Raw genomic sequence first — 68,099 nt, forward strand, 5'->3', positions numbered from 1 at the left:
CACCAGCCTTGTGTGGGGCTGCAGATTATCGCTGTACAACCTGCCAAGGCCCAGACTTGGCTTAAAGCCCTCTTCAATCTCTAACTGGGCTGTGGGCACTTTGCAAGGAGACCTGACTGCTCGGTGCCACTTTTCCAGAGCTTAGAGGGCTACAGTCCCTGCACAGGCCCCTGTCCAGCCCCTGCAGTGAGCATGGGGCTTGTAATGCTCCCCCTCCAGCCATGCAGCCCCCGCTGCCTCCATGGGACAGATGCTGGGCCCGGACAGAGCTGATGGACCCTTTGCAAGGACGAGGGATGGCAGGTCCCGTGGGAGCATGGTGCACGGGGCTGGCGGCAGGGCGGAGAGAGACACATCACTGTCTTTGGACAGAGCCAGCGCTCAGCAGGAGCAGGTTCCACATGCTGGGAGAAGTGAGGGGCTGCTGGTGGGATATTTTTTTAACATTTTCTAGGCTGCCCAGCTTGGCTGACAATTTTTAATGTACTAACTGCCTGGTCCAGTGAGCTGATTAATTGGTGCTGTGGAGATCAATACAAAACAGAAAATTAAAACAATTTTAAAGTGATTAAGTAGTTTAACACCTGTCTGATGCCATGTCAGGGCTGGGAGACAAATAAAGCAGGTGGCAAAGGGCCTGCTGTAGGCAGGGAGAGTGACAAATGGCTGCTGCAGCCTGGCTGCCCTGTGCATCCCCACATTGAGACAGGACCCCAAACAGTGCTGATCCATGCAGGGCCACAGCCCAGTAGCCAGGACTGACCCCTCTCCTCCCTGTGCTGCCCACCATGGCTCCCACTTTCCCACTGACCACTTGCTGCTGCAGCAGAGTGGTGACCCATCAGTGCTGGGGTCTGGACAGGAGCACTCAGCAGTGAGCACTGGCTCTGCCCACCCTGTGCCTGGTACCAGGCAGCCTCAGGCTGTGTGGGCAGAGCCAGCTGTGCCGGGGGTGCAGCAAGGCAGGCCAGCCTGGCAGGCAGATGGATGGCAGCTCCACTTCAATTCTGCATCCCTTTTCTCCCAGACAAACCCCGTCGGATTTTCATAAATCAAAGCGCCACACTGTTTAATAAAAATTTATTGACTTACAAGTGATTATTTATCAAAAGGCCATTAATAGCAGCTCCGGGAATGATGTGCTACTGGGTGGTGCGTGGAGACTAATAGCAAATCAATGCCAGCATCCGGGCAGAATGCATATGAGGGCTCCTGGCCCCAGTGGGGTGCACGGCTGCTGCAGCCGGAGCCAGCAGCCCCTACCCCGTGGGCCACCCAGAGCTCCCCCCCAGTTATTTATCGCTTACAAATGAAATGATCGATACTTTTAATCTAGAGCTAAATTTATTAACTTTCTCATCGGAGAGAGACATATTGACTGGGGGCATGGGGTGGGAGAGCCAAGGAAAGATGGATGTGTGCCTCCTAACCTGTCCAGCCAGCTCCTTGCCTGCTGTGGACCGTCCTGAATGCTGCTGGGGATGGTCCCCAAGCAGAGCAGGGTGGCTGGACATCCTGCAAAGCTGAGGAAGGTTCTACAGATCACCACGGCATCAGGGACAGGGGACCCAGCTGCAGGCAGGAGACTTGTGGGCACCTGCAGCTGGATCCAAGTTCCTGAGGACATGGCAAGGGGGTGGAGGAGGCTTGTGGCCTTCAGCAGTGCCTGAAGGAAATGTCCGTCCCACCCCCAGAGAGGAGAGCTCTGGGGACACAGCCCTTGATAGGACTCAGGAGCGGCTGCTGAACGGGGAGAAGAGAAGGAGAGCCTGGAGACCCTGCCTGGGCAGCAGGGATCAGCAGGCAGCGATGTCTGTGTCCCCAGCTGCAGCTCAGCACACCGGGAAGGGCCACCCACAGCACGCAGCGAGCACGGCACTGCCTCGGCAACAGTGACTCACTGTGGCTCCCTCCAGGGCTCCCCAGACCACAGAACGGTGCAGGGGTCTTCATCCAAATGGCCCCTGAGCTTGCAGCCAGAGCAGCAAAGTTCCATCAGGTAAATAAAGAAGAGCAGGAAAATTCAGATTTAAGGCCATTTACACAGAGCAGCTGTCCTCACCTGGCCTAGAAGATGCCCTTCCCAACAAACAACACTCAAGGTACAAAGGAGGCACTTAGATAACTGCCTTCTCCAGAGCACTAGAAAATGCAAGCAGGCTTCTGCAGGTAGCAGTGAAACAGCTCTTGCTTGTAAGAGCAGAGAACCCAATGTAAGTGCTCAAGTTTGTAGGAATGTAGGGAAAATGGGAAAAATGCCCAAATTCAAGTTGTTTTACCAAATATTTTACTTGCAGTGCAGAAAGGGGCACCACCTCCAGCACAAGATTTCAGTTTTCTTGCAACAAGTTGATACTCTCCATGTGTGTGCATGACAAGGTCAGATGCCACTGTTGCCCTCAGAAGACATTTGAAAAGGGATTTGCTGCCTCAGCCACGAAGTCTTGGGCTCTCCTACACACTCCAGGCTCCCACCATAGCACGTACAGATTCCTCAGGAGCCCCACCTGCCACTCCACTGACACCTGGCACCCCACAGCCCCAGGGGACAGAGGGACATTTCCAAGGAGTATGATCCTTACTGCATCAGGAGCAGTGAAGAGGCTGCTACTCAGACACTGTAGAAGCAACAGTCTGGTCAAGCTGACAGGAAGGTGGCAAAAAAAGAGATTTCTCCTGGAAGTGGATCTGAAAATGGCCTGAGAGACCACATTCTGCTCCTAAGGGGTTTATGCCTCATACATGAGGGGGACAGGCTCATGAGGATTCCCTTGGTTGTCAAGGCAGCCAATTTCAGCACAGCTCACCAGCTTTTGTGTTGTGGGAGACTTGTGACTGACACACATGCACATCACACCAGTCCTTCCCTGGGGCTGGACACACCAGATGGAAGCACATGACACCGTAAGAGTTTCATTTAATACTGCCCCTGCAAGGGGCTTCACTGTAACAGTAACAAGAAGGCATCTTTGCCATGAGCTGCCAAAGGCCTAAAGACTCCAGGCAGCAACAGTGACTCCGCAAAACAGCCAGAGGATGAAAAAGCGAGTCCAAGCAGCTCTGGAGTAGCCCAAGTCCAAAGATTCAGAGTTGCTCCAGACAAGCCCTGGTTGGTGCTGGAGCCCCGGTGGCAGTGCTGGAGGCAGCAGACTCAGGAGCGGCTCCGGTCTTCATGGCTGCCTACAATCATTTTGCTGTAGAGTTTCTGTTGCTCCTCCTTGAACGCATCTTTCACCTTCTCCCTTTTCAGTCCTCCATCCCTGGGGAGAGAGTCATATCAGAGAGGCTGCAGGCAGGCATCACCTTCGTCTGGGACTGTTCAGGGCAAGTCAGAATTCCAGTGGGTGCTGACAGCTGTCCCAGTACCACTGGTGGTAGGTCTGCCACTGCTGCCAGGGCACACTGAAGACCACCTGTCCCCAAAGGGCATCACTTTCTTACCTGGTTCTGCCAGGAGCTGCCCCATGGCTCTGCACTGTGCTCAAAATAGCAACTCTGCCAGAAACATGAGCTACTCTAGTAGCTACAGGAGACTGCCTGCCTGCCTCCTGGGCTCTGAGACCTCAGTGCCTAGGAAAGCAAGTTCCCAAGCTGAACACACCTTGCTGAGTAGAAACAAGTCAAACCCGGGGCATCCCAATGCAAGCTACAATCACAGAATGAAGCTCTGATGCCCAGCATACAGAAGAAGGATAGACTTTGGTCCCTGCTACAGAAGGACATTCTTCCAGAGGCCTGCTCTATCCTAAGCAAGAAACAAATGGAGCTCTACAGCCCATGAGCACATCCCAGGACCCAGAACAAGGAACTCTGGCACCAGGAAGAGAAAAGCCTGCTTGGACTCACCAGAGCAGATCCACAAGGCCCCCCTGCCTGGCAATGGCTGACTTCACTCGATTGGCAAACTGCACTGCGTCCTCTTCAGGCTGTGGCAAAGTAGGACTGTTCAGCAGGAGCAAAGGGCCAAAAAGGAAAGCGATCAGAGAGGCTGGGTTCACCTTACCTGCCTGGTCATTGGGGGCAAGTACCAGACACTGCACACGATGGCCCAGCTGGTCATCATCCTGAGGAGGTAGGTCACCATGCCGTATTTGCTGCTGTTCCAAAAGGCATCTCCAAACTGTGGGTCATACTGCAAAGGCAGGAGAGTTCATGGAAGTCAGGCAGGGGCTGCACCCTCTCTGAGGCTCCAACTTCCACCCCAAACTGAGCTAAAGGTCAGCTCTCCCAGAGCACTACATGGAGTGACCTCAGCTTTCCTGTGCCCTCAGACCAGGCTGGACTGGGCTGCCAAGACAGAGATACAGAGGGACAGACACACTTGTGCCCTATGAACGTTGCCTTGTCATACCTTGATGGCTACAGGGTAAACTGTAGCTCCAATTTCGAAGCTCCCCTTTTTGAACATCATCACAGATGTGTTGTTGATGCATGTTCCTGTAAGAGGCAAGCACAATCTTAACTTTCCTCTGCAAGTCAGTTCAGAAGTCTAAGCTACAGGCTTAAGGGCAGGGCAACAGGAACCCAGCAACTCTCCCCTAACTCTCCATCCAAGCCCTGCTCTCTGTGTGCACAGAATGGGTCACTGGGACATCATGTGTGACTCCTGCATTCTGGGCTCACTCAGCTCTAAAGACACAATGTCCCTTTTGTCTCAGTGGAGGGTCTCAAGCCCTTGCCTATGTAAGAAGGAAAGGAACAGAGATGTGGTGCTATCTCAAGGTGCCTTCTCCACCTGGTGTTTCCCTGGCCTTGTTGCACTCACCTTCTGGAAAAATAAGAATGGGCAGTTTGCTTTTGTCCTGGACATGTTCTGTGAGCCTAAACAGAAGAATGTCAAAAATTAGCAGAAGGGACAGATGCTTTCAGTAGCAATCCACACAGCGTATAATCCGTACCCTGCAGTCACCAGGGACTATCAGGGTGCCAACAACAGGGGCACAATCTCCCAGCACTTATGAGGCCATGCAGTATCCTCATCCAAGGGAGGTGAACAGCCCTCTACCTCCCCCAGCCTTCAGACCCACCCCCTGCAGCCAGCGACTGTCACACCTTCTGGCGACGAGGTGACGATCTTTGACCTCAGAACGTTCGAACCAGACATGGGGACAAGCTTTCACCATGGCTCTCTGTATCACACCCATGAGCCCTCCATGGATCTGACCCACCTGAACAGGGCAAGAAGACACAAGTTACAAGACCTGGGCACACATGAAAGTCAAGGCTGCGCCCAGTTTCACAGCCAAACTGAGGTTCATCTTCCTGCCCCTACCCTGGAAAGGCTAAGAGGAAAAGTCCCAGGCTCTGATTTGAAAGACAGATACAGCAAACCCCAAGTGCTTTCCCCATGGCAGGAGGTCCAGCTGGGGAAGCGTTTTGCTCTTCCAGCAACAGCAAAGCCTAGAGCTCTTCTTGCAAAGCTGCGCCCACAGACCCCTGGTGCTTGGAGTTCCAGGCAGAGCTTGCACACCACAGACAACAGAGTCTGACAGTGCCCCAGTGTGCCATGCAGGGTCAAGTAGCTGTACATGCTCAAAGGACTCTTGCTGCCTGCTTCCTGCCCCATAACAAGCTTTGCTGCTCCCTCCATGCAGGCAGCCAGGCCCGGGCAGGCAGAGCTGGTACATTACCATGGCATAGTAGCCATCACTGGCCAGGATGATCACATCAATGGGGGAGGTGTGATTGGCCACACAGATGCCTCCATTTCGGGGTCTGTTCTCTCTAGGCAAAACAAAGGTAGAGGTGAAGAAAGAGGAAGGAAGCAGGAGATCTACGTCGTGCCCGGCACGGAGCACCTCCCGGGCAGGGACAGTCTGGAGCAGACAGGCCTTACCGGTCGTGGTAGGTGATGATGGCTGTGAGGGCACGCACACAGATCCGGTAACACATCAGGTGCACGTGTTTGCTCAGGAAGTCCTTACACCTGCAGCCCAGACAGAGACCATCACTCCCCAGTCCTACAATATCCCCTGTAACAGTGCCACTCAGCCCAGCTGCCCCAGGCTGTGAAATCCATCTCTCCTACAGAAACACAGCATGTCCTGGCTTTGCTGTCAGCTTATGATCACTGATTCTTAACTCATGAGAATAAAATTTTGGCCTTTGCTCTTTTCTGTTATTATTCCTTTCAGAGGCCAGGGCTGAGCGCTCTGCCACTGGCTTAGTGCTCGCATCTAGGCCCTTTGTTGAAAATTACAGGGTGTCCATTCCTGAGAGATCACAGCTGCCAGGACCACCTGCTGTGTCTGCAGGTGGTAGAACAGAAAGCTTTGTAGGGAAATTTCAGGATTATAAGGTCTCAAACTGCACGGAGTGCTCCCCATATGCTTCTCCCTCAAAGATGAACTCACCTTCCATTTGGCAAATATCCCACCACTGTGGTACCAGTCACCAACAAGCTGATGCCAGTAAATGCCAGGGCTATCCTGCAGAAAGAGGGAAACTACATGCTAGCAAAGCCAGGCCAGCAGCACCTTGTTGGCAGGCAGGTCCCGGCAGCAGGACTCACCTGAGGGGCAGAAGGAAGCAGTAGCGGATGAGCACACCAAGTCCCCAGAGCACCGTGAGGCGCAGGCTGATATACTGGAAGTTGTAGTTGGTCCTGCTGAGCAGGTTCCAGGACTCCAGCTCTTCAGCTGAGAATCTCTTGGTCACCTCATCATCCATGATGGTCTCGATGCCTTTGCGGCAGAAGTAGAAGATATCTGAGAGCTCAAACTCAGGGGCGTCCAGGGCTTTGCCACTGCCACTCCGGCGGATCTCCTTGATCTCCTCCTCCAGTGACGTTGGGTCCTTTGCAATGATACCTGCAACACACCATAGGCAGCTCTGAGCAAACTGTGACTTGCCCACTCAAAGAGAGACAAAAGCCAAGGCCCTTCCTCACCCGCCCTCCTCAGGGTCCCCTTCCTTTCTCCAGTCCAGACAAGCATAAACCTCCCCACTATCTAGAAATTAAGCACTCCCAGGGTGCTTCCCTGCACTCCCTCATTAAACAGAGCTCTCTAGAACTCCCTCCTACATGGAAAAAACTTCCCAGCAGACCGCAGCTGCTCAGAGACACCACATTTACCCCACCTCCCCAAAAGAATTTTGAACTCCATATACCCATGCAGGGCAGGATCTCACCATTGACATAGGGCTTGTACAACGGATGGTTCTTCTCCTTGGCACCACGCTCTATTCTCAGTGTTGCCCACTGCAAGACAGACAGGACAACCAAGATTGGCAAGGCCTAAAGCTCCACACTGCTGCCCATTTTAGAGCTGACTTCCAGGAGGGACCATAATGCAGGGGAGAAGATGGGGCTAAAGTAGGAGGCTTCCATACAGAACTGAAAGAGTGAGTGATGAACCCAACTGAACTGAGGTGGAAGAAGAGACCGGCCTGAGAAACAGGGAGTGCCAGAGGGCAGAAGAGAGCTCAGTGGTGAGATGGCACAGCAAGGTTTTCTGCAGTTTCTGTGACCTCTCAGCTCTGCTGCACCTTGCATGTGGTTGCCACTGCACAGCTTCTGGCTGAGCTGTGCAACCTGCTGGGGTGACTGCACCACAGTGTAGGAAGCTGGTCAGGGGACCAGGGCTACTTTTCAACCCTTGTTCCTTCCAAATTCAAAGCAGAGACTGTGTTGTCAGGTTGCTGCTGACACATCAGGCTGATGATGGGATGGGATCCTTTCCCCTCTGATTCAGCTGATGGCTGCTGCTGCTTCTCAGCTCAGCAATCTGCCCAAAACAGCAGCAGCAAGCACCCTCAGACAGCTGGTTGCCAACTCCTGTGCCAGGACTACTTGTTCTATCAGCTAATTTTCAAGGGCACCAGCACAAACTGCAGGCTGTATTTCTGTGCAGTTTTCCTGCCTGCCCTCCAAATAACCTTCACAGCCTGTAATTCATATAGGTCTGGAAGGACAAGCTTCTGAAGGAGGAGGATCTGTGTACAACATGCTTATCTGTGAAGAGGGGAAGCTGCTGCCAACTCTGGCATCCCAATCTCAGCCCATACCAGCAGCAGAGCAGGAGGCAGCAATGAGAGAATGGTAATTGCATACGGAGTGTCCTGCTCACCTCGCAGCTGCCTCTGCCAGCAGCCAGAACTCCAGCATTGCAGAAGATTGCCTAGATGCTGCCATCCCAGAAGTCAGGAGAGGAGCTCTGACCTCGCAGGAGCAAAGCAGCCTATGGAGAAGGCAGTGCTTGCAAGCCCAGCACATCTCCACCCTGACTGTGGCAGCAGCAAACCCAGCCTCCCACCCGAGAGGCAGCAGGCAGGTGCCCTCCCTGCCACCAACACAGGTGTGCCGCTGCCAGCCAGGCCTTGCAGCTCGGGCTGTGTCCCACAGGCTTCCAGACTCTGCCACACTCCCACGTGCTGCCCCTCTGGGTTCCCACCACTGGCCTTGAGTGCTGGGAAAAGTATTTCGAGTAAATAATAGCCCTCCAAAATACAATTCTGAATGGTCAAACTTAATGAGTGAATTTTGCACCAAATCAGTGACCAGTTGTGCATGAGTGCTCCTCTATCCTGCCACTAAGATCCTTTAATAAAAGCTGGAATAGACTTCCCAGTATTTTCAGAAAAATAGTTTAAAGCACCAGTATAGGTGTTGAGAGTAAATGTTCCTGAATTGAAGAAAGAGAGGAAAAAGAAAACATTGTGAAAAGTTCAATTTAAAACTTTTTTTCTACCGACTTCAGTCAGTAAATTTGTAGTCAGGTCTTCCAATATCTGTGTTAATGAAGCCCCTCACAAAGCCCAGGGTCTTCTCATTTATACCTCAGGCTTTTGGGAGGGCTCAAGAGTTTAAAGAGCTGAACATGGTGAGCTCCAGGGCTGTCTTCCCAAGCCAGCCAGTATCCCCAGGGATACTCTGGGGACAATCAGCCCTGTTCCAACAGCAGCAGCTATACCATACATCCTTTAGCAGCATGAACTCCATAGTAAAGACACTAGCAAACACTTTGCCTTTCACCTGGGCTACCAGGATAGGGTGGTATAGGCTTTACCTGCTACTCCTAGTAGATAAAAAATTCTGGTCTGGGCAGGAACTTGCTTCAAGAGGTGTTGGCTCAGAGACAGCCATAAAATTAGTCCACCAAAGGCAGGCAAGGGAACAGCATGACAACAAGCTGGAAAATTCCACTTGGCCTCTCTGTGCCAAGAGGGTCGGCAAGGGCTGCTGGTTGTCCTCCAAGGCAGCAGGTCCAGACATGGCTCAGTAGGTGACACTCCAGGACAGAAGCATGTTGAGAGCTCTGGGTTCTGGCCACAGACCACTCAGAGCTTGCAGCACAAAAGGCCTGCCTTACCTCCTCTGCTCTTGCTTCGTCCAAATGTGTCCTGGAGAGGAGCAACCTGCTGGCTGCAGCCTGGTCCCTCCCCATCACACCTGACCCCACTGTAACAGCACCCTGCCTTGCCTGGGTGCTGAACCCCTCCAAGCTACCCCTCAGACCCTGCTGCACTCCTGCTGACCGCGGAGCCTTGCTAGACTATTGCTTTACTTGAAGACTTACTAGATTAATTACAGGGAAAAAACAGGCCACAAATAGAGGTCTCATAAATGGCATTTGGCTGAGATGAGCCAAAGAAGTCAACTGGCAGCAGCACGACATCCAAAGCCCTATCTTCCACTCTAGTCACCCAAAATCCCTATCTGAGGCAAAAGCCTCTCTTCCATGCTTGGACAGACCTCTGCAAACACAGAGAACATTCTGAAAACATGACTTACCTGAAAAATCTTTAATAAAGTTTTCATGTAAACCTTGCGGATGCCAAAGGAGACTCCAAAAATTGCTGGCACGATGATGAAAACCAGAAGCAGAGTGAAGAGAACAGTTATGGAAATCCCCAAGAGATTAACCACTAGGCTGTCAAAGGGGAGCAGGAGGAACATGGTGAAGGGCCCAGGCAAGGCTGGTGCCCTGCAGCCAGACAGAAGGGCTGCTCGCAGCAATGAACCAGTCCTCCTGTTACTCAGCAAGTCTCACACATGCACTGAGTCTGCAGCGTGCTCAGAGACCCCATTCCAAAGTTCACATCCTTTTGGGGCTCTGAGAGAGGGAATGCAACAGGATCAGAGAGAGCACTTGGGAAAACAAGCCAACAGCCTGCCAGGAGCTCAGCTGAGTTCAGATGATGCAGGCCAAAGAGCTCAGAGCAGACGGTGCACGCACACTGCTTTGTCCATGGGCAGGTGGTGGGCGCGGCACGACTGCAGGAACGGATCCCCTCCCAGGCTGCCACTGAGCAAGTCCTGCTGCGGGGCAGCTTGTGGAGAATCTGGCAGCAGAATCCCCTCCTGGCTGCTGAGAGCATGCAGAGTCTCTTCAGAGGGACAAGGTGGAGTCCATCCCTGAGCCTGCATTGGAGGAGATCGAGGGAGTTGGCACTCACAGGAGCCGGCCGTATGTGGAGCTATTATTGTTCTGCCCGCGAGGGCATGCGCACCAGCACGGGTCCTCGCATGACGCCTGGAACGAGTTCAGCTCCGGAGGCCCCTGGCATCCACTCACGCCGAAGGGTCATTACAGACACGAATGAAGCTTGTGCTCCTGGAAAGCTTTCAAACGGCTTCTTGGCAGATGTGGCACTCACATGCCACCAGCAGCGGTGGAGGAGAGCAACTGAAGTCAGCAGATCGGAGAGATGTCAACACAGAGAGCGTGGCTGGAGGCCAGAGACAGTGGGCTCTGAAACCTGGAAGGCAGTACTTGGGCTGAGGTCACACCATTCAGAGCAGCTCCCGAGACAGCATGACTGAGACAGATACTCCAGCTACTGCCTGTCACTGTCACAGACTTGGGAATCACCTCCTGCTGCCATTCATCCTGTATTTTCATACCATGCACACCTCAGATGGAGCAGACTCATCCAGAACCACACCTACGGCACAGGATGCTGCAATCAGGTCTCAAGTACAGGAAAGGAGTGACAGAAAACCCTTCCTCGTGACAAAGACCTTATCGTGTCTCTCATTTCAGGGGCATCCGAGAGAACTGAGGAAGCCAGGTACCCAGATTCCTGGGTAGGCATCACTTCCTCTGCTCCTGTAGGTCTCATCCCCAATGACAAAGGGCAGATTTACAAACAGTTCAGGACAGGAAGTTAGCCTAAGGGGAGAATTACTGCTGATGATTAGTCAAAGAAGAACTTGCTGGGGCACAGGGACCAGTCAAAGGTCACGCACCCACAGGGCCAACGGTGGTTTATGATAAAAAATGAGTCTGCTTAGGGGAGACTATAGACTCTCAACCTGAGGATGGGATTTAACAGGTACCTGACAAGCACACAGGGCAAAGGAGAGTCTGTAAAGATCCTCTTGCTCCCCTGTACACTATGTTCCAGCTGCTGGTTAAACACTGCTGTACCAGTAATGTTAAGTAGAGTGTTAGTGCTTCAAAGGCATTTACACAGACCGATGTACAGGGAGAGGCAGCTCGTCAGCCACACGTGCAGCTGCCCATTATGCCACAGCTGCCACCCATCGGAACCAGGACTCGTGCTGGTAACCTGGTCAGACGGGCCCCCCGGTCGGCAGCCGCTCCGCCGGGAGCTCCGCCGCGGCAGGGCCCACGTGCGCTGCAGCCCTGCCGCGGGCTCCCGGCGGCTCGGCGCTGGCAGCCGCCCGCCCGGGCCCGCCGCGGCCCCGCCCCGGGGCTGAGGCACGGCCGGGCGGGCTCCCGGCAGGCACAGAGAGCGCAGCCCGCACCGCTGTTTCGGGGCTGCAGCGACGGACCGCCGTCCGCCCGGTCGGCAGAGCAGCGTAGAGGCCGGGGCGGCTGCGGCGAGACCGGGGGCGGCGGCGAGGGTCGATCTCAGCTCTGTTCCCCGGGAGCGCGGCGGATCACGGCAGGGCAGGGGCCCGGCCCTCCCGACGACCTTCGTCCTCGGTGTGCGAGGGGCGGGGGCGCGCGGGGGCGGCACGGGGGGCACCGCGGCGCGGCCGCGCCGCCACAGGGAGGCCGCGGTCCCGGGGATAAACGGCGTGCGAGGGGGGACGGGTCCTTTGCGGGCGCCCCGGCCTCGCCGCGCGGGGCGGCGGCGCCGGGCCCGTGCGGGGCGGGAGGGGGCGCGGAGGCCCCGCGGGTGCGGGCGGTCACTCACCTGCTGCCGCCGCCGCCGCCGCCGCCGGGCCCCGCTCCGCCCCGCCACGCGCCGTGCGCGCCCCCGCGCCGCGGTGCGTGGCGTCAGCGCGCCGGCCGCGGGGCCGCGCCCGCAGGGCCGCGCCGCCCGTCCGCCGCCGCCAGAGGGCGCCTGCAGGAGCGCGCCGCCCGCCCGCCGCCGGCCGAGGGCCCGGCCCCGCCCCCGCGGAGGCGGACGAGGAGGCGGAGTCGCGAAGCGCCGTCACTTTATTAACTCCCCGTTACAGCAACAACGACCGCGGGCAGCCCGCCGCGCCCGGCCCAGTACCGCCGCCGTGAGCCCTTCTCGGGACCGCGGCTGGAGAGCGCCTGCAGCGGCCTCCGCACACGGCACTTGGGCGGCACCGGCCACCGCAGCTCCCGGCGTGGCTCACACCTGGCCGCGAGTCCCAGCGCACAGCCCCGCCCTTGTCACTCCCCTACGCTCGTGTTGCCCTGAGACCCTACACGCAGGAGTTACTTCAAGCAGCAGCAAGAAGTGAAGAAGCTTCTGCAGGGACTGGCAGCTGCTCATAGAGCAGCAGGCCACGAAGGAGCTAACAAACCCGTGAGCAGCATCTTCTGCAGCTGACCCTCCCCAAGGACCCTTGTGCCAGTCGGGACAGGGAGGGCACCTAGCACCTACATGTCTCCCCATGCTGCCTTCCTACCAATAAGGAGCCTGGTCTGAATGCTGCCAGGTCTGCAGGTGAGAAAGGACTAGAGCAGCAGCCCCAGAGGTGCCAAGATGCTCCCAGGCCCTGCTGGCACTCTTCACAGCGCAGGAGACAGGGCGGATCATGCCCACGTGGCAGATCTTGTAGTTCTTCCCATGGTTGTTGTCCCAGTGGGTCTTCTGTCCACACTGGAAGGAGATGCAGAACTCTGCGCCCCTATGGGAAATGGACGGCTTGGGCAGGGTAAGCTCGAAAGAGAAGATGTCCGTGTCAGCTGAGCCGTACGTGCTGTGCATGAACTGGCAAGAGATGTCGCGGAAGCTCTTCCAGCCATCAAAGGTGATGCGGACCATCACTTTCTTCTCGTACTCGATGTTTCTAACCTTCACTGTCCCTGACAGAGCACGGCCCTGGATCAGACAACTCTCCAGGCAGACAAAGTTGCTGTGCAGGTTGTTGCGGAAAGCCACATAGTTTGCAGAGGGCTGTGGGAAGTCCAGTACGTACCTGCACGCTTCCCACAGGGGGCTTTTGCTAGGTCGGGAACCGGCAAGGTCTGACAGGGCGTGCTGCAAATCACAGAGGTCCTCCTCAATCTTTGAGAAGAAGCGGACAGCTGTCAGTGAGAGCCCCTTCATATCAGCAAACACAACCTGCTTCTTCTGGCCCTTGGAGCCCTTGTCTCGCCGCTCCGGCTCAGGTTCTGCGCTCAGCTTCTGGTTGAGACAGGATCGGAGGGGTTTGCGGCCTCGGTTGCCCCGCAGCTCCTCGTAGGAGTTCAGCAGCTTGCGGATGGGGGGCGAATGGCTCAGGCAGAGCCGCACGGCCAGGTCCACGGGCATGGCTGGGGCTGCGACAGCCCGCCCGCTGCACACCTGGAAAAGCCTAGAGACGAAGGGGGGAGGTCAGGCGGCGCGGCCCCGGCCGTCGGCCCCGGCGAGCCCCCCGCCCCACCCGCGCCCGGCCCCGCTCACTCGCCGCAGCTCATCGCGCCCGCTCCGCGCCCGCTCCGCTCCCGCCGCGGCGGCTCCGGCAATGGAGCGGCGGGAGCGCCCGCGGCCGGCGCGACCCGCCCCGGCCAATCAGCGCCGGCGCCGCGCTCCCGGCCGGCCAATGGGACCGGCGCTGCCCCGCCACGCCCCCTCGCGGGGCCGCGCTCGCACCGGGCCCGGCGGCGGCGGCACCGCGGCCCGGAGAGGCACGGGAACCGGCCCGGACACCCGCGGGAACCGGCCCGGACACCCGCGGGAACCGGCCCGGACACCCGCGGGAACCGGCCCGGAGAGGCGCGGGAAACGGCCCGGACACCCGCCGGTACCGGCCCGGACACCCGCCGGTACCGGCCAGGCACAGCGCGGCCTTCCACTGCGCCAGGCAGGGGCCAGCAGGGGGAACAGCACAGAAATGGGTCCTGGAGCCAGAAAAACACGAGTGCTTTTGGAGGACCAGCAGCTGTGCAACCATCAGCCCTGGGAGAAAGAGGGGCGTGTTCCTCTTACCCAGTCTTTAATGGGGGAGGTCTGAATTGGTTTTATACACCCCTTTTCAGATGCTTCTCCAAAGACAGCTATTTCCAGGGTGTCTAAGCAGAGAAAACCCCAGAGCCCCGGCTCATCCTCTACCAACTCAGAAGCTTCTTACCCTTGATGTGTGCACTGGGAAGGAAATTTGCTCACACCCAAGCACGCAAGAGACACTGTGGTGTCCCCAACATCTATAATCAAAATCACCCTCACTGTTCAGGTCACCTGTGACTCCTTGACAGTAAAAACTGTCACTTAAATCAGATCACCCCTGCCTTGTACTCCTTGCTAATCTCCCCAGAGCTGTCTAGCCATTTATGTTAAGCAGCCCTGATTGTTCCTGCTGACAGCACAGATTTTCATCAGCTCATGACACAGCTGACTGACCTATCAATATTTCTACATGGCTCTCCATCACCACCATGTCTGAATGTCTGCAGCACAATGCAAGACACCTCTCACAGGACGGCCAAAGTCAGCTTGAACCCAGTGCCCAGCTGGCAAAAATATGATGCAAAAATGTGCTTTCAACACATCATCTCGGGCTGATCCCCCCAACTTCAGCGACCTGGGGTAGCCAACACAAACGTGAATCTTCCTAGCAATGAAACCAGTTGTCCCACCTTTCTCTTTCCCCCAGGAGAGCAGTTCCTGCTCAGGCAGGGAAATTGCAGCTCACCATCAGTGCCCTCCCTGTGACCTCTTCCACCATCCACCTACTCTGCATTCAGAGCTAATCACCAAGCTACTTCCACCCGGGGGAGAGCAGAGAACAAGGAATGTATGACATCAAGTTTAACAGCAGAACCCATGGACACTGGAAAAGCTGCCCCCATTCTACCCATTCTCTCCCAGCAGCACAGATTAAGGTGGATAAACTGCTGTGTCTTCTCCTTCGTCTAAAAGGACAAGCCAAAACCGTAATTTTCTCAATAAAGTTGTGGACACTTCTCCTTCCCCCAGCACAGACAGAGCAGAGGTGCAGTGTTAGCAGTTACACAGATGTCCCAGTATTTAGTCATGGAAGGACACAAAAGCAGGTAGCATTTTCGGGTGTGCCACAACTGACTCTCACCTGGAGCCTGGCTGATCTCAGCCATCTCCACTCTCCTGCCCAGCCTGTGAAGACACAGCCATGTGCCAGCTGCAAGCTCGAGATGAGCTACACACAAGGCACTCTGGAGACCATCAGGTCAGTTGAAGTTCAGCCACTAGACAAGGAGAGATGCCCCTCACGCTCACACTGCTGCAGCCACGTGACACGCAGCTGTGTGGCAAGTACAGGCTGTCTGGACAAGCATTCAGTCAAAGTCAGTAGGGCCAAGGAGGAAGCCTGCAGACGTGCCACCTACACACTCCTCAAGCAGATCCTGTGGAGCACGCTTCCACAGCAGCAGATTAACAAGGATTTTGTCTGGAAGCTTCAGTCACCTCTGTGAAGTTGTCTGGCTGTAAATACGGGCAGGGCACAGTTCACAAGCCCTTCCTGGGGGGCTGGCCAGAGGAACATGCTACTGATTCCTACGGATTAAACCCAGCCCCCTCTTAATGTCTATACTTGAAAGAATCTTCTTTACCTAAGTGGATTAATTAGGAAGACTATAAACCACACATGCAAAGCCACTCACACTACAAGATGCCCTGTGTCACCCCCAGCCTTGTAGAGGAAGATGCTCCCCAGACACCCCTCATGCAGGGAAGAGAAACCCTGCCCTGATGAACACAAGCGCCTGTCTGCCCACGCACTCGACAGGTCCTGAGCTGAGGTACCACACAACACCCTGGCTTCTCCTCCAATAGAAGAGGCCTGCATGGGGCAGCTTTTGCTTTGCATGACCAGCAAAAATGAACTGCGTGTCCCACTTCCCTTAGCAGTGGCTCCTGCAGAAGGGAGTCTGACAGTGTCTACTCTCACAAATGCAGCCTGACGCTGTACCAGAACCCCTCACCCTCTGCAGGGAGGGTATTCAGATGACACAAAGCAGAAACTGCTTTCTCCTGAGCCAAGACCACAGTTGTTCCATTTTGGTGATGCCACCGGCCACTGTCTTAAACAAGGCATCCCAGCAGCTACACACTGAAGCTTTCCAGACACCGCCCTGTGACACAGCCTGCTGTCACCCAGGAATGCCAGAGTAAGGACTGTATGGCTGTATGCTGGCCGTGTCACAAGCGATCAGGAGCTTTGTGAGCTGTGGGGGTAATGAATGCCTCAGTGGTACAACACTGTGGTACTCACCTCCAGTGCCACTGTGCTCTGCCTGCCATGGCAGTGGGGTCCCTGGGAGGAGACCCAGCCCCAGAGGGGACCTGGCCCAGGCAGCCCCACGGGGAGCTCCTGCCAGCCCCACTGTGGTGGGGTGGGCAGGGGAGATGGTGTAGTAGCTGCTCCTCCCACCACGCACTTACCTCTCCCCTAGATGAGCTGCACGGCTCCTGAGGCCACCAGAGGGGCCACGGTTCTGTAGCGGATCAGGTGCTGCGAGCCCTCCTCCATGTTGATGGCATATTCCCTGCAGAGACAGGGGGACATGAGCTGCAGCCCATCAGTGACACTGACTGATACCTGTGCCACGTGCAGAAATGCCCACCTACCTCTGCTCATCCGTCTCTGGCTCCACTAGGATGTTCTCCTGCCGCTCCAGCACCCTCAGAAACACAAAGGAGTCCAGGTTGGGCTTTGGAACTGCAGACAACAGATTGAGAGCACAAGCTCAGCCCTCACTTATGTTCCTCTGCAGAACACCGAGGGGTCTGACAGGTAAGAAACTTATAGCCAGCAAGGGGAACACCAGACCCTTCTAAGCAGACGCGTGTGCTCAGCCTCAGTGCAAGACAGGACTTGACAGCAGGGGCCAGCACGATCCCCTGGCAGCAGCACGGAACCACGTTACATTATCATCACATCACCTTTCTTCAACTGAGCAGCAAGTGGAGGACTAGTCCTTACATCTGGGGCTCCCTGGAGCTTTCCCCACACTTTTGCCTGCTTCTACAATTTCCAGATTACCCTAGAGTCTGGATAGACTCACCTGACTTTAGAAGAGACACTTTCTGCAGGTTAGGTGGCATGTGTTTTAGGGCCACATTTTTCAGGTAAGCCTCTGTGTTTGCCATATACCTGAAACAAACCATTGAAGCATTGAGTTAGTTAAGCAAATACAAATCTGCAGGGAGAGTACTGACTCAAAACAAGAGTAAGAGACAGCTCCTCATCCCATGGGCACAGCCAAAGAAAGGCCCTTGGCCTACCCTGGCAACTGACTCAAAGTCACCAGAGCTATTTTCAGTTCCTTTCTTGCCCACAAAGAAATCTCCTGGTAAGACACACTGATTCTTACTTCAAAACTATCTAAGGCTCACAGTCTCAAGAACTTCAGCAAAACACACAGGTAAATTTCTATAATCTATAAAAGGGGAGGAAGATACATTGAAAACCTACTCACTCTTTAGCAAAAGCAAACTCCTCTGGTGATAAAATGGAGGGCTCCCCTTCAGCTCGAGACTTCTCCTTCTCCAGGATGTGGGGAAAAAACTTCTCTATCTAATATTGGAACACAATCCAAAAGAATGACACAGATCTCTCCCAGGAGTTCAGTGTCTAAACCCCCACTCTCCACTGGATTCCCTACAAGCTGCAGGAGCAGCCGCAGGCCTGCCCAAATCCCTGCTCCTGAAGTCACTGGGACATCACAGGGGATCACCAAGCTATACAAGCATGTGTGCACACAGCAGGGCTCGGGCAGAAGGGGACAGCATTGAGCTGTGCCACCCCAGGCTTAGATGAAGCAAGCAGCACTGACAATATTGTGATCAACACTGCTGTGATCTTCGTCATTACAATAAGAAAGTCTGCCCAAGAAATTAATATGAGTTACATTCCAGAGAACAGAGAGAGAACATGCTGTAATCAAATGCTGTGCTGAGGCAGGAAGCCCTGTGTAGGTAAATATCCCTCCTGAAATTCCCCTTCTTCACCCTCCGGGCTGCACAGCAAGCATTACCTTGACCAGTCGACACCGCAGGTAGCTGCTGAGCACGTACCGGATCCTCTCGATCTCCATGTGATGGACACTGACCTTCAGGTCTCCTCTCTTCGCCCGTTTCAGGTTTGCTTCCTGCGAGAAAAAGCAACGAGAAATTAAATGGTTGAAACACCAAACAGGAAGAAACAGAGGAAGACAAGTTTTGTATGCAGAACCCACAAAACCAGACTACGGCTGCTTTTGATGAGCCAAAGCACGCTGCCTCCTCGTACTTTACCCCCCTTCTTTAGCTCAAAGAAGAAGCTCAGAGAAGCTTTGCCTCAGAGACAAGGAAGCAGACAACCCCGGCACTCTCAAAGAGACTCAGGCGTGTTCGTGCCAGTCCAGGCAGCCGGGGCCTGCCTGCACCCCACCCGAGCCTGCAGAACCTACCATATGGTCCAGCTGCTCCACAACGCACTCGATGATTTCAGGCTTACTCTCCAGCAGTTCTGGAGCAAATTTCTCATTCAGCCAGGCCTGAAAGAAGGCACGCTGTCAGTGAAAGCGAGGAAAACCTCAGCTACACCCCCGCCAGCGAGAGGAGCAAACACGGCCACGGCCCCGCCGCTCGGCATCTGCTCCAGTGCGCCCAGCAAGCCCCGCTGCCCCTCCGGCCCAGGCCCGTCGCTCTAGCCCACGACACCTGCTCCAGGCTGTGGATCAGCTGTGCTGGGGTGAGCACCAGCTCCTCGCTGTCGCCGTCCGAGTCGCCGCCGGCCGCGGCCGCCATCGCTCCCGCCCGGCGCCCGCCACCCGCGACGGCGCATGCGCGGCAGCCCGGGACCGTGGGTGGGGAATCCCGCTGGGCCAGGCGGGAAACGGAGCGGCGCATGCGCGCTTCCGGCCAATCAGGAGGCGGAGTGAAGCTGCCGCTTCCGCGGCCAACCAGGAGGCGACTTGAAACGACGCTGTTCCGGCCAATCAGGAAGCGGATACGGCTTTTTTGGAAGGCTGGAGGTGGATCAGGCTGCAGGCGCTTCCACCAATCAGAGAGCGGCGTCAAGCTGCAACTTCTGGGCCAATGAGGAGCTGCAGTGAAGCTGCAGCTGCTCCAGCCAATCAGGGCTCAGCTGCAGCTGTTCCAGCCAATCAGAGCTCAGCCGCAGCTGTTCCAGCCAATCAGAGCTCAGCGGATTTGGCACCCCCAGCCCCAGGTCCGGGCACCGAGTGGCCACCGGCCCCGCGGCAGGCAGAGCCCCGGGCCCGGGCACAGCCCCCAGTGGCCACCGGGCCCGCGGCAGGCAGAGCCCCGGGCCCGGGCACAGCCCCCAGTGGCCACCGGCCCCGCGGCAGGCAGAGCCCCGGGCCCGGGCACAGCCCCCAGTGGCCACCGGGCCCGCGGCAGGCAGAGCCCCGGGCCCGGGCACAGCCCCCAGTGGCCACCGGCCCCGCGGCAGGCAGAGCCCCGGGCCCGGGCACAGCCCCCAGTGGCCACCGGCCCCGCGGCAGGCAGAGCCCCGGGCCCGGGCACAGCCCCCAGTGGCCACCGGGCCCGGACACGGCCCCGTGGTGTCGCAGCCCGGCCCCGAGGCGCTGCGGTTCCGGCCGCTGCCAGCCCCGCGCTCCGCAGTCACCCCGTGCCCCACGCCACGGCGCTGCCAGAACACACCTGGACACAGTTTAAGAAAAGGTTTACTGATCCATCAGTACTTCTGCCAATATTGCAACAGCTGTGAAAGGCAAACACTGTTACAGTTTAGAAAAAACAAATTTATACAATGAAAATATTAATCAAATCTCAACCCCCCAGTGGCTGAGGAATGAGCCTGGAGTTCCATATCCAGTATTAGCACCTGCAGCACCACCACCAACCAACCCAGCCCCTCCACCCCTGCTAAGCGTCTCTCCTGAACTTCTGAGTTCCTTCCACAACTGGACACTGACACTCGCCCCTATACCAGGACACCTGGGCTTTGACACGGGAGAAGGATGTGAGAAAGGATTCAGCCAGCTTGGATTGGGGGTACCTTCACTCGTGCAGGTACTGCTGAGCAATGCATGGGGACGCTAAGGAATGCACAGCTCAACTCCTCAGTGTGTGCCAGAGACAGAATTAAGAAATCCATCTTACACAGTATCTTACAGTTCATCAAATCAATCTTTTCCTATAAATTACATATAAGAAATCCATAAAGAAACAGTTTTACACTTCACATATTAATTAGAGAAGGGTGGGAATCATTATTTTTATTGGCTCAGCATCCACTTTACTGTGCTCACTGTTTCATCACTGACCAGGCTCGCCTTGGTGAGCACTGAGGGGGCCAAAACAGCACAGACACAGGGGCAGAAAAACCACCAGGGTTAAAGTCTGGCTACAACCCCCTCCCCCCAGGGATAACCAAGACCTTAACTCAAGGAACACTTTGCCTTTTGGTTTTCCACAAGGATCAGCACAAGAGACGCTGCCTTGAGTCACTCCTCACTGGGAAGAGGCACTGTGTATCTCTGCACTCTTACCTGGAGGGAAATTCCCAACTTTGAGCTGGAGCTTTCCAAAGCCCAACTGACACACAGAAGGGTTTAAGAACCAGGGACGAACAGCACTGCACTTACAGGACTAAAACTAAACCTCTGTTGGGCTGAGAGCCCCATTTCTTTCGGGAGAGAACACAGCTTTACCACTTCTGCCTTTTCTTGAGGAAAAAAAAACCCAAACCAAACAAAAACTAAAAAGTGATCCTGTTGCTTCCAAATCTACTGCAAAGTGGATGCTGACCAGCTAGGTCACCCGCTGGGGAGCAGTTTGAGGAAGTTAGTCCTTGTAGTAGATGGCACTGTGGATCTGGCAGCAGAGAAAGGAATGATGCTCTAAAGTAGGAGGTAGGGGAACCTTGGTACAGCAAGTCCACCGGTGAGCTGTCATCTAGAAAAGAGGTTTCATATGGTTAGAAACTCCCCCTAAGTCAAACCAAAAGCTCCCCTACACAAACCTTTCTACGCCTGCAGCAAGAGTGTGGCAAGAGTTACCATGTGTTGTGGCGAGCAGAACCCAGAACTCTTGATTTCATTTGTCCAAACAAAAAATAAAGACCTCTAGTATTTGTTTCTTTTCACAAAACAGGCATAAATGTTTCCCATTCTTTTCTGTGTATACTGCCAACAGTCTGAACTGCTGTCAGGACCTGCAGAGCACAAGGGAGCCAGTGCCAATGTCAGCTTTCCAAAAGCAAAGTCACAGAGAGCAATTTTGGTGGTCTACACTGGACACAATTATCATGAGCCCCAGTCCTGTGAACACTCCTCACTCTGTGACTCGCCCCACAGCACCAAGAGAACTGAGAGCTCTCAGCAGAGCTTTTCAAGGCTGCTGGGCCCTCTCACCCAAAAGCATCAGCACGATAACCAGAACAGCAACTGAAGAACTGCAGCAAAAAGGCTCTGTATGCTAAAGTACACCCAGGGACAGAGTCCATTGTTTACTGACCTGAGAAGAATTGTGGACATAATATAGCACAAGTTAGCATACTTACACAACCAAGACTCAAATTTCTTCAAGGTAATGTTCAGCAACATCCTACCCAGTACTGATATTTTTACTTCCAAGAAGAGCTGGTCCACACAGGATTTATGTGAAAGTCTTTGATGACGTACAAGGCTGGGATAAACTCTCAGCATGACAGCACCCAATCCTCTGAGCACAGAAAGATGTTGAGATTGAACTGAGATAAGGGTAACACGTACCTGAGACTCCGCAGTTTTATCTTCCACTGGTCAAACCTCTGTCTTCATAAATGGTAATTTCAATCTGCACAGAAAAGCTGTTAGGGAAATATACTATAAAGAGACTATGAAAACATACCCAGAAAAAGGCAGAAAAACATTAAGATGATGGGACTTTTGATATCTGAGCTGTTTAAAGGCAGGTCCCAGAGCTCCAAAGCAAAGGGAACAGCCTATGTGAGATGCCTCATCAGGTAAGAGCACTGGCTCCCAGCCCAGGGCCTGCACAGGAACTCAGTGCTCTGTGGGTTTGAGCCTTGCCCCCCTGCTAAATTTTGGGGAAGGCTTGGAAGGCTTCCACAAAAGTGGAACTTTTTTGCACCAAGCAAAAAAGTTAATATTGCTAATAAGTCACCTACCAAACTGAAAATGCTTTTCTCAAGTTGAATGTTGGTTTTTTTTTTTTCAGAAGGTGTATGCACAATGGAAAACACACTGAGAAAAAAGGAGTCATGTAGGTGACAGCTCTGAGCTATTTGGACAAGGACACAGAAACCCCAACTGCAAGGAATTAGCCTCATTGTACATTGAATTGGCACTAGGTTCCAAGTTGCTGTGGTTTCAAGATTTTCAAAGAAAGGCGAGTTACTCATTCTACTTCCCCATTTGCTATGAGAGGTCTTTACAACTTCAGGTAATAACCACATAAAATGTCTGCAGAGTGGCTCAACAGCTGAAGAAAAAGGGTTGAAATAAGCCACACTGGAAGCAAGAGCAAGTGCTGGGCTTGCAGTGATGTTGTATGTCAAGATCTTCACCAGAATCTGAGCTGAGGGTTGCACATTAACTAACAGCCAGGTCTTGTTATCACAACATCAATTTCTGTCCTACCAACATGGTCACTTCTTTCCCCAGTCAGAAAAACAGCATTTCTGGAGGTTACTGGAATAGAGGAAGGATCCTGAGCGCCCTTTCCAGGCAGTCACAAAGGTCGGGTTCCACATCTTCATGGGCACCAAAGCTCAACATAGGAAAACCTGACTGGGGACCAGGACACAACACAGAGAACAAGACTGACCACTGATTCTGTTTCACAGATCGAGCATGAGCAGAGGAGCCTCACTGAGACAAACGAGGAGCACAAGGCAGGAGACAATGTCAGAAGCCACAGAAGGATACAACTCTTAATCCTCTTTCAATGGGGTCTGTCAGCAGAAGGCCCTGAGGAGCGTAGATCTTCTCATTCTGTTCCTGAATGAACTTAGCAATTTTCTTTAGAACCTGGCAGTGGAACAGCACAGAAGTCACAACTGTTTCCTTTGGAACAGTGTCACAGCCACGGCAAGGTGAGAAGTGACACACAAGTGCTCTGATGGCTCCACAGTGCAGGCACTTGCCTGGATTCAGGGTGCCCCCCATGGGACCCACACTGACCAGTACCAGCACATCTGAGGTACATCCGTGCAGAACCTGCACCAAAGCACTGCAAGCCACGGGAAACCCACCAGGAACCAAGTACTTGCCTGCAGGATGAAGGGGAAGCAAGCACATACCTTTTCATAGTGTGTCTCCATGCACAGGAAGATGGTGTAGGCAGTCAGGCAGGCGAGGCAGCCCTCTAGGTAAGATTGGCCCCCAAGTTTTTCAGCTTCTGCATAGAGGTTGTTCAGTGTCCGGACCGTCTCCTCAAACTGCTGCCTGTCAATCTGCAAGAAAAGCAAGTGGGGCTGTCAGGTGCACACTTCAGAACTCACCAGTACCCCTGAACATCCACCTGCACTCAGGGATCACCTGCACTGTGCTCAGAGCCACAGCCTGGAGCACACAGAGTTACAGCCCCGCAGCTCTTTGTCAGACACCTCCCCGCGCTCAGGCTGAGTCTGAACTCAAACACAACGTGGACACAAAACCGTTCAGAGCAACGCCTAAGCAAACGTGCAATTCGACTGTGAGAAAACCCGAATTCACACCCAGGGATGTGCTGGGCGTGAATGAACAGGCGAGAGTGGATGGACACTCCACACCCACAGCGCCTCGGTGCTGCTGCAGTGCTGACCGAATGCACTCACAACAAAGGAACAAGGCAGAGAAAAAAGCCGAGTGAGAGAAAGAAAATGGGGTAGGAAGGCGTGTTTGTTTGACTGTCAGCTTAAGATCCCGCATCTGATAGCACTGACCAAAACGAAAGTCCCTGAGACAGCATTTGTGAGGCCTCTGAGCGGGCTCGGCAGGACGGGTAGGATTTCAAGGGAGAGGACAAAGCTATCACCCGAGAGCACACAGCCGGCTCTATTCGCACAGACGCAACGAGTACATTCCGCTCTACGGCAAAGCAGCCGCCTTCCGCAGGACTGACCACAGTCCGGGACGGGGACACGGGGGAGGAACCGCGTCCGCCCCTGCACCTGCACGGCCCCGGTTAGAGATTCCTGCAGGAGATGCTACCCCGCCCTCGGGGAACCCGCGGAACCGGCTCCGACCGAGGCAGGGCACCTGCGAACGCCACCTGGGCGCAGGCCCGTGAGGCCCGGCCCGGTCCTGCCCGGCGTGCAGGCTCCGTGCGCCGCGCTCGCCGCGAGCCCCGGGCCGGCCCCAGTCCGCCCCGCCTCACCCGGTTCTCCAGCTCGGCCGGGAACTTGCTCTGGAACTGGCAGCGCGTCCCACCGCTGTAGTCGCGCTGGATGAACACCTTGCCCGACACAGGCGCCTGTTGCGGCCTCATCGCGCCGCCGCCCCGGCCCCGTCCGGTCCCTGCGCTCCGCCGGCCGCCCCGCGCGCTTACGGCTGTCGCAAAACCGCCGAGGCGACGCCGGGCTCCGGCTGAGGGCGGAAGTGCCGCCAGGCGCCACGAGGCGCGGCAGTGCGCAGGCGTAGCCTCGGAGGCCGCAGAACGGCACGAGCGCGCATGCGCCAACGCACCCATCTCGGATTGGGCGCTCCGCTCACCTCGAGCGCGTCTGCCCACGTGACAGCCCCCCCACGGCCGTACTTGGTACCGCCCGCGACCCACAGGCACCGGCGCTTGGCGCTGCCCCGGCGCCCCCCCCCGGCCGTACTTGGTACCGCCCGCGACCCACAGGCACCGGTGCCCGGCCCTGTCCCGGTGCCCGGCCCTGTCCCGGTGCCCGGCCCTGTCTCGGTGCCCGGCCGTGTCCCGGGGCCCGGCCCTGTCCCGGTACCCGGCCCTGTCCCGGTGCCCGGCCCTGTCCCGGGGCCCGGCCCTGTCCCGGTGCCCAGCCCTGTCCCGGGGCCTGCGGGCACCGTCGCCTGCCGCTGTCCCGGGCCCGCCGCTCCCAGCTCGGACATCAGTTCCATGGGTTTTTTTAGGAACCGGAGCCGCTGCGAGCAGAGCGGCGCTCCCGCGGCTTTGTCGGGGCTGGCAGTGCTGCCGCACGCGGGATCCGCTGGCGGCCCGTTAGCCTTTGCCCGAGGGCTGCAGGCCGCCAAGCTCAGCGAGGGCAGCGGCCCCTCGGGCCAGGGCAAAGCCGGGCCTGCCGGGCGAGCAGCAGAGAGCGCGGGGACGGCCTCACCCCGGAGCGCCGTGTCCTTTGGGAGCTCATCCTCCGGCCCGTCCTTCAGGAGGGGCCTTTGGGAGCTCATCCTCCGGCCCGTCCTTCAGGAGGGGCCTTTGGGGTGCTCGTGCTGACGGTGCCGCGGGGCCGCACGGTGCCACTCTGCTCCTGCTGAGAGCCACGGGCACATCTGAGGGGCTGAGCAGCCACTGACCCCTCGCTGTTCGTGGGTACAGTGTTTTCCAGCCTGACCAAGCACGGACGCTTGTGGCTCTTAGAGCAGACAGACAGTTTGAAACGGAGTCTTTCAGGCCACCTAATGCAGTAGAGATGCAAGAGGACAGATCAAGTTTACAGACATGGCTTAGGTTGGGAGATACACGTGCAAAGCCAATTTGGGTCATTTTATGGGCTTGAAAGATTCTAAGTCAGACGTCCCTGTATGGTTTGAATTAGGTTGGGACGGGGGTATTCTGGAAAGCCAGATCTAGAGAAGTTTTTATTCAGGGCACTTGAAATTAGGGGCACTTGAAGTAGGGGCCATCCAGCATTTCTGTGATGCTCTCAAATAAAATATTCCAGAACACAAGCTTCCACATCACAAAGAAAATTATGAATACCTGAAAATGGAGATATCTATCTTGTATTCAATATTCAGGAATAGAATTTCATATGTGTATCAACAGAGAAAGTGAGGATTTCAAAGGGTGCTGCTTTCAAAAGAGAAATTTTTTAAAACCCCCAAAAACCAGAAGGAAGCTCTAAGTAGCACCAAGAAATGAAGGGTTTTTTTCTCTACCAGTTTGTGCTATCAACAAGGTTATCAGTTTTATTGTCTGAACAGGTGCATGACTGCAGGGCTTGGAACTGGCAGATCCATGTCCTGACAGCTCAGGTGACCCTGCTGGGATGTTCCCAGCTCCCTGCCAGGCATGGGAGTCCCCAGGCACCCCAGCTTGTGCTGACTGCACATGTGACTCGGGCAGCCAGCAGCTCCTTCCTGGGCTGGCTGGAATCCTGACACCCTTCCTCCAGCACAAGGAGCCACCGAGGCTCAAGCCCGTGGGCTCTGCAATGCCTTTTGTGCCCTGCAAGCCAAAAGCAGGAAGAAGACCTTGGCAGCACTGAGTTAGTTAATGGTTGCACTCGGTGATCCTCGAGGTCTTTTCCAACCTTAGTGATTGTGTGATTCTAAGACTATTTTGGCAGAGGGATAAGCCCCTGGCTCCCACTGCTGAGCTCAGCTGCCAGAAAAGTTCCCCGGGAAGTAGCACAATCTTTGTTTGGTCATTAAAGCAGAAAAAGAGAGAGGGAATCTTAGGAAATGCTTGAAACGATTAGGTGATCTTAACTCTAAGGAGCTAAACAAATGCAAAGCAAATTCCCCCTCAGCCCCTCGTGCTGCTGTAGAATGTAATCTCATTTCTAAACACACAATTACAGAAAATAAAAAGAAAAGAAAAGAATAATTAATTTCTGCTTCCTCATGCAAATCCTCTGACCAATCATTTAGGGATCAGGGGCAATTCAGCTTCTTGTGCAAATTCCAAACTGAAGGCCTGAAAAAAACAAGTGAATGGATTTACTTTTCTAAGAACCAGAATTAACAAAGGTTCCATTTTCCATGGTTATGTGCCTGGCCAGACAGCCCTTGCTGACAAGCTCTCAAAAAACATGTGTTGGCCTGTTGAAAAGGCCCCAGTGTTGACTGACAGACAATTGAAGTGACAAATTGTTTCATTGTACTTGGCAGGGAGAGCACTGTATTAGATAATTATGGCGAGGAGGGAAGCGACAGGTCACAGGTCAGAAGACACGTCTGACCCTGTTTTCTGAAAGCCCTGAAAGGAGCCCATGCCCGGGAGAGCAGCATGATGCTGCTAGCTGCTTTTCCTTCCGCTGTGGTGATTAAGAGCTAACGAAGATGGAGTGGGGATGAGCTGGCTCCCTTCTCGCCCCGGTTGTGGCTCCCAGGACAGGAGTGTGGATCTCAGGACAGGTGTGTGGCCCTCAGGACAGGAGTGTGGCTCCCAGGACAGGAGTGTGGCTCCCAGGACGGGTATGTGGCTCTCAGGACAGGAGTGTGGCTCCCAGGATGGGTATGTGGCTCCCAGGACAGGAGTGTGGCTCCCAGGACGGGTGTGTGGCTCCCAGGACAGGAGTGTGGCTCCCAGGACAGGAGTGTGGCTCTCAGGACAGGAGTGTGGCTCCCAGGACGGGTGTGTGGCTCCCAGGACGGGTGTGTGGCTCCCAGGACAGGAGTGTGGCTCCCAGGACGGGTATGTGGCTCTCAGGACAGGAGTGTGGCTCCCAGGACGGGTGTGTGGCTCCCAGGACAGGAGTGTGGCTCTCAGGACAGGAGTGTGGCTCCCAGGACAGGAGTGTGGCTCTCAGGACAGGAGTGTGGCTCCCAGGACAGGAGTGTGGCTCCCAGGACGGGTGTGTGGCTCCCAGGACAGGAGTGTGGCTCCCAGGACGGGTGTGTGGCTCCCAGGACAGGTGTGTGGCTCCCCAGCAGCACCCACCACCCCTCGCTGGCTCCAGGGGCCCGGAGCATCGGTGGCTGCCTTCAGCAGAATGTTGGGACACTTCCACCTTTGGAGCAGCACCAGCCCCCTGCGAGTACCTCGGCAGTCCACATTCTGAACTGGCAGGAAAAGCACCACGTCTGGCCCCGAGTCCTGTCCCAGGCACTCAGGCACAGGCTCCTTCCTTGGCCAGCCTGCAAACACCAGCAGCACCAACCCCGCCCCGCTGGGGCCTGGCTTTTTTTGCAGGCTACAACAGAGTACAACTAATAGTTATTGCAGCTTCTCTCCTGCCACAGAAATAAAATATGGCATGGAATCACAGCACAGCTACTCCATTGAGAGCAATGCTACACTGAGTAATACCAATAATTCAAAACAGATGAGCCAAAGGCTCGAGCACTATGGGCTCAGTATCCCAGTCTGCCCTGACCCCTGGAATTCGCTGAAAGTTACCTTGAGACTCGCCAGAACTCTTTTGTAACTTCTGTGAGGGTTATTTATTGCAAAGTCATAAATATTTGCTATGGATTTTCTCCATCAATCTACAAAATGAATTAGGTTAGAAAAAATGTATGTACTTGGATTTTGGGCATGTGTTTCCCAGGCAGGGGAGAAAGCATTGGATCTCCATTGTGCAGAAGACGGGCTGCTGCAGAGCTTTGGGCTCTGCTGCCTGCGCTAATTAATTCCCTTCCACAAACAGTTTAAAATGCACAGTACGGTTGAGAAAGGGGGAAGGGAGGAAAGAGATTCTTCTTTAAATCTCTTTTAAAATCTTTCATAAAATTATTTATGGGGAAAGGAAAATTCTGTTTCCCTCTCCTCCTTCCCAGACACCCTGCCAGTCCATTAAAACTCTGAAACTGAGAGGCAGCATGTTGTGCCCCAGGGAATCAGCCTTAAGTCAACATCTCAAAGTCTGCCTCAGAAGCCAGTGCTGGCAGCTGGATGTGGGGATGGAAGGAGAGTGCCCAGGCTCCTCTCTTTCCATCCCAAGGCAAAGCTGTCTTGTGGCAAAGCCACCCCATTTTCTCACTGTTAAAAAGAGGAGGGAGAGGAGGACTTGCCTTGCCTTGCAGGCATTTCTCTTAACAAGTTTTTATTCAGAAAAGCGCTTAAATGAGACCTTAACTTTGAGGATACTACAGTAGAATTTGAGCACAGGTGGATGCTGTACCTGGTGGTGAGGGGGTGACAATGAGAAGTGGGGCAAGTTCTTCCCCCAGAGGTTGGTCAGGCACTGAACAGGCTCCCCAGAGCAGTGGTCACAGCCTGCCAGAGCTCAAGTGTTTGGACTACGCTCTCAGGCACAGGGTGGGATTCTCATGCACGTGAGCAGGGCCAGGATTTGGACTTTGACGATCCCTGTGGGTCCCTTCTAATTAAGCCTCCAGGATCCTGCACTTTTTCAACCACTGCCAAGTGACTGCATGGGACCTGGCAGCCTGTGTGTCCAGACAGCAATTCACACACAGGCAGCGAGTCCTGCACCCCTATGGCTGGTCATCCTGCCACCAAAAGCTCCTGAAAAGGTTTGCATGAATGAGCTGATGTAGCTTTGTTTCTGCTCCCATGGTTTGCCCTTTACCCTTTGGCCTTTGCCCAGCTCTGTGGCCACAAGAGCAAGGGTCTGGCCACAGATGACTGCACAGCTGCCCAGATGCTTATTGTGCCTGGCACAATGAGCCATGGTGGGGGCCCGCAGCTCCTGCTGCTCCTCAGCCCCAGCCACTGCCATGCTCCGTAGAACACCAAACCCAGCATTTTTTTCCTGCTGCAGGGAAGGCTCCAGTGCAGTCCGTTGTGTGGGCTGCATTCAATGCTTCCTGGTGCCAGGGAAAAGGGATGTTGTTTTTTGTGTACTTGGAGCTGTGCCCTGTTTCCACTCTGCTTTTCTTTCACTGTACCTGTGCAGCAAACCCAGGCCCTGCCAGGCCTGGCTTTCCCCCCTTGGTGCTGGGGGGACCCAGCCCACAGGCAGCCAGGGCTCTGGTCAGCACTGAGGAGCTCTGCGTGGCCCATGCCAGCCAGCTGGCCCACTGGAAGGCAGGTTGGCAAAGGCCCCTGACTTCCTTCTCTTCTCTCGTGAGAGTCCCAGGAAGGAACAGCTGCCTCTCTTGCTCATTGTGTACCCACCTGGGACTCTGCCCTGTGCAGGTGATTGGTCTGGCCAGGTTCAAGAGCAATGTGACCAAGATTAGGGGATTTGAATACATGCCAGCAGGAATGCTAGCAAGAATATCTTTCACTGCATGTAGGTCAGATCAGCTGACCTTCATGCTGAGGATCTGTGTGGGGCTTCTTGTGTAGGTGTGTGTCCAACAGCATGTAGATGTCAGTGCTACATGTGCAGGTGCAGACACGCGTGTCTGCCTGCTTGGGTACCACATGCACACCTGCCGTTGGCTGGCCACCACCACTGGACACAGGCTCCAGGCTGGGTACCAGAGTAGTAGGAAAAGTTGAGAGAGGGAGCATGGCAGGAGGAGCTATTTGTTCAATCAATGATTTACCAGATGTGTACACTGTACTAAAGACTTGTAAACATACTTTAATGGCCAGCTGTAAATCTACTGGCAGTAGCAGTGCCAGTTTCATCTCCGTCAGACGTGTCTTAAGAACAGCAGAGGAAGGGCTCTGAATCACTTTGTTGCAGGGTCTGTCAGCTCTGCAATTATATATGTAAATCAAAGAACCAATGTCCTCAGGTCAAAATTATTTGAGTGACATGAAAGGTTTTATGGCCAGCAGTTTCTCCTTTGCTGGGTTCCCTACTGTCTTCCATAGAGGGCATCTCCAGAACGCTGGGTTTCCGTCCCAGTGCCCCAAGTGCATGGCTGTGTTTTCACTGACTATGCTGGAAGTCTCTTTTGTTAATCACTGAAGCACAGCGTCATTAGTGAGAAGTGCAGAGTGTACACAAAGAGGAACTTGCCAAATTACTAATAAGCAGAAACTCCATCCATCTTAATGAGACAGGGTTAAGAAAATAGCAACCCAGAATATACACAATGGAGCCTTTCCAATCTGCTTATTTACTCCTGTTAGAAAGTAGTTCTGAACTCCATCTCTGGTCCAGCTTGGAGACTATCACATGGTTTCCAAACCACAGGTATCTTATGCTCTTGCAAATCATTTAGCATGAGAAGCATAAATAAATAAGTGGACAGACGGCTCAAAAATTTTTAGAGGGAAGAGTGCAGACAGGACTGCTGAAGAGCAAGAAGCATGAGGAGATGTTTCCTCATGGTGGGCTAGTCTCCTGTTCCCTTCCTTTGGGGTCCTCACAAAAGCAGCCGAGGGTCCCCATGTTCTCAGGCAGCACGGGGCCACTCTTGGGCCGAGACTTCGGTCAGGCCAGCCCAGCAGTGTGATTTATACCTCCCCAGTGACTTGCAGCACTTCCCCAGGTTACTCTGGCAACCCAGAAGGGGTTTGCACCCACACCAACGTGCCTGCACACCTGTGCTCCCCAGCCACATTTTTCTTTTGTTGGGTAAGGAATGACTTGCAGTGTCTTTCACGCGTGCAGCTTGGCTGCTGCTGTTTTATTGAACACCAGCACTTGCTGTATGTTATTCAGGCAAACTTTATATGTGCCACAGACCCTCTCAGCAGCCTGCACCTGGTCCAGGGCAAAGCTGAGCCTTGTGGAGAAGAATGTGCTGTAATGCAGCAAGTTATTACAGGATAAATATTTATAAGCCCCTGTAAACATTTGCCATCGGTTCCCTCCTGGGACTAGGGGCAGACGGTCAAGAGTTTCACCGGTGCTGAAGGCATTAGCTCTTGTAGTCCTTTATATGTTAGCTAGTAAATTCGTTGTTGGTCATGTATAGTTATAGCATTTATTGGTGCTAATTTCACACAAACAGGAGACATTGGCTGGAATTGTTGCGTGCCTTGATCCTGGCCCTGCTGCCAGCCGGCTTTTGGTGAAGGTGTCTCCTGCAGCCCCAGGGGCACTGGGCACCTGACTGAGGCATCGGACTGGGTCCCCACAGCTGCCAAACCTCCCTGTGCAGATTCCCTTATCATGGGGCGAGGGAGTGTTCCTGTTTGCATCAGTGTTATTGGAGTCTTGGAGCAATCTGCTGAGAAAACCAGAAAGCAAACATGGCAAACCAACATCCTCCTCAGGGACTGACCCTGCCAGGGGCTATCAGCTCTCTGTGGGCTGAGGGGGGTCTAACCTAAAGCAAATATTCCCTGGGGGTGTCCAGGAGCTGTCCTGCTGCAGGAGTGGCATGGTGGGCTCTCCATGTAGGGACATGGTAGGTGGGCTGCCTCTGCTGGTGCATCCCATCTGCCCCCAGAGAGGGGCCATGGGCACCAAGGGACAGTGTGAGCCCTGGGACAGGGACTGTGGGGATCCCTGTCCCTGTCCCTGAGTTTGTCTCATCTCCCCCATCACTGCTGCTTCTGCTGGGGCTGAGACGGGGCTAATGCAGCGGTGGGAAACTGGAGAAGAAATGCCAGGGCAGGCAAGGCCGTGACTCCTCCATGCCCTCAAGTGCAGGCGTAAAACAATGAGCCCTGGGCAATAGCGCTTGTTGCATGGGAGTCTTTGGGGGCTCCACTTTGCTGCTCATGCACGAAAGCCAGTCATTTGGCAAAAATCAGCTCAGTTAGCAGGCTTTGTTCATAAAGAGCCAGGGCCTGAATGGACTCAGGGCTAATATATTCTATTATCCCATGCCTGCCTGTTTCCCCAGGGCAGCATGCAGGGAAAGGCACATTCCAGCACCAGGTGGCCAGGGCAGAGTGTGCCCAGTGTGGGCAGGGAGGATGGGACAGGTGGGAGAACACCGCTGCCAGCAGCACGGGGACATGTCACCTGCCACCTGCCCTGTCACCACTGAGCACACACCGCAGAGGGACATGGAGCAGAGTGGGATGCCGAGCTGCAGATGAGGGCAGAGTGCCTGGTCCTGCAGGCTGCTGGGATGAACAATGGAGCCAGAAATAGGCACGGATAATTGGGCTGGGCTTTTCACAGGGCAGGAGAGGTCTTGGGACAGCCAGAATGGTGTGTGGTGCAAAGCATCTCATTATTCAATAAGAAAATGTTAGCCCCTGTGGGAAAGACAGCAATAAATGGCTATGACATTAGAGACAAGGCAGAGATTTAAGAAGCAGTGGGCTACATAATTATGAAGGGAAATGGCTGCGCAGGCTTCACTCAGAAAAGTTCATGTGCAATCTGGAAGAGGTCTGTTGGAGGAGCAGCCCTTCTTGGGCAGCTGCTTTCTAAGAGGTCTCATATCATGTATTAAGCAATTTAGTGGCCTAGACTAGAGTTGGCATTTTTCATTTGGTTTAGGTTTTTTCCTCCTTCTCCCTGGTTTCTTATATTTTTTAAATACAAAGTGGTTTGCCAGCAATTGTATTTGCTGGTCAATTGTATTTCAGTTTAAAATTTACTCCTGATTTCCCATTCAGGCGCTGTTGTCATGAATGTGGATGTCAGCCACAGAAGAGAGAAGGGAGCCAGCAAAGACCTTCCCTGAGCCAAGTTCAGGAACTGTCCAGACCATGCATGTGGTCAGATTTAGCAGCCAAGGCATGCTGAACTGTAGCTTTCCTGCTTGGATCAAGAGCTGTGAACTGTGGCAGGCTCAGCAGCTACTGTTCAGTGTGTCAGGGCTGCAGTGAAACCCACTAAGCAGTGTGGGATGCTCCAGGATACATATCCCTGGGGTGACCTTGACAGGACATTTACCTGGTGCCATGTGGTAATTGCTGACCTGCAGATAACTGGAACCCTGACTGTAGTTGTGTTGCAGTGTTACTGCTGTTGCCTTTGGAAAGCTCTCCAACTTTTGAACAAGAGTTTCCCAAGACCTCACCTTACCTGCCTGTGATATTCCTATTGCATGCCTCATCCTGGAACAGAAATAGCACTGCCAAAGTCAAACACACCTGTTGCTGCTCTGCAAATAGAGAGGCTCTGAGACTTTCCTGTGATCTTGCCATGGAAAATGAAGAGGCACTGGCACAGTTTGGTTCCCAACCAGAGACTTGTGCCCATGGATGTAACACCTGGGTGCAAATCAGGATGCCTGAATAAATCCTTCAGCAGATCAGTGCCCTGTTCCACATTGCACTTGTTTCCTGGGACACAGCACTATTTTCTAAATTCTCAAAATGAGATGTTTCAGTGTTTCTAAACTAGTTTTGGTAAAAGCAGACTCTATACTGTCAGTATTTCTCAAGGAATGAGAAGTCCATTCTGCAGCTGTTTCTTGGTACAAGCAGTGATCAGTGCTTTGCCATCATTTCCTGAGCCCAAGTAGCAGCAGAGGGCCTGCTCCATCCAACTGCCTCTTTTGCTCCGGGTCCCTTGTTTACCGCTAAATTCTTCACTTCATTAGTGGTGCTAACTGGCTGCTCTGTTCTGCTGGCCCTCAGGTGAAAGTGGCTCTTTCAGGCTTCCAGGCTGCAGAGCCTCTTCGATTTACCTCTCAATGAGGTGTAGTTCCTGTTTTAAGTAGTACAAGTTGTTTGAGCCGAAGGCAGCAGCAGGAAAGGGAGCTTTGGAGGGTTCCAGAGGAGAGAGCTCAGTGCTCTGCAGGCGCACAGGGGCAGAGCTGCTCAATGGCCAGATGTTGTGCACAAGGACCGAGACAGCTTCTCCTGCCTGGCCTGCCCCAAGGGCCACCCTGCTCTGCCCCGCGGGACTGCTCGCCTGTGCCGGCAGCTGGGCAGCCCCGCGGCCCCCAGGTACCCTCCCGGCTTCGGAGGGCAGCGAGTCCCCGCGAGCCCTGAGGAGCACAGCAAGGTAAGGGTGGCGAGGGGCTGGCGCTGCTGGAGAAATAGGGAATGCACATCTGGAACACGGTACCCTTTACAGAACAGGCCCCCTGTCTCTCTCCTGTTTTTTGTTTCGGTTGGTTGGTTTTTTCTTTCTTTCAATGTCGTAGTTTCTGCTGGAATTTGTCAACTGGGAAATGAGTTCTACACGGTCCAGTACAGGTTCACAGAAATCTCTCCAACCTTGGAACAGCCGCTCGGGAGCGCCGGGACCTCCCAGAGCCGCCCCGGCTTCAGAGACCGGCAACGGCTCCGGGGGATTCGGGCCGCTCACCGGGGATGGAGCCGAGCGGTGCTGCGGGGGAGCTCACACGCCCCGGCCCGGGGGGATCTCTGGGTACCCCCGAGCTGCCCCGGCTGCATTCCGTCGGGCCGGGCCGGGCCGGGCCGGCCCGGGCAGGGTCGAGCCGAGCCCGGCCGAGCCGAGCCGAGCCGAGCCGAGCCGAGCCGAGCCGAGCCGAGCCGAGCCGAGCCGAGCCGAGCCGAGCCGAGCCCGGCCGAGCCGCGGAGCCGTCGGGGCCGCGCTGGGCAGGGCGGGGCGGGGCGGGGCGGGATTGGCTCCCGCGGCCGCTGATTGACAGCGGCGGGCGAGCGCGCGGCGGGCGGCGCCGCGCTGATTGGCTGCCGCGGGCTCACAAACCCGCGGCGCGGCCGGAGCGCGGCCAGAGCGGGGCCGGGGCCGGGGCGGCGGGAGCACGGCGGGAGCACGGCGGGAGCACGGCGGCCGGCGGGGCTCCGTGGGCAGCGAGCGAGGGGAGCGGCTGGGGGCAGCGGCGGGGCCGTCGGCGGGGGTGCGAGGAGAGTCCCCGGGGGCGGCCGCCGGCTGCGGGCGCCCGGCGGGGAGCGGCGTGCGGTGCCGTCGGGGCCACCGTCGGCGGGTCTTGGCGATGGGCAGCGCGGGGGGGCCCGGTGGGGCCGCCCTGCGTGCCTTGGTGTCGGTGGCCGCCGGGCTGCTGGCCTGCGGCGTGGCGAGCGAGTACGACTATGTCAGCTACCAGTCAGACCTGGGCCCTTACCCCGGCGGGCGCTTCTACGCCAAACCCCACCAGTGCGTGGCCATCCCTGCCGACCTGCGGCTTTGCCACAGCGTGGGCTACGACAAGATGGTGCTGCCCAACCTGCTGGACCACGAGACCATGGCCGAGGTGAAGCACCAGGCGAGCAGCTGGGTGCCACTGCTCAACAAGAATTGCCACATGGGTACCCAGGTCTTCCTCTGCTCCCTCTTTGCCCCCGTCTGCCTGGACCGGCCGGTCTACCCCTGCCGCTGGCTCTGCGAGGCCGTGCGTGACTCCTGTGAGCCTGTCATGCAGTTCTTTGGCTTCTTCTGGCCAGAGATGCTCAAGTGTGACCAGTTTCCCCAGGATGACGTCTGCATTGCTATGACAGCTCCCAATGCCACCGAGGTCTCCAGGCCCAAAGGTAAGGCATGGCTCGTGCTGCAGCCTTGCTCCTGGTGCTCCTCTCTGAGCTGGCAGGGCAGGTGTTAGCCCAGGAGGGGCCACACGGGACTGAAGGGGTTCTCGTGGCAGGAGGCTCATCTGAACTCTGGTTGGCAGCAGCCCTCCTCTAGCCTCTGAGCACTCTCTGTGCCGTCCTGTTGCAAAGAAGGTAGCGTGCCCTGCCAGCTCCTCATCCCTATCCCGAAGCCGTGGGACAGGCTGTTTGGAACACGGTGGGATTGTGCCTGTTCTGATTCCTGCACGGGCACTGGGGCTGGGCTGGACCAAGGTGTGACCCTCCGTCCTCAGATACTGCATTGTCCTGGTTCTGCTCCCGAGCCAGACTCCTGCAGGGCTGCTCTGGGCAGCAGGAGGATGTCTGGTCTCCACGGCAGAAAGTGCTGGCTGACTGGAGCCAGCAGTGACAGCAGTCCTGGCAGGATCCCCCACGTCCAGTGCAGTCTTAGGGCAAGAGGCTGGGCAGCTGCTGGCTGGGCGTGCAGTGGAGATCCAGCCCTGCCTTCGGGTGGGCTGTGGGCTGGAGAGGGAGCAAGGAACCTGCCCAAAAACGATTAGGGAAAATGAACGTGGTTCCTGTTTGTTTCCATTGCATGCAGCACGTTTCTGTGGTGCCAGACTGGCTTGTTCAAGTTGCAGTGAGTCTGGCTTGTTGCTGGAAACTTGAAAATAAATAAATATCCCGGTGTCACTTTGGCGTTTGCTATTGGAGCACTGTGAAAGGCTGGCAGGAGGAATGTTTGTGGAGGGAGATGGCAGAAGGCTCTAAGAGAGTGCAGTGCTTTTTGGGCAGCAGACCGTCATTAAAGGGGATTGTCACTCCTGATTCCACGGGAGCGTAGTGCCGGCGCTCGGGAGGAGCTCGGCCACGGGCGGGGAGGGGGCTGAATGGTTTCCGTGGCTTCTGTGCTGTGTCAGAGCTCGTCTGCAGGGACGTCTGCCCTTTGCAGTTACCTGTACAGACAAAAGCTGTATGTGGTGCTTGGCTGGGAGAAGTAACCCAGCCGAGGAGGACTGTGCAATGTTATCCTGCCCATCTTGAAAGGACTCATTCTTCAGAGAGCCCTTCTGATACAGGACAGGAGCGGAGTGCATCCTGCAGCAGAGGGGTGACACGCTGGGGTGTCTCTAGGAGCTGTGCAGGGACACCCAAGCTCAGTACCCAGAGGAGCTGTATGCAGGAGCCCATGTCACAGCTCAGTGACATCCAGAGGCAGGTAGAATGTGAAGTTTGTTCCAGTGCCAGGGGGGAACTCGGGGGTGAGCTCTGGCTGATCTTGCCATGGACCAGCCTCTCCCCACAGTGATGGCAGCACAGCCATACTGGCTTCTTTGTCATGGCTTGCCCTTCCTCATGTGACTGCTGGAGAAACCTCGTTGTTTTCCAGGAATGCTCTAAAGTAATATGTCTTATGTGAACCTGGACCCTTGGTCAAGACCGCAGCCATGTTCCGTGTTGCAGGTACAAAGGTTGCTTTTATTTCCCCGGGGACTTGCAGCCAAGCATGCTCCTGGGACAGCTGGGTCTGAGCTGCCCCTTCCAAGGTCTGAAATAGTCTGAGCTGTGTGCAGGTCATTCATTTTACAGACATTAATGAGCCAAGACCTGGGAACAGTCTTGTAAATGAGCAGCATCTGCCAGGTTTTCCACTGAGTAGTTTAATGACTTTCTCTTCACCTTTTGGACCTGTCTTGAAGGCAGCAGTGGGGTGGGACATTACTGCTTTCTTGTGGTGCCTCAAACAGTGTGGAGTGAAAAAAAGCAAACTTGAAGTTAATTGCAACCACTGGTGTGATGTGAACCAGCACCACTGGATGTCCTGCATGCCACAGAGGCTCTATTAGTGGTCCATAAGGCACCCATTGCTTCAGCTCTGGTACTGTCACCTCCTGCAGATGTCAAGTCATCCTGGGTGACCTGCAGCTCAGTCCTTGTCCCTGTGCTGGCTGGGTACTTGTCTGCCTGAGTTCTGCTATGTGCGCCCTGTCCACGGTTTGTCTGTGTTTTCTGTCAGCACCAACTCCTGGAGTCCCTTTGCTCTTGGACACAGGGGTGTTTCCTGTTGATTCAAAGAGGGTCAGAACCAAGCAGTGTCCCCCTTTTCTCTTGGTACTAATAAGAGCAAACCCTTTCAGTATTTTTCACCATTAACACCTTGAAATTGGAATTTGTTTCTGCCTCTCAAAGAGCTGACCTGCTGAATTCCTTTCTCCTTAAGCACAGGCAGTAAAGCCTGCAGGCCCACAGGATGCATCAGGGGAGTTGCAGATTAATACAGCATTACACATTCCTTCTCTTGCCCCTGGAGTAAGCTGGCTCTACAGCCAGGCATTGGAAAATGGTCAGCAGGGAACAAGTGAGCTGGAGGCAGGCTGAGATTGTGCCTGGAGTTGAGCCGTCAGCTGCAGCAGATGGGCCCCAGCCAACCTGCAGTGGGCCCCGAGGGTGGGCTGGAGATGTCTGCTGTAGTGCCTCAGGAGGGATGGGAGGGCTTGCAGTTTTGGGGTGGCTGTGGCTCCACAGAACAGCAGTTTTCCTGGGGCACAGAGCTGTGCAGGAGCTGGCTGGGCCCCCAGCATTTGTGTTCCTGACTGTAGTGTGATGTGGTGATCCAGAGCAGAGGACACTTTTTCTTCCCATTGATATGGGACAGTGTCTCCAGTAGTCCTGTTGTGCTGTGAAAGGGCTGCAGGAGGCAGGACTGGAGGATGGGTTGATTTAGATTGGATATAAGGAGGAAGTTTTTTGCAGTGAGGGTTGTAAAACACTGGCACAGATTATCTAGAAACATGGTGGGTGCCCCATCCTTGGAAACATTCATGGTCAGCTTTGATTGGGACTCTGAGCAACCTGATCAAGGTTATTGATTAGGGCAGGGGGATTGTGCATAAGTGAAGCTGCTGCCTGTGGAAGGGGCTACCCAGGGGCTCCCAGGTCCAGCCCACAGGGTGGCTGTTGGCTCTGGGCCCTGGTGCAGCGAGGCAGGGGTCTCAGCCACCTCGGGTGTGTTACAGCCTGTTCAGAGGCTGCTGGAACATAACTGGAGCAAAGCCAGGGAACAATGAGTCTTATTTTCCATTTTTGTTTGCTTTTTTCTTCTCTTTTAATTGGTTGCCTGGGTAGCTCATAGAGTGGATGCAGCGGTGGCTTTCATGTTTGTGTGGCTGGTGTAGGCTTGGCCAGCCTCCTCATGTGCACTTTGGCTGCTGAGGCAGATTGAAGTGCTTGGCATGGCAGGTACCCTGCTTGTTCCTGACAGTGGTTCCCAGCACAGTGATGAACTCCTGGCTATGCAGCAGATGGAGGGCTGGGCCTGTGTCACCTTCCTATGAGTACCCTCTCTCCCTTGTCACGAGCACATTAAATGTGCAGCCTGGAAAGAAATATTTGAGTGCGGATGTCATCATATCTCCAAAGGCTGGCTTCTGCCTGTGTCTCTCTGAGGGAGATGGTGACAGTGGCAGTTGCATGTTAGGGTTCTGGAAGAAGAGGTTACCCAGGTGATGGACAGCTCTCAGAGGTACAGAGAGTGTGGGACTGTAGAAGTGGATGTTGCTGCTCTGAAGGGTGACTTGTGACTCGCACATAGGAGCGAGCGGAAGGCCAGTTGCTCTGCATGTGTGATTAATAAAGTCATGGTGCATGTCCCCAGGAATTAGCATTTGGCACAGAAGAGATTTGGGGGTGGCGACAGGGAAAGAACAAGCCATGGAAAACAAATGTCTGGCCTGAATCCCCGTGGGGCATGTGTGGCTGAGGAGACACGACACTGTGCTCATGGCTGTGCCTCCCTTGCCAGCTGTGCTGGCTCTGCACCCCTCTTTCTGAGACACCTCTCTGCTTTTTTGGCCCAGCAATGCTGTGGGTTTGCTGGCTTGGCTGAGGGCTGGAAGGCCATGAGTTTACAGGCAGGGACTGGCAGATGTTTTGCTGCAGAGTTGTCCCTGAGAATAACTCCCTTGTGTGGGAAGAGCCCTTCATCTTGCTGGACCAGGAACAAGCAGCATCTCCCAGCTCAATAAATTCATCTGCCAGTAGCTCAAGTCTACGTCTGTGCTGCTGGGTGGTCTGCTCCAACTGCAGATGGGGACCTGGAAACAGTTTCTTATTCTCTGGGTGAAGTGAGATTTCCTCCCAGGATAGATCCCAGTGAAATCCCCTGGGCTGGCATTTCCCAAGAGGCAGATGTTGGCCACTGCCAGCAACTGACAAGCGGAGGTGGCTTTGCTCTGCTGGAGCCATGAGGCTGCCCTGGGCTCAAAACAAAAGAGAGGATGACCACTCTTGCTGGTGGCAGCATCCACAAGAGCTCTGCTGGTCCACCCCAACCAGTGCTGCTCTGGGACAGGGCAGGAGTGAGGGTAGTGAGGGGCTTCCTCAGCACTGCCTGGGCAGTCTGTGGCATGGTCCCCAGTACTGAGGGGAACACTCAACTGAACTGGGCTGTCCCAGTCCTGAAGCCCCTTGCCTGGCACCAGGGGTAGCACTTGAGCCATCTCTGGCAGCATCCTCCTGCTGTGCTGGGGTTCTGGCATTGTGTGCCTGCCTTGGCATGCAGTGGGGAGGGAATGTCAGCAGGTTATGGGCCATGCCCCTTGGCAAGCATCTTCTCTCAGCTGAGTGCCTGGCCCTGAGAACTCCTTTCTTTGCCAGTGCTGTCCTTTTGCTCTTAGCAGCTGCCTGTGCCTGGCCTTGGGGCCACTGACAGCATTGGAGTGGGGCTGGCAGCAGGCTGCCTATGGCCAGTGCTACCCTGTAAGCCGGTGGATGGTTCCTTACACCCAGTAGAGTGCTGTCCCACATCTGTGGGAGCTGGGAGCCTGTGGCAGGGTGCATGGACATGGATCCCCCTCGAGGGTGATGGTCTGACAGCATGGGCAGTCTGGCTCTGCGGTGCTACTTCTGCTGGCTTCTTGCCACCTCTCAACTGCCTTCACTTCTTTTCTCTTGCCAGGAACGACTGTGTGTCCCCCTTGCGACAATGAGATGAAGTCAGAGGCCATTGTGGAGCACCTGTGTGCCAGCGAGTTTGGTAAGAAGGAGCACTCTAGGCATGGGGAGGCTTCCCAGTTGGTCATGGGCAGCATGACTCCTGTGTGGCTAGATTGGAACTGCCACGTTTCCCTGCCCGCGGTGGTGCTGGTGTGTCCTGCGATCTGTCCCCAGGGCCAGGCACGTGTGCCTCTAGATGTCAGTGTGGGTATGCAGAGGTGGATGTTGTTAAAAAACGCAAAGCTACTTGAAGGCTTTGTCCTAAGTGAGTGAGTGAGTGAGACAATCAATAGTAAACTGAACTTCATTTAGAAAAAAAGATTATCACAAGGAAATATATTAGTTTTCTCAGATCAAACCCAGAATTAACTGGTTTTGACATCCTTGCTGGTGTATGTAACTTTCCCGGAAGATTATTAAAGGCATATTGAACAAGGTGTGCATTCCTGGGGGATTAGCACTTGAATGTGCCCTGTACTGGAGCGTGCTTATGCAAACCCAAACCTGCTCTGCATGCTGGTGTGTTACCCTTTCTGCTGGAAATGAATTCTCAACTGTCCTGCAGATTTGGTATGCCAGAAGTCTTAAGTTCAGCGCAGACTTTTTCTAACAGGGAAAAGCATCAACAGGAACACCCATGTAATAGTTTCTCAGGAATGTGCATACTTCTGGCTTGGCTGGGGAATGGGAGCAGACATTCAGTGCTTGGCCTGGCTGGGGAGTGGGAGGTGCTGAGTGCTCAGAGCTCTGTTCTGGACAGGCCATGGGAGCTGAATCAGAGCTGCCCCTGCCTCATTGCACATACAGGGAGAGATGGTGGGGAGGGAGAAACAGCCTCTAGGATCAGCACACCTGGTTTGGATGGGAGCTCCCTGCCCGGGCTTGCGGTGATGCGGAGGCATTGCCCCAGTCCAGGGGCTGGGGGACCTTCATCCCAGAGAAGGAGCAAGAGGCACTGGCCAGTGGCAGCAGGGGATCTGGTGCTGGTGGGTCACTGCAATACCTGTCCCCTTCCAGAGGTGTGCAAGGAGTGAGCCGAGGGGGTGTCCTGCTGGTAAGGGAAATACAAACTTAACCACATGCTTGTCATCAGCTTCTGCTGCTAAATATCCTCCCGTGCTCCGGGACAGTTCTACAACAGGGAGCAGAGGCCAAACCAGAGGAATTCCCTGCCTCAGCAGAGCAGCTTGGGACAGTGACTTGCCCACAGTGTTAAGTTGTTACTGGGAAAGACAGTGGTGACAGTGTCCAAAGGATGGAATTATTTCCTGGCAGATGTGGTCCATCTGTAGCCAGCTGGGGAGCAGGAACACGGGACAGGATGCAATGCAGGTCCTACCTGTGCCCTGTGAGGGAAGGCAGTGAAGGGGTGAGAAGGACTCTCAGTGGAGGGAGTGGCTAGTGGAGGAGGCATTGGCTTCAGGAAGTTTTCCCAAAGCCCTTGGATCTTTGTTTAGTCTTGGGGGGTTACTGTCATGGGGTGATTTCTCAAGGAAAGCTGTTTATCTGGCACTATATAAACTCCTAAACCTTCAGACTGAGTTTTCTCATGCACGTCCACCAAGGTAAACACCGGCAGCTGACAGGTTACAGATCCTCATCAAAGCCAGACATGTACAATAAATGTTTAAACTAACATGTACTGCATGGGGCAGCTGTTGGTAGGTCTTGCACTGATTCCTGTTGTGTCATTATTGCAGGTTTTCTCTTACATCCCAGCAGCTTGGTACAGAAAAGAGATGAGGACCACTTTGCCCACCACAGATGTGGGGCTGTGGCTGTGTAGCAGCCCTGGTGTCGGCCTAGAGTGTAGTGCAAGAAGAGAGCTGCAGTGAGCTGTGAACACAAACTGTAAAGGCAGGGCAGGGGAGGATCTTGGACAAGGTGCTGGGGGTCAGAGGGAGACTGCCAGCCTCACGGTCCAGCAGAACTCTGGGTTTGCCTTTGTTTGAGCAAGGATGAATGTGGACTCTAGGATGCTGCTTTGAGGCAGCGTGGCTGTTCCTCTGAGAATAAGACAGCTTTGGGGTGGATGTCAGTGAGGGGTGCCAGAACCCTGGCCTGGGCACAGAGCTGGATCAGCACAGGGGGCTGGATCAGGTACGTGGGGGTAACTGTGGTGTAGATTTTAGTGTAGGGCTGGTGTGCTGAGGCAGCGATGGAAGCATGAGAGCAGCCTCCAGTGCCCCCACAGCCGCCTCCCCCAGCTGCCCTGGGCTGCAGCCAGTGCTTGTTTCTTACTCCAGGAGTTCATTCCACGCTCTGTTTCTCTTAGTGATTTTATTTATTGTTTCTGCCCTTTCTCTGGGGTCTGAGGGGATCCTGCTGAACGGGCTCTGTGGCACTGGGGACTGCAGAACAATCAATACATGCTGTTTATTTTTTCTCTGTGACTGACAGGTCCTTGCCTGCAGCCTTCTCCTGTTACAGCCCTAATGTGTCTTCTGGCAGGTTTCTTCCTTCTCAGTGATTTCTAAAGGAAGGAAGAACGAGGCTGAAGGAACAGTGAAGCTTTCCCTTCTCTCATGTTCCCTTTCCTGCACACGAGGTGCTGGAGTGGGGCCCCTGCCCGTGCAGGCAGGAGAACAGCAGAGACAGCATCCTAGTCCTGTGCTGAAAAAGAGGGGTGGAGGTGCTGGTGGGGAGCAGGAATGGTGCATGGTAGTGGCTTGTGAACAGGGCACAGGGGCTTCTGCTCTCAGCTGGTGACTACTGTGGTACAGTGCTGTCCTTGGAGAAGGTTGTGCTGGAACATGTGTGTGTCCCATGAAAGTAATTGGTAAGAAGGGCTTGTGGGTGGCATGCTGATCCTGCAGCCCTCTTGGGCTGCTGTGGCATGCAGAGTGCCAGGGGCCGGTGCTGCCACCAGTGCCACAGCTGATGCTGAAGCAGTTGCCACAATACAGCTGCTGGACTGGAAAGGTGGCACATGCTCCTGCTGTGGATAACTCTCCTGGGCTCAGCTCCTGCCTGGCAGCCACAGCTGAGGATTAAGTCTGTCTGAGCAAACGTGTCCTGGGATCTCAGGGGCGATTCTGGCCCTTCTCCCGCTCGGTGCTGAGACAGATTTGGTGTGGCGTGGGGGGGGGGGTGGAAAGGCCAGGGTTCCCAGTGAGGAGGCTGTTTGCTTTGGCAGCTCAGCTGGGTCCTGGAGCCAAGACTCAAAGCATCCTGCTCGAGCCCTTGGCCTGCTGCGGCGGCATTCCCAGCGCTGGGGAGACGCCAGGCGAGCTGCTGCAGCACCACGGTCCCCACCAAATGCCACGTTCCAGGAAAGCCAGAGGTTGGAGGCTGCCTCCCACTGCGTGGTGGTGAGCTCTTAGAGTGGGATGAGCATTGGAATGAGTGTGCCCTCAGGCACCATTTTTCTGGTGTTCATGCCAAAGCTGTGTGTCTGGCCTGCCACTATGGAACCCAGCTTTCATAGCTGGGAATCTCACCTGGAATGTGGGTTGGAACTTAGGGAATGTGGACCAATTAAGTGAACAAGGGAATTTGGAGAGCCAGGTCACTGCAGAGGAATGAGGGCTGAGCAGAGATCATCATGCTTGTGTGACTGCTCAGCCTGCAGCACCAAAGGCAGATGAAGCTTGGTGGTCCATGAGCCAGGCCGTGTTTACCTGGGCAGCACTGCAGGTTCTTGCTGCTTACGAGGACATTGCTGCTGGGAAGAACAGAGCCTGACACAAACTATTTGTAGCCCTGGCCAGCCTCCTCCTTCATCCCCCTTGCTGTTATCCCATCTTGGCTCTGTGTGCTGCTCTGCATGAGCAAGGTTTGGATGAGGTTTTGGTTTACATCTGGATTTATGGTTCCCCTGGGCAGCTCCCATGAACCTGCATCGCTGGCTCACAAACTGCTGTGTGCAGGGAAGGGAGTAGCTGCGAGCTCCCACAGCACAGGATTACCAGGCCTTCTTTGTCTTCCATGGTGTGTGATTCTTGGAGTAGATCAGCACCTCCACTAGCTGGCAGATCCTTTCTTCCTCCAGCAAAAAGGATCAAATTTTACAGTGATTTCAGCAAAGCAAACAAGCCATTGAAAACAAGCAATTTTGCAAAAGTCTCCTATTGTAATGTTGTAATGATGCTTTACTATTCCTCCTGCCCTGGCCACCTCTGTGCTTAGTGCAAGGGCTCCAGTCAGCATGAATAAAGGAAGTGAGGCTTGACATTGAGGGGTGTTGCTGCTACTGCTGCCCAGTTGATGTCATGCAGCTTAGAGCTGCTTGAAAACTACTTACTTCATTTTCCAGATCTGTTGCAAACTGATCTGGTTCAGCATCTTTAGCTCCTTAAAGCTGGAGTTTCTTTAGCTCCTGGATTTGGAAAACAGATGGAATGAAAATTTCTCTTAGGTTTCCAGTCCTAGATTACTTTCTTATACAATAGCAGTGTAACGTGACAGGGCTCTTGGCAAACCTAGGGGATGTTTTTGGCACAGGGGCAGACAAACACCGTTGCTCCTGTTGCCAGGGTAGTGGCTGGGAGCACGAGGGTGATACTGAGTCTCTGCTGTGTGCTTGGGATTGTCATCGTGCTGTCCTGCTGCCATCTGCGTCTGGAAGGGTGAGCAGTGCTCCTGTCCAGGAAGCAACACGTGTTCACTCTGCATGTTCCAGCAGAGCAGGGCTTCAAGGAATGATGCTGTGAGGACCCGTCTCCCTGCCAGAGCCAGAGGTTCTTGTGGACTGCCTGCAAGTGCCCTGAGACTCTAATGAGGAGGGACAGCAGCCAACCAATCACCTCTCTGAGCACTTGTTATCTGCAGCTCTGAAGTAATCTCCCAAATGATGAAAATATGTTAGCAATTTTAGTCCATATGTGCTTTTCCCCAAAAATGAGGCAGAGCCAAATGGCACTGAAATGATGTTTTAATGTACAACACATTTTCATCATTTTTCCCATGTATACAAAATTCCTCTTCATGGTCATGGCAAAAAAACTTATTTTTCTTTTTTTTAGGGTGGGGGGTATTGCAATTAAGTCAGGAAAATGCTGAACCAAAGAGGGTTTGGAATGTTTTTCATGGAAGTTGTATCAGACCAACTTCCCTTCTCCCAGGGAAGATGCAGGCACATGAGTGCATGCCAGGATCTCCATAGCTCTGATGCAGGGACATCCAGTGCTTGGAAACTTGTTTCACAGGCACCTGAGGGCCGGTGTGACTGCAAACAAATGCTTGAGAAGCCAAATTGACCTTTTAAATGATCCTTTCAAGAGTCTCTCCGTGCCTCTGGAGCAGGGAAGTCACCTAATTTACTCAGTTAACATTTGTGCTTGGCAGCTGAACAAGTCCCCTCTCAAATGGAAAGTGCTGGGTGCTTTGCTGCAGGAAGGGGAACAAAGATGTCAGTGTTTTACCTTGGTGCTCTCCTGGGCATGGGGCAGCTCCACCTCAGGTGCAAGGGTACGAGTGTCATACGGGGCCAAGTCATGGCCAGGGTGATGCCATGGGGCAGGAGGATTCAGGAGCAGATTAGGGAGAAGGGGAATGCAGGAGTGGAGCAGGGCACTGTGTGTCTGCAGAGGGACAAGACATTGCTGCTGTCCTGGGGCCACGGCACTGCTGCCTCAGCCTCACTTAGCAGAGGCTTTGTGCCGGTGAAGGCTGCTTAGGAGTTTTGGTTTTCCCCTCTCCCATCTTGTTTTACAGCTCTTAAGATGACCATAAAGGAAGTGAAGAAGGAGAATGGGGACAAGATGATCATTCCACGGAAGAGGAAGGCACTGAAGCTGGGGCCCATCCGGAAGAAGAACCTGAAGAAGCTGGTGCTGTTCCTAAAAAATGGGGCAGACTGTCCCTGCCATCAGCTGGACAACCTCAGCCACTACTTCCTCATCATGGGCCGCCAGGTGAAGACCCAGTACCTGTTGACAGCCATCTACAAGTGGGACAAGAAGAACAAAGAGTTCAAGAAGTTTATGAAGAAGATGAAATCACCCGACTGCCCGACGTTTCCGTCCGTGTTCAAGTGATGTGCTGGGTGGCGGGAGAGCCACCGGGACCTGCGCAGTCGGGCACGGCGGCTTGGTCTCGCTGCTCTGCAGCAGGGATGCTGGAGCCCAGCCCTCCTGCTCCTCCATCCTGCTCCTCAGAGCTCCCTCACTGATCTCAGCCCTCCCACATCCTTGGCCTGATCGCCTGGGCACGCGCTGCCTGTGCTCCGAGCAGTCGCTGAGGTCACACACGATTTACGTCTGCATTGTCTAAAGACCTGTTATTGTACAGATATGTACAACCATTGAAATAGCAGCTGTCAGGTAAAGAGGGCAAGCAGAGGGGTGTGAGTGATGTTAAGAGCTTGCATGCTTGCAGAAAGGACCCTCATGACCACGTCACTCCTGTCTTCAAGGCTGCAGGATTGCCCTGAATTCCTGTATGAGCCAGAGCTGGCTGATTAGACAGAGATCCTATCTTCATGATCAAAATTAATAAATGAGTAGTGGAGAACCCATTACAACCTCTGATAAGAATTCCTAATAGCTAATTGCCCTCACTGTAAAAAATATCCCATTATAGTCTTAACCTGCTTAGTTTAAGCCTTAACCCTGACTCCTTGTGGTGCCTTGTTGGGCTGGAGCCCTCCCTTACCAGCATCTTTCGTAGTGTCTCCCTGGGTGCCTGCCTTGGCATCTGCTCTGCCAGCTGAGCCCCTTTTGCCCAGTGCTGTGCTGCACCCAGGTAGCCTTTGAGTCTCTGCACTGTGCCCAGTGTCTTGGTGCACTGGCAGGGGCAGAGGGGGCTCTGTGCCTCACCTGTGCCTTTGGCCTTGTGCAAGCCCCTGTCTCAGCAGCGTTCAGCTGAGATCCCCCACCTGCGTGTGGCAGTTTCCCTGCACAGCTGGCGTGCCCAGACCTGTCATTCCATTTTGAGCCCGAGCAAAGGTTTGGTTGCTGGCCTGCCTGGGGCTTTGGCTGGGGGGAACTCATGGCCAGCTCCTCCAGCTTGTGTCACTTCCTCACTTTACCAGTGATGTTTTTATAGTTCCTTTAGGCTGCTGGCAAAGTACCAGAGTGCAGAAGGCCAAGGACTTTTCCCTGAAGAGCACTGCAGGGAATGTATCGTCTCTGTCTTCCCCTCTTTGCTGTGGGACCCATCAGTCTGGGGTTTTCTCTGTTTGATCTATGACAACTTGGCTCTCTATCATTATGTCTTTTTTGCCGTAATTGAAATGTCATGTTTGTATGATTTCAAACAGCTTATGAAAGACAAAGACTATCTTACCCAAATGACTACATTTATCAACCAAGCTGAAATTCATTATTCTGTTAATTGGACTGGTTCTCTTTTTCACAGACCCATACCACTCTGTATTCATTATCCTTCCTCCTTCCATTTAGTATTCTCATCCATAACCAATACTCTAAGAGAATGAATATCTGATGTCTGAGATAATCCTGTTGTATCACAGTTAAGTGAAATAACAAATCCTCATTTTTGAGGTTTGAACCAAACCCCCTCAAAACTGGTAAATTAATTGTTCCTTAGCTTGGGAGTGGTGCTTATTTCCCACATGGGGACAGAGCCATGGACTTGATTGTAGAAGAATTCTATTAACAAGCCAAGTACTCTGAGGAATGATGTTTCACAGCTAACAGAGAGATGGATTTAAGATGTGAACTTTGTAGAGTCTCCTTAGGTTGTCTTAGACCACCATTTGTAGTAGTGTTGTTTCTTTATTGCAAAATTAATCATTGTAGATAATGTGCTTTATTAGCGACGTAAAGAAATAAATAAACCATGGGCTTTAACATCACAGATTGATGAGGTGAAATGATGGAGAGGGCTGGCAAATCCAGCCCTGTGGGGAATGGAGTCAGGACATGATGAGCTGAAAGTGTGGCTCTCTGTGAGTGCCCACAGTGCCCCTAAAAGCCCCACTGGGACGGGGCAGGGACCCTCTGTCCCCGCTGCCTCACCTTCCTGAGCGCAGCACAGCAGAGGGTTGCCTGTGGCAGAGAGAATGCTGCTGCTAAAATTGCCAAATGAATCCATCAAATACGATTCCCCCAATCTCCCTTTTTATAAAGAGAGGCTGTTTCCTAACCCTTTTGGGGCTGCTGCAGCATGACTGGCTGTGGGTGTGCTCGGGGAGCCTGGCCTAGAGGCTGTCGATGGTCTCAGGGCATTGCAACAGGCTCTCCAGGGAAGTGCTGGAGTCACCAGCCCTAGAATGCTTCAAGAAATGATTAGATGTGGCACATTGGTTTAGTCGGCATGGTGGTGTTCAGCCAACAGTTGGACTCAATGATCTTGGAGGTCTTTTCCAACCTTTTTGATTCCATGATTCTGTGATTGCATGCCCACTGGCATGCAGCAGCTGTAGCAGGTTGCAGGGAGAGCAGGTGCCCTTCCTGGGAAGCTCCTGCTGCTTCAGCCAGCCCTGTCTGCAGCTCACAGGTGGTTTTAATCAAAGTGATTTTTTACCCACCTGTTGGGTGAGGAGCTGCTGAGAATGTGCTGCAGCCCCAGCTGGGTCTTTAGTGCAGGGGAAGGTTTAAGAGCTCGGGGTAAGCAACAAGTTCTTTCTGCAATGTGCTTGGCCTGAGACATTGGCTGCAGCGGTTGTCACCACAAGACCAGGTAAGGTCAGTGCTGTGGAGCTGCTGCTTGGGGTCTGCTTTTCCCAGCTCAGAGCTGGTGCCTGGGGCAGTCTGAGAGCTGACCTGGGGCAGTTCAGGGCCTGGGCTGAATCTGGCTCTGCTTTGTGTCCCTGCATTTCACTGCTGGTTCATCTGTGGTCATTCAACAAAGTGAGAGCATCAGGTCGGTTTGAAGAGATGCAGGAAGCCAGGCAGTGTGTTTGCTGAAAATGTATAGAATCGATTCCTTTACTAGCTTCTTGTAACTGGCAACTCCTGAAGTATTTTTTGGTCATGTAAAAAGTGAGACTTGCAGTCAGACTGCTGCATGTGGGTGCCTTTGTTGTCTTTAGATTTCCTATACTGCTCTCCAACAAGAAAAGTTTACTAAAACCTGAAGTGGGCTAAGTGTAAACTATGGAGAAAGTACCCAAGATCCTGGATTGTGCCTGTGTGGAGTCACGTGGAGCAAACAGATGTTTACTGAAACAAGGAAGCACAAAAGTCTCCTTAAAACAGGCACCATGTGTCTGGAGTAGTGTTCCCAGAACAGAGAGATGGGTGTTTGTGCAGTTCACGGATACACTTTACATTTTAGAATGTCAGATGCTGATTGTTATGAGTTCTGGTTTAAGTTACAAGCATGTGTATAAGTGCTCAGTCATACTTTGTGCTGGGAGACACCCTCGGTTTTGGCCTGCTGTGGGGTGTCTGTGGGACAGTGATGTGCCACCTCTGGGACACTCAGGCTTGCTACAGCCTGGGCTTGTTTGAAGTATGAACCTTAAATCCTAAAATAAAATATGATCCTTTTGTGACTCACTTTATCCTCCCAATAATGTTTATCTTCTTTGCTCCAGCATTCCTTCTGTTGAGTTCCACCTGTCTGGCCTTCAGTTTGTAGTTCAGTTACAAACTAAATAACAGCTTTCTTTCATGCTATACAAAAATTCATCTTCCATCCCTCAGTTGATTTTTTTATATTGCTGGCAGTCTGTCTTCTGCTTTGACTGCTGCTGGGAAGAACAGCTGAGCAGGTGGGGGGGATTTGTTCTGGAGAAGAGAGGACACCAGCCTGGTGTGTCTGATGTGGAACTCTCTGAATGCTGTGCAGGATGAGGGGGCGATGCACCGGAGCTGTGCCAGCCTGAAGCTGGCTCACAGCCAGCAGGTCTGGGGTCATCAGCTAAACATCTGCCATCTGGAGCTGGGTCCTGCTTTAATCAGCTGTTCCATAAACAGGCAACTCAGGTGTGCAGTGAGTATAGCACACTGAAAAATAACTGAGTAAGAGTGGAAATAACGAGCTCCTCCCTTTGCGGGCAGATGGAGCTGCCTTGACTGCGCTCACCGCTCTGCCCGGGGCCAGGGAAGCAGGGGACAGAGCCCTGACTGAGCTCCCTGTGGCTATAGATGGGCCCAGCAGTGAGGGGCTGCTGGGTGAACGTGCAAGGTCTCAGCTGAAACGTTCTCTAAAGCCACAGTGAAACTCTCCTTTCCCTGCCCCAACACTAGAAACCTTGCAGAGAAAATGCTCCACTGTGTTGCAGAGGCTGCTCCTGCTTTCTCACTGCGTCATGCTGGATGACCCTTAAAAAGGACACACATACACACGTAATTAAAGCCACCCTCCACCCCAAGGCCAGAGCTGTGTTTGGAAACCGCTGTTCCCTGGTGCAGAGGCTCTTTTTTCCATCCCAGCCAGGCTCTGCGTGCCGCAGTGGCACCGCCAAGGAGAAAGAGCTCCCTCAGACCTGGTGAGGAAAAGCGTCTTCCAGTGTCTTTAGTGAGTGCTTTTAAAATCCCTGTTTTCCAAAGGAACAGACATTTTTTTATTACTGTTTCTTCCCCAGTAATCCCATCTGAGCCTCTGAGCGTGCAGCCTGTTGGATAAGCTTCTCCCTTTGGGCAGTCTGTAGGTGTCCAAGCCATGCTTGAATGTCTTCCTTGGAAGGGGAGTGGGGCAAGCTGGCGGCTCCTCTGCTCCTGGGAGCGTCTCACTGCAGACAGACCCAGATGCAGGGTCAGGAGCTCTGCAGCACACGGCTTCCCAGAGCAAAGCCCCATCCTCGAGAGCCTTGAGGGAGGGAGTGCGGGTCAACCTGTCAGGGTGGCCTCACAGCCTTGAAACAAATGAGGGCTTTGTTTCAAGAACTTCCCATCAGAGGCTGAAGTCTCCTCTGGGCAGCAGTCTGCCACGAGAATGTTGCCTGCATGGCGGGAGCAGGGTTTGCTGCGCCCCTGCCATTGGCAGAGAGTCTGCCAGTGCCCGCCAGCGCCAGGGGAGCCCTGGCTCTGTCTCTTCCCGGCACATCAGAGTGATGAATCTGTCTCCACTTGCCAGTGTGAGGGCACGGGCACGCTGCAGCACAGCGGGCTCCTCTCACAGCCTGCCAAGATCCCAAGAGCCACAAGCAGTCAGCAAACAGTCCTTCTTTTCTGAAGAAGTGTGCTAGGATGGGGAGTTCACTGCTGTCTGAAACGCTTTTCCTTTAGAGACAACCAGGAGAAATTTGCCAGGCCGTTCTGTGGAGAGGAGGAGGGAAGCCAGGATGTGGCTGGAGGGATCCATACCTGATGCAGTCAGTACAGCATTCTTTGGGATCCAGCTCTCTGCTCTTGTTCTGAGGTGCAGGGACAGCTCCATGGGGCTGCCACCAAAACTGTTCTTTTTCTTTAGCTCAGGCTGAAGCCCATTGTGCTATTGGCAGCCTGTGCTATTGGCACTTCACTGCCTCAATCTTTCTCCAAACTCATGAGTTACTGATGTGGCAGAGGGGCTAATTTACTGGGAGGTGTGGTATTGTATATGAATACATTATGGCCCCAGGAGGATGGTGGAGTGTGAGTATCTCTGCTGTTACTTGGAAAGAAATGAGGAGATCAGGGCATTTGCCTTGGGCAGGCTGACGAGCATGTGTGCAGCCTCTCCTGCATGATGTACATTAAATCCTGAAAATATCAAACTGCAGCCCCTTGAGACAGATGTGACATCTTCAGATTGGTCATCCTCAAGTGGGGGTGAGCACACCCAGCCCAGACAGCCTCCCCAATACAGCAAGAGAAAATATGGATTTGGAGAAGATTGAGCTATTTGTGGAAGCTCTGAGGTAATTTAACATGTGTGAGGCCACATGTCTTCTTGCAGGGCTTGTGGAACAGGGATGGTGGCATTGGCCTGGCCAAACTGATGGTGCTGGCTGGCATGTTCAGATTTGTATGTTAAGTAGTCTTTAATAAAATGTTAGTATCAGGTTAAATTTTTATCAAAGTCCGGCTCCTGGATTAACACTTGCCCAGAGTTGAGGCATGACTATGTGTGGCACTACATAAATGATTAAACACTACCCTGCACAGCTGAATCTCTGCAGCCCCAACTGCCTGCTCCAGAGTGTTTGCAATTTCTTCTCCATTTCAGTCTTTCATTCGTCCTATATGTTTATTTAATAATCTTGGAAGACCTTTTAAGCTTCCTGGGTTTAATGTTTGCTAAACACCCTGTCACTTCCACTTGTATTGATAATTCCAGCCCCTGTGCTCTGTGGGACAGGACAGCTCTGTGCTAACACAGACCTCAAAAGCCAGTGCAGCCCAGGCAGGGCCCGTGGGAGCTGAGGTGGGTGCTTGTCAGCTGGATCATCTCGCCCTTGCATTACCTCAGCCCCTGTGCTCTCCATGGGCCCTGGCAGTATTAGTTTCACAAATTCATTTTCCTGCACAAAAGCTTTTGGTTACTCTGGAATTAGGGGCTGTTTAGAGTTCATTGTTTTCCCGAGCTGCCTTGTTTTGCTGTAATGCTGAGACGCCTGGGCTGCAGGAACCTAATCCCCCTCCTCCTCCAGCAGCCCCGCTCTGTGAAAATCTGTTCTCTGCTTAAGTGCAAATTGTTGATGGGAGATAGCAGCGGGTCTTTCTGCTTCCATTTAATGTGTCAGCAGAGAAAGACATCTGCTTGCAATTATGGGCATGGCCTTGCTGAAGGATTGGTCTGGTAGATTTTATAAGGTAATAGGAAATCTTTATCAATTCATAATTCCTGGTGTCAAAGAAAGGAATATGTTTCATTTAAAATTTTCACCTTTTATTTTACAAAATCATAGGCTAAAACATGAGATTGATATCAAGGGAAGAATCCATGTGCTCTCAGCACGTGAAGAGTGAGTCCTGGGTTTCCCATGCAAAAGCCTCTGAGCCAGCGAGGGCCAGTCTGGGGAGCGAGTGGGCTCTGCTGCTGGTCCTTGGCTGCCCTCTGCACCATGCCACAGAGACAAATCATTTTGGAAATTATTTGGTGTTGGCTTTGCAGCATGATCTGAAACAGGAAAATTGTCTCCAGTGCAGTGCCCAAAGCATTGGAATCTCTTGGATGGGGCAAGTGGCCGCAGAGGAGCTGCTGTGCACTGGCACATCCTGAGCTGGTGGGGGGCCCCTGTGGCTGCAGAAGTGTGTCCCGTCAGCTGCAGCACTGCTCTGGTGGGAATTCTCCCATCTCGGTCATACAGTGGGAAAACGTCCCAAGAGCTCTGGACTTTGCATCTTGTTGTGGTTCTGGGGATGCTGCTGGTCACAGAGGCACAGGAGAATCTTCCAGAGCCCCAGGGTGCTCTGGACTCCCTATACCCTGGGCTGGCAGCCTCCATCTGAGGTCTGCAGGTGATGCACCCAGGGAGGATGCAGGCTGGTGGGCTTGCTAGTCATCTCCTGCTGATTTGGAGCATTAGACTATGCAGGACTGAGTTCGATTTCTTCCCCTCTCCCCAGTTTTTTAGTAGCTGACAGTTGTTACCAGCGTGAGGTACTAACTTTTTATTTTGAACGCATGAGTTCAGGCTTGTTAATCACTTCCAAATGTCCCCATCTAAGGGCGATATTGTTTCAGCTTTCAGCCACTAATTTTTTGAAATCTCTGAAATAAGACTCTGCTCTCGAACATGTGCTGGAGAGTTGTTCCTTTCCGCTGTATTTTTAAAATATACATGTGGTTTAATTCAACAAGAGGGCTAGAGGGGACATTTTTCCTCCAGTTTTTTCCCCCTCTTTTTCTTTAGAGCTATGTCTGCCAAACCACCCAGCTCTGTGCCAGCAGCAGCCCCTGGATGATCCCAAATGCATTTGGGGGCTAAGAAGTGTGTTTCTGGGCAAGCTCAGCTCTGCTGCCCTGCAGTACAGACTGAGATGTACCCGGGGTCAAGGGCAGCTGGGCTGTGTGTACCAGACACAAGGAGAAGGGTTGGGCTTCCAGCAGCTCCAGAGCACGGGCAGCCCTGGAGTCTGCTCCCTCACTCCTCAGCCAGGAGGGCTGTGCTTGCTTTGTCATCTGCTGGACAAGACAAAGCCCAGCTGTGATGGGGATTCAGGCTGCTGGGCTTGGAAGGTCAGTGAGTGCTTCAAAGCTGTAGGAGAAACGGCAGTGAACACTCATGGCTCCAGCAGACACCAAAAATCTGTGGATATATCAAAACAATGGGATATGATTATTCAAAAATGTGAACTACAGGAAGGAGTCCTGCCAGGCCTAAAGCCCTCAAGGAACTTGGTTGTGTCTGGGCTCAGGGATCTCAAGGAAACATTCATTTCTGTGACTAAACTGGCTTTTATGTGTCCTAGTTTTGGTAGGACTCTTGAAGAGATTTGGGTGCTCCACGGGGTCTGGCAGTTACAGGAGCTGCTTCTAACCCAGACATCAGGCAGGGAACTCTGACTTCAGGGAGAAAGAGATATTTTAAAATTATTTCCACTTGATTTGTAAAGAAGAAAAGTGGTGGGGGAGGGATTCAGGGAAAAGCTGTTGGTGCAGTATCCAGTAGAAACAGACCAAGGAGGCCCTGGTGAGGACTGAATTGGGCTGTGTTTCACCGGGGCAGTACCCTGGCTCCCTCCTGGCCAGCATGGCCACTGACTGCAGACACCAGAGCCACGTCCCTGTGCCAGGGCCATGCCCTGTGCCCAGCACAGCTGGGGCCACCATGGTGGTGGGGCTGAGCCAGGTCTCCTGTGCCTCCACCTGCAGTCTCAGCCACAAAGCTCTCTTGCCTTTGCTGGGGAATTGCTGCTGATGGAAACCCTCTTCTGTCTCCAGCTCTTGGAAGCTTTTGAGCTTGTTGAGGCTGTTACGTCCTGTGGTTTTGTTGATATTATAAATAGATGTTGTAACTGAACATGAAAGAATTTGTGCTGACCAAGGCTTGTCCTTATTAGATGCAACGAATGATGAGGGGATAGTTGCTGCCAGGCCCAGTCTCATCTCATGGTGTCCTCTGATGGCTCTTCCACCCGCAGCACCCCTGCAGATGCTGGGATGCTCCCTGCACAGTCAGCCAGGTGGCAGGTCTTCCTTTCAGGAGGATGGGATCCTGGGCTGTGCGTGCGTGGAATTTCTGTGTTAAGACAAAGATGTAGAGAGAGATTCAGTTTAAGGGCTGGGGTGTCGACGGAGACTCCAGCAGAGCCGAGAGGAGCTTTGGGCAGAGCTTTATGCGGTTCCTCTCCTGAAGAGCACATCCAGGAGCCAGAACACGCAGCTCCCCGCTGGCTGTAACCAGAGGAACAATGAACAAAGGCACCGGGGGGGCTCCGCGTGGGACAGCGCGTCAGGCTCGGAGCTCCTGCGGGCTGTCGGGGCCGGCAGCGAAGGTTCGGCTCCGGCAGCACCGGCGAGCCGTGGAGCAGCACTTTGGGTTTGGGGGCAGCGGGGGGCGATGCCCGGGCGGCGGGTGCCACCTCACGGTGGCGGAGGGGAGCGGGGACGGAGCCCGGGCGCACCGAGAGCTCCGGCGGAGCCCCGCGCTGCCCCTCGCCCCCAGGGGCTGCCCTGCTCCAGCTCTGCAGCCGCCTCCGGCTCCCTCTCCCGATCCGAGCTCTCCGTGGCTTCTCAAGAGAAACAAATGGTCACAGAATCCCAGAGCAGTTAGCGCTGAAAGGGGCCCCAAAGACCATCCAGTTCCAGCTGCCTGCGTGGCCAGGGACACCTGCCGCTGGGTCAGCTTGCTCATAATCCCGTGTGGCCTTACCTGGAACACTTCCAGTGATGGGGCATCCACAATTGTCCCTCGAGGGTGGAGATGTGCCCTACAGCACATGGAGGGATGTCTGTGGATGTAATCCCCGGGAATCTTTGAGTGAGGGGAGAGCTTGGCTGACAGCATTGTTTAGCAGCTGATCTCCTAAATGGTGCAGCAACGGCAACTGTTAGGATTTTAACTGCAATGTCAACACAAGGAAAGGGTTAATACAAAAATCTCCTCCATATCCATTCCTTGGAAATGACCTCTGCAGGGCCCTCCCAGAGATACAGCTATCGTGTGTGCATGCTGCAGGAGACAGTACTTATCCTGAGCCTGACAGTTTGCTGCTGTCTCCAGACATTTCCTTGGCAGTTGGTTTTAATTACCCTCACTATGTGGTACCTCACCTGCTCCTGCAGACTTGGCACCACCAGCTACTGGGAGACTGACAGAGTATCCCATGGTATCCCCAATGGGTTGGACAGGAGGTACTGCCCAGGGTGTCAGCATGGCAGGCTCGCTCTCATCAGCTCCTCTGTGCATTGCTTTGACTTGTGCCAGGTCTAGGTTTGGCCCAGGGGAACGATAAACACTTGCAGAAAATGCTTTTTTTCCCTTCTACAGCACTAGAAGTGCACGGGGTTCTGCAGTTCACTCTTGTGGATTTTGGAGCTGTTTGTGCTGGTCAGCTGGGCAGGAAGCAGGGAGGAGGCCTGAAGGGCACACACAGCTCCGTCCCTCTGTCCCAGCTCGGCCCCTGCAGGGCAGCGGGCAGGAGGCAGAACTGGCCGGGCACCTTTTGCAGGCCCAGGGGCCACTTGTTTCCCAGGTGAGCCCAGAGGAGAGGTGCAGTCCAGAGCTCTGCTTTCCCCCCAGGCAGATGCTGGAGCTGCTGTGGGGATGCGAGAGGAATCACGGCTGCGATCGCTGTGGAGGCGCTGCGTGTGCAGGACACAGGCACTGCTGTCTGTTTGCACTTTTCAAAATGTATGTTTACACCAACCTGACAGTTAATAACAGCCTTTTGAGATAAAGCAAAAGCATCCCGAGGGAGAAAAGGGAAGAACCCATTCAGTGAACAGGTAGGTTCTACTCCCTGGAAAAGAAACAAAGCCCCAAGCCACAACCAGTGCACTCAGAGGCTCTTGGTGACAGACTCCAGATCACATTTCTTTTGGAGGTTAAAAAAAGTATTGCCAGAATGAAACTACTCATCACAGACTCTCAGACTACTGAGGGTTTCTTTACACTGCTGAGAGCACTTTTCTGTCTTGGAGTCCTACACTGGCAAAAGGACTTTTTCAGTGTTATGCAGGGTCTGATCACTTGAGTATTTCCAAACTGCATGGGCTCTACCCCACTGCACAGATCTCGCACGAGCAGCCCCAATGGGAGCCTCTGAGCTCTGCCCCAGGGCTACTGCTCTGGCTGTTCTCACTAGCAAGTCCTGCCAGTCTTACCTCTACCTGCAAGAAAAGGGCCATTGGTGTGTGTTTCCAACCAAGTTGCTTTTTTCTGGCCACGGAGAGCAGCCAGTGAAGCAGCCTTCCCACCCCCATGCCCCGGGGCTGTAGCTGAAAAGGGCCCTGCTGTCCAAGTGAAAGCTGGATGCAAGCTGAGGGAAAACAGATGGTTTCAAGATCAAGCCCATCATATGAATGAGAAGCCAAACTGCTGATGGATGGGGCCGTGCTTAGCTCAGGCGTGGAGCCAAATGCACTGCTGTCCTTCCCAAAGCGTAGGTCTGCTGATGACCAAGAACACAGACCCTTGCAAGGGTCCAGAAGAGCCTGGCTCTGAACAGAGTTGGCCTAGCTGGAGCTCGTGCTGCATCCCAGCATTTCAGCTCTGCTGCATTGCACAGCACAGACTTGGGATGTGCATTTCCACTGCAGTCCTGGGCCTTGCCCTTAAAGGCAGCTTTTAGCTGCCCAGCCACGGCACCGTGGCTCTCTGCAGGCTGCTACCCTCAGTGGGCCCCCTTCCCCAAAAAGGCTGCGTTATTGATGGTGAGCTCTTGGTAGCAGCCTGATGTCACAAAGTGCCCTGTGTGCACTGAGAAAACATGACCTCTGCTAGATCCTGGGCTGGTGGTGGGGCTGGAATTTGGAGTGGCAGCAGATGTGCCACTCATGCTTGTGCGTGGCCATCTGATGTGGTGACAGACACTTGGAATAAGGTGGCAAGGCTGCAGTAGGGAGCTAGGACTTGTGCTGTCTCAACAGAGTGCTTTACCCCCAGCCTTAGAAAATCCCTAGGATGAAATTTGATTTGAAATGGTCCTTCCTGACTCCCAGAAGGCCCAGGAGTGACAAAGGGCTGAGCAAGGGTCACTCATCACCAGCTCATTAAAGGCAGAAACCCAAAACCCCAGGGAATGAGGCGCTCTGAGGCAGCCCTGACACGGGTCATTGGCACGGGCTGCTCCACGCTGTGATTTGGCAGTTGGGAATGCGCAGGGTTCCGTGCCCCGAAGCCGTGTCCAAATGGGGATGGTTTTGTTATTTTTAGCATTACGTGCAAGGTGGTCCCTGTTTTCATGCCACAGGACCAAATCCAAGGTGCTGTTTATTCTTGGAGATGCAGATGTTTTGTTTCTAGAAGATCATTGGGTAGAGTTGTGTTGTATTTTCATTTGCACTTCTCATATATAACTTGATATAGAGTTTTGTGCTTGAGAGCGTGCATGGCCTGGGGGAGGAACATCCCTCTCCACTGTTCCTGTGGCCTCAATGGGATCACAGCGGGACTGAGAGCTCAGTGAACAGCTGGGAAGGCAGGGGGAGACTGAGGGGTGGCTGATGCAATGGCACCTGTCCTGCTGCCCACTCAGGGCAGGAGGGACACTCCAGGGAAGAGCAGAGCATACACCGGCAGTTTTCCATGAGCGTTGTCTCCTGTGTCAGCATCCTGCACCTGTGGGCTGCCTGAGAAGCTGCCTCTGAAGAGGGATTTCCCCTTTTCACCAGGAGCATCATCCCTTTGCACTGCCACAAGGTGCAACTGCAGTTTTTGAGAAGGAAGAGGGAAGGAGCCACCAGCGTCCCTTCTCCCCCATCACCATTTGCACATCAATGTGCTCTCCCTTATGGGGTGAATTCAGAAAAAAACACATTTGCACTTGAATACCCAGCTAACATCTGGGCCAGCAGTTGATGTCTCAATGCATCTCCAAGGCTCACTGCTACAAGCACTTAACTTTACCCTTGCCCAGATGTGCCTGTTCTCTGTGCTGTACAGAAAGGCAAAAATTGCACAGGGTGGAATGTGTTGGAATTGGCACTTTGGAAAATGCATGCTCTGCTGGAATGTGCTAACATCCAGCTCACACAGAAGGGCAATTAACTCTATTTATGTTCATGAGCCTGAATCTAAAACTGGCTTCAGAAAGCAGCTCTCTCACATTAAAGAGCTTTATAATCATTATGCTAAAGTATTTCTTTTGAAAACATTTTCCGTTTCTTAAACAGTTAGGATATTTATAAAATATGGCATCAATTACTACATATTTCTTTATTCTCACTGATTAAACAACCTATAATTATATTTAAGCCTCTTATTTGTGTATCATGGCAGCATTAAGAAAAGCTCTGCGATTTGTCTGGATGTTTTTTTTCCAAATAGCAGAGGGCTGTGCTCTCTCTCCTCCTTTGGAGCATTACCGTGGTGGAGTTGCCCAAACAGCAGCAGCCAGCTGCCTGCTGCCCCAGCCAGCTCTTGGCAAACGGGTGGGCTAAGGCTGGCAATGTGTTGTGACAGGTAATATTTGGCTCTATGTTTCCTGGACTCTGAGTGCAGTGTTTACAACAGCTTCTCGCAGTCATTTACTCACAGAAAAACATTTTCCTGGATCCCTTTTGCTTGCTGTGAAACAGTCAGTGCTGGAATAACCAAAAGCTCTCTGGCAGTGCGTTGTTCACAAAGGCAGCATGGGCTTAGCCCTGCTGGGAACACGGTGCAGGAACACGGTGCAGGGACACAGTGAAGGAACATGGTGCAGGAACACCGTGCAGGGACACGGTGAGGGAACACCATGCAGCAGCCCTGCACGCTCCCCAGGGCTGCTCTTGGCTGGCACCAGTGCAGGGGTGTGGGGAGCAGCTGGGACAGGGCTGGCAGAAGGGCCTGGCTGCTGCAGTACTGCTGCTGATTTCTTTGAACTTCCCTGTTAGAAGTGTCTGAAGGCAAAGCTCCTCCTGGAAGAAGGGGCACTGACTGTGCCCTTCGGAGAGCTGTGTTGGCGGGGTTTGCAGCAGCTTGGTTCTTGTCGTGGGTCTTGGCAACTTCTGCTGGGGTTTCACTCAATGATGGTGTCTCATTTCTTGAAAACTACTTAGTATGAGACAGATCCCATTGGCTTTTCCTGAGCTGGAGCAGTGACTCCAGGACTTCCTCACTGGCACTGCAGTGAACACAGTGGTTCTGTCCCGGATTTGAGGGAACTACGGGAGCAAGTTGGTGTGGTTCAGGTACTGCTGTGGCATGTGAGCACATTAATGCCTTTTAAGGGATTTTACCTTTAAGTAAGGACTGTGGAAAGAACAAAGAGACGTGTCTACTTGCCCTACTTGAGTTCCAGCTTTTCCTATGCATGTGTATGGCGCTGTGGGGGTTAGGAGCAGAGCCCTGACATTTCAGTGCAAGAGAGACTCTCTTGCATGGATGAGGTGAGTACACAGCTTTCCTTGTTATGCCTGACAGATGTGCAACAACAGACAATGAGTCAAAGTGTGAAGCCAGAGAAGAGCTCAGGAAAAAGCTGCTGAGAATTACTGGCATAGCTCAGAGAGTAAAGCCCTCCTATAACACAGCATTGTTCTCCTGCATATAAATCTCAACTGAAATATGAACACCAGGCTTCCAGGGACTTGCCAAAGCTGAAATGTGCATCACCAATAACCAAACCCAACGTGTCCTGCACGGAATCCTATTTATCATCCTTAGGCTGACGCATGAAATCCCCACCCTGCAAGGCCTGGACGACAGACTGACTTCCAGGTGGTGGCAAACTCAGGTCAGGCAGCAGGAAGGACTGGTGGAGGAGGGAGTGTGCTTTTCTGGGCAGGAGTAATGGCTGGGACTTATGCCTGCAGCCTTCCTGCAGTTTGCCGGGCCCTGGCAGGCACATCCCACACACCAGCAGGGCAGAGATGCTGTGAGTTGAGTTGGTTAAGTTCACCAATACAGAGATTTTTGGGACAGGTCTGCCCCGTGTCTGAGAGCACAGCACAGCATCTCTTCTAAACCTTCAGTGGTGGCTCTGCTCTGTATCTCTGACACAAGCAGGAGCTGTGCCAGCTCCATTCTTGCTGAGTGTTTCCTTCCCGTCCAGCATAGAGCCAGCACCTAATCCACTGTGGCTTGTCCACACAACATGCAGGTCTCAGGGTATTTCTGTGCTCAGCCAGGACCTTGAAACCACGTGTGCTTGGATGTGGTGTCTGCCGAGGTAAGGCTGGCAGAGATCAGTCCACCACATGCTGTCCCAATGCAAAGCACTCCCTCCTTGCTTTAGCTGAGGAGGAATTCCCAGTTTGTCCCGGTGCAGTTGCAGGAGCACGTGCCTGGAGAGGACCAAATAACGACCCAGACGGGAGCAGAGGCAGAGCTCCTTGGCCCCTGCAGCCAGGAGCTGTGCTCGGGCTCCTTCTCCTGCACAGGCTGTGTGCTCCCAGCGGATCAGCCTGGCTCCCTGCTCGGCAGTTGGCGGCACAGGGAATGGCAGTCTGGAATTCCCAGATGGCAGTCTGGAATTTGTGCTGTGCTGGCGAGGCACAAGCCATTGTTTCTGTCTTTGCAGTGTGGCTGAGAGAGTCCCAGCACAGTGGAGCCAGGGACTCTCTTGGTCTGTTTATGGCTCTAACGTTTTGCATTGTTTCTGCTGACCTTTGTGTCCCAAACACTTCCCCGTTCTTGTGAAACTAGGGCTTTCTGCCTTAGAAAATCTTTGATATGGAGAAGTCTGTAAAGTGGGAGAACTGAAACAGAGTTTCATTTTTCCACCCTGTTTTTCATTTCACAAGCCACATCTGATCCTTGAAGCTCCTTGTTTTCTGTGATTACACCTTTTCTGTTGTCTTTAGTCATCCTGTCTTCCCTGGGGCTCCTTCTAAGTGCCCTTGTAGTGGTCACTTGGCTCCTGCCACATCTGTGTGGTACAGGTTGATACTTCTGGGAAGGAGAAGGGCATCCTCAGCTTCTCCAGGTGGGCACACATGCTTTTCCCCAACCAGGTCCTTCTCCTTGAAGCAGGACACCTTAGCTCCAGCTGGGAACATTGAGCTCCTGCTCTTTGATAAGCATCTCTCAATACCTGAACTGTTTCCTCCGAGTAAAAAGGCTTCAATGGCAAGATACTTGTATCACTTTTGTGCAAATATCAGATTACAGCATAGAAACCAGATTCTCTGCAATTAGATCACTGAATTAATAGGAAGACAGACATAATCCTGTACAATATGAAAGACGTTCATTGTTTGCCTGCAGATACTGAAATTTCTTTGGTTCACTCTCAGAAAAGCACTGTTGTGTTTTCCAGAGTGGCACAGAATTTGATCTGCTCTTTCTTTCAGCTTTGGGATGGGGTCCAAAGTTAATTCCCTGCAGATCACGTTACTTTATGAATAAGAGGAGCTCCTCCTGCAGTACCTGTGCTGGGAAAAGCCAGCTGTGAATGCTGCTGGAGCTGCACGCTGGGAACAGGAGCAATCCCGGGGTGCAGAGATCCCTCTCCCAGCCCGGTGGAGGGCTGGCTGGCCAGGAGGAGATGCTGGGCTGCGGGTGAGCTGCCAGGGGAAGGGGCAGCATGCAGCTGGTACTGCCCCAAGGCAGAATGCCCCAAGCCTGCTGGTTTACACTTGACCCTCCAAAATACATGTTTCCCTGTTTAAGGCATGTAGAGGAGGAGGAATTGTCTTAACAGCAGGGAAGTGTATGAGCTGTCAGATGTGGTTTGCCTGTGATTACACCTCAGCTTTTGAATTTGATCCCTTTAGGGCTGGGACATTGGTGCTCACCAGCCTGCCCAGCATCTTGGCTCTCAAATCCCTGGGAGCTTTGTGGAGATGGATCGCAGAGCATGTCATTTGTCGTGCCCGTGGACAGGGTTCAGTGGTGAGCTCAGCAGTGCTGGGGTAATGCTTGGACTTGCTGGTCTTAATGGTCTTTTCCAGCCCAAATGCTTCTGCGATGCTGTTTCTGTGATTCCATGTCTTGCGAGACCGCAGGGCGCGCCGTTCCGGGCAGTCACGAAGCCCCAGCGCCGGTGCCAGAGGCTTTTTATGTTCCCGAAGCAGCTTCTGGGGGGCGGGTGGGGGTGAGCGAGGCCTCCCCGTCCCCCCCTCCGGAGGCGGCGGCTCCGAGGAGGAGCGGGATTCTCCCGGTTCCCACCTTCCCTGGGCTGTGGTGCCTCCTGCTGCCGGGCTGCGGGACGCTCCGCTCCGCTGCGGGCGGCCCGGCCGGGGTCTCTGTTCCCCGCGGGCTCCCGGGATTTGTCCCCAAAGCCGCGCGGTGGCGCGTTTGTCCCGGGAACGGCGGCGCGGGGCTGCCTCCCCACCTGCTCACCTCAGCTCCCTGCCCTTGCCAGACTTTATTGGTTTGTTATTTATAACGCGCTCAGGTATTATCTGTACACATACGCAATATCTTAAAATATAATGTAATAATGTAATATATATATGTATATAATAATACATACATACATACATATATATATATATATATATATAAAATATATATATATAATAATAATGTAATATATTTCATTATTTTTAATTGCCGCTCTGGAATGAATCTTGGCAAGACCCATTTGCCCTAAATGCTGGTTTTTTTTTTTAAAGAATAAGCCTAAAGAGCAGCAGCAGCAGCGCTTTGCTTCTTCTCTGCCCTGGTAATAACGGGTAATACAAATCGTGCCAGTGAGAAAGCGCTGCTGAATTCTGTGCCTGTCCTGGTTCCTGGGATTGAGCACAGCTGTCAGAGTTCCCAGTCTGGCCTAATGAGGTCGGTGCCTCTCTGTGGCATAACTAATCTGGACATAGGAGCTGCTGCTTTATTCCTTTCACTAATTGCTTGTGGCTGTTAAAGCATTTCATGCTTTAAAAAAGTGAAAGTCAATTCCCAGAAAATTCAGGAAATTATAACAGTCTCTGTGCTGGATGGAGTGGAGATGAGAAGACTTCTGATTTGTAATTTGTGGTCTAACTAATTAAGAAAGAACAAAACATAATGGAAGCTTTGCTGATTTTATTTAACAGAAAATCCAAGCTGGTTAACTTTTGCTACATGGATTTAAATGCAGAATGTGGGGTGCTTGAGACCTCCCCAGACTCACTAGGGAGAGGGTGAGTAGCTCCCCTAAAAGCTATAATTAGAAAGGCAGTGATTTCCCCATGAGTTTTTATTTTTGAAGTGTTTTAAATGGCCTGGTCTCATCCACAGAGCTCCCTCCCTCTCTCCTTCTCTGCCTTCTTCCCTCCCAAGTTCCTCTAATTTGGGTCATGCCTCCATGTTTGCAGGTGGCACAGTACAGAATCTGCATTTTTCTTTTTCAAAGTTAAAGTGTCTTTGAAATATGGTTTTGCATCTAATGCAGAATGTAATAAAAAGACTTTAAAGAGCTGCTGACGCCTCATGGAAAAGTGAAAAACATTCTGTTGAGAAACAATCCTGCTAGGCTGTCTTATCTGCTGTTCCCTTTGCTCATTTTTGATAGCAAGGGGCACTATAAATATATGTAACTATACATAAAAATGAGAAACCTTGGCAACCAAAGAGAAGGTTGGCTGTTTTCTCATGTTCCTTCACTGTGGGCAGGTGGGTGAGGGTAGACAGAGTTCATCAGTCTCGTTTCATCTATACAGCTACTGTACTGATGCTGTGGCCGTTCGCTGAATGTTGGGCTGAAAGGGAGTCACGTACCAGTGGATTATTTTTTCCTAGAGGTATTTGTTAACCCTCTAAAAATAGCGGCAGTGGTTTCTGGAGCACTCTGACAAGGCTGGAACAGAAAGGAAGCGACGCTCCGGAGCCAGAGGACAGGAGCTGCCATATGGCGATGGGGGCCAGGGCTGTGCTTCCCGGGGAGAGGGGCAGGGGAGGCAGGCAGGGATGGCTCCCTGCACCTGCTTGGTTCCAGGGCAGAGCAGCGCCGGTGTCACGCTGTCCCGGTGTCACCCTGGGCTGCTGGGTCACCCTGAGGGTGCCGGGGGCAATCCCTGCAGGAGCTGGGCACAGGCACCCCAGGGACTGCTTCCTGTGACCATGGCAGAGACCCACGACAGTTCCTTTCACCTGCTCTGCAGAACACAGGTATTGCCTTGTGGAACAAATAGAATTGTTATTGTCATGGATGGGACCCCACACAGGCAGATGTCTGCTGCAAGGAGCGACTTTGATTGTTTCCAAATGACTGGGCAAAAGAACCCGCTTGGTCCCTTCCCTTCTGACGGCTCTTGCAAAGAACATCTCTGTCAGAAGCCCAGTAGAGTCTGCTGAGAGGGGCTCAGCCTCTGTACTGGAGTGGATGGAAAGTCCAGATCTTGGAGCCTGGGCAACAGAGAGGAGCTGCCTCATTGCCGGGGTCCTGCAGATGGGACCCGCAGTGCTGCGTTGCTGAGCTAAGTGCTCCTTGGCTGTTAAGTTTGCCAGTGATTTTCCCAGGCAAACGATGCACCTGCCATAGCCTCAGGAGAAAATGTTTATTGCCATATCCATCCACTGTTCAGAAAAAGAAATTATTTTGGCACTGAAATACTGTACTCCCCTCCAAAACTGCACCTTGTTCATGCTGTCATAAAGGGTAAAACTGAAACCACAGAAGGTGGGCTGAAACCTCCGTAAGGTGTTGCAAGAGGTGCTTTCCTGTCATTAGCATTTTCTGAAGTAAGAGCCCTTCTACAGAAATTCTTGAGTGCATTATTAGCAAGTCGTATGGAAAAGAGCTGTTTGGACAAAGGACAGCTGGGTTCCAGCTTGGGTCTGCGGGACTGCCGCAAGTGGCTGAATGATGTGTGACAGCGTGATGGTGCAGGCATCCTGGCAGGGCAGGCCATGTGAAAAACGCCCCTTTTCCGTAGGACAAAGCAAGTGAATTGCCTGGTAAATAAGGCAATCCAATTTAAAATCAAGGGTCAGTCGGGAAGCCAATATGAGGCAGGTCAGTACACTCCAGAGTGGTGCTGTGAAAGGCTACAAATCACAGGTAATGTTTACATGGAAATTGCAGCTCTGTGAGATGCCACCCAAGGCTGATGGGATTCCTTTTAGGAACTTGGAGCACTTATGGTTTCCAGACATCTCTTATTTAATATTGAGAAAGACCCCCCTTTTTTTAATTATTACTATGCTTTTTTAATTTTTTTTTTAATTTTTTCCTGCACTTGTGACTTGATATTCTCTGAAGTTATCAGGTGACATACGGGTATGTTCTGCACAGAGCAATCCAGCCGTGCTGGGTGAGTGGGCTCAGACATCTGCACAGTATCATTCCCCTGTCACCAACTAATGGTGGTATAATTAGAAAAGTCATTAATCCTTGCTCAGCAGTGCTAGAAACTATTTATAGCAATGTAGAAAGCCCTGCACATGAGGCTAGGGTGGGTATGGAAGTTGCATTTGATGCCATGTGTGTTGTGGGGCCCAAAGGAAGAGGGCAGTGATTTGCTTCCAGGAGGGAACTTCCCTTTCTGACCCTATGGAGACAGTGCGAACTGTCTCATCTGCCTGAGATATCCCTCTGGGCTAGCTATGGGGAGTCCCTTTTGACATCCCCTGCAGGCTGTCACCATCACAGGCTTGGGGGTCCTGGGGGGAGCCCTGTCCTCCCAGCTGGTCTGCATCTCCCAGTGCTGTCCTGGCGGACCACTGGCAGCCCCCGGGCTGATTGCCCGACCGCCCAGCCACCTCCTGTGCTGGCAGCGCTGCAGCAGCAGAGGGCAGGTAGAGCAAACTGGGAGCACACCTTCATGTCTGCACTGCTGCTCAGGGCTGGCAGATTGCACCCGCATCCCACCTCCCGCTCCTCACACCTGGACTCGGCCATCAGGGAGGTTTTGAGATGCTTTGGCTGGTAAGAGCCCTTTACTCAACTCTCTTCCCACCTGGGGACTCCAGCAGCAGCTGTACCTGTTCATTTGGTGTGATGCTGCTCTCTGCCTCCAGACCGATGCTGGCAGCACGGGCAGAG

General features: G+C 53.5%; 4 protein-coding genes across 6 annotated transcripts; 1 reads left to right on the forward strand and 3 right to left on the reverse strand.

Moving 5' to 3' along the window:
- Window positions 1–1,322: 1,322 nt before the first annotated feature.
- On the reverse strand, window positions 1,323–12,130 carry GPAT4 (glycerol-3-phosphate acyltransferase 4). 2 transcript variants are annotated; one of them, XM_053966613.1, is made up of 13 exons: window positions 12,109–12,130; window positions 9,734–10,887; window positions 7,132–7,201; window positions 6,512–6,809; window positions 6,354–6,428; window positions 5,837–5,926; window positions 5,631–5,724; window positions 5,053–5,168; window positions 4,766–4,821; window positions 4,352–4,437; window positions 4,004–4,132; window positions 3,847–3,926; window positions 1,323–3,260 (listed from the first exon to the last, which is right to left on the reverse strand). In XM_053966613.1, the coding sequence occupies exons 2-13, from the start codon at window positions 9,896–9,898 to the stop codon at window positions 3,152–3,154; spliced, it is 1,368 nt and encodes a 455-aa protein (XP_053822588.1). In that variant the 5' UTR covers window positions 9,899–10,887; window positions 12,109–12,130; the 3' UTR covers window positions 1,323–3,151. The 2 variants fall into 2 exon arrangements, with proteins under 2 accessions (XP_053822588.1, XP_053822589.1); XM_053966614.1 differs by lacking the exon at window positions 12,109–12,130 and adding an exon at window positions 11,282–11,507.
- A 205-nt stretch (window positions 12,131–12,335) lies between these two features.
- On the reverse strand, window positions 12,336–19,144 carry GINS4 (GINS complex subunit 4). Of its 2 annotated transcripts, XM_053966620.1 has the most exons (8): window positions 18,997–19,144; window positions 18,744–18,830; window positions 18,330–18,443; window positions 17,772–17,869; window positions 17,358–17,446; window positions 16,921–17,011; window positions 16,735–16,838; window positions 13,599–13,687 (listed from the first exon to the last, which is right to left on the reverse strand). In XM_053966620.1, exons 1-7 carry the CDS (start codon window positions 19,081–19,083, stop codon window positions 16,742–16,744), a joined length of 663 nt encoding a protein of 220 aa, XP_053822595.1. In that variant the 5' UTR covers window positions 19,084–19,144; the 3' UTR covers window positions 13,599–13,687; window positions 16,735–16,741. The 2 variants fall into 2 exon arrangements, with proteins under 2 accessions (XP_053822594.1, XP_053822595.1); XM_053966619.1 differs by lacking the exons at window positions 16,921–17,011; window positions 17,358–17,446; window positions 17,772–17,869; ... (1 more) ...; window positions 18,744–18,830; window positions 18,997–19,144 and having other exon boundaries at window positions 12,336–13,687; window positions 16,735–16,816.
- Window positions 19,145–19,967: 823 nt separating this feature from the next.
- On the reverse strand, window positions 19,968–24,851 carry GOLGA7 (golgin A7). The gene is made up of 5 exons (XM_053966624.1): window positions 24,628–24,851; window positions 23,570–23,722; window positions 23,196–23,297; window positions 22,038–22,101; window positions 19,968–21,219 (listed from the first exon to the last, which is right to left on the reverse strand). Exons 1-4 carry the CDS (start codon window positions 24,736–24,738, stop codon window positions 22,054–22,056), a joined length of 414 nt encoding a protein of 137 aa, XP_053822599.1. The 5' UTR covers window positions 24,739–24,851; the 3' UTR covers window positions 19,968–21,219; window positions 22,038–22,053.
- A 10,872-nt stretch (window positions 24,852–35,723) lies between these two features.
- On the forward strand, window positions 35,724–50,732 carry SFRP1 (secreted frizzled related protein 1). The gene is made up of 3 exons (XM_053966618.1): window positions 35,724–36,294; window positions 41,288–41,365; window positions 46,981–50,732. Exons 1-3 carry the CDS (start codon window positions 35,760–35,762, stop codon window positions 47,301–47,303), a joined length of 936 nt encoding a protein of 311 aa, XP_053822593.1. The 5' UTR covers window positions 35,724–35,759; the 3' UTR covers window positions 47,304–50,732.
- Window positions 50,733–68,099: the final 17,367 nt, after the last annotated feature.

Source organism: Vidua chalybeata, chromosome 28 (genome assembly GCF_026979565.1).
Source record: "Vidua chalybeata isolate OUT-0048 chromosome 28, bVidCha1 merged haplotype, whole genome shotgun sequence".
In the NCBI taxonomy this organism is placed as follows: Eukaryota; Metazoa; Chordata; class Aves; order Passeriformes; family Viduidae; genus Vidua; species Vidua chalybeata.

Bases quoted from the DNA above. Each gene is read 5' to 3' on its own strand.
- GPAT4 (XM_053966613.1), bottom strand. From the start codon at position 9,898: ATGTTCCTCCTGCTCCCCTTTGACAGCCTAGTGGTTAATCTCTTGGGG. The intron at 6,810-7,131 runs GTGAGATCCTGC...GGTGTGTTGCAG, and splicing joins GTACAAGCCCTATGTCAATG to GTATCATTGCAAAGGACCCA. The intron at 4,133-4,351 runs GTATGACAAGGC...CTGCCTTTGCAG, and splicing joins TTTACCCTGTAGCCATCAAG to TATGACCCACAGTTTGGAGA.
- SFRP1 (XM_053966618.1), top strand. From the start codon at position 35,760: ATGGGCAGCGCGGGGGGGCCCGGTGGGGCCGCCCTGCGTGCCTTGGTG. The intron at 36,295-41,287 runs GTAAGGCATGGC...TTCTCTTGCCAG, and splicing joins CGAGGTCTCCAGGCCCAAAG to GAACGACTGTGTGTCCCCCT. The intron at 41,366-46,980 runs GTAAGAAGGAGC...CTTGTTTTACAG, and splicing joins CCTGTGTGCCAGCGAGTTTG to CTCTTAAGATGACCATAAAG.
- GOLGA7 (XM_053966624.1), bottom strand. From the start codon at position 24,738: ATGAGGCCGCAACAGGCGCCTGTGTCGGGCAAGGTGTTCATCCAGCGC. The intron at 23,723-24,627 runs GTGAGGCGGGGC...CTTTTCTTGCAG, and splicing joins CGGCCGAGCTGGAGAACCGG to ATTGACAGGCAGCAGTTTGA. The intron at 22,102-23,195 runs GTATCCTTCTGT...TTTTCTGTGCAG, and splicing joins TTGAAAGAGGATTAAGAGTT to ATTGAAATTACCATTTATGA.
- GINS4 (XM_053966619.1), bottom strand. From the start codon at position 13,644: ATGCCCGTGGACCTGGCCGTGCGGCTCTGCCTGAGCCATTCGCCCCCC.